The sequence below is a fragment of the Lepidochelys kempii genome, chromosome 11 (assembly GCF_965140285.1).
Source record: "Lepidochelys kempii isolate rLepKem1 chromosome 11, rLepKem1.hap1, whole genome shotgun sequence".
Lineage (NCBI taxonomy): Eukaryota > Metazoa > Chordata > Testudines > Cheloniidae > Lepidochelys > Lepidochelys kempii.
The window spans coordinates 1,990,115-2,060,125 of NC_136390.1; the positions used below are offsets into that span (position 1 = coordinate 1,990,115).

Below are 70,011 nucleotides of genomic sequence, written 5' to 3' on the forward strand. Positions count from 1 at the left end.
GAGATGTGGAAATTACAGATCCCAGGGGAAGCAAATCTCTTTGCAGTGAAACAAACTTGGCCTGTGTGAAAACCCCACCCTGTATGTGTCAGGGCATGGACCCGTAGTCCTGGCCAAAGTCCAACCCAGGTCCTCCAATCCTGCCTCTCTGCTTCCTTCTTTCCTGCAGGGCCTGTGGCCACCATTATTCTCAACTGAACCACAGTAGAAGAGCAGCTCCTAGCCAGCCACTGTGTTTTCCCCAGAGGTGGCTGCATTTCAGTGATGGGGGAGTGATCATTCTTACGCAGCCCAGCATGCAAGCTGGTACGGTGCTTTGGGAACCTGGGGGTGTTACAGCCGCTGTTTATGCACAATAACCCACGATCGTAAGCTAGTCTCTGTAAGCGCCTGATCGCCTTCTTGTTCCTTCTGTCCCCTCACTCGGTCTTGTTTGTTGTTTCTGGCTCTAAATGCCCCAGGGCAGGGACCACAACTGTGCCCGGCATGGCAGAGCCCTGATCTCGAGTGAGGCCTCTGTGTGCTACGCACATGTTAATCCTGGCAAGCTCCTTTCAGCCTGGTCTCATGTCTCCCATGACACCCAGAGGAAGGCGCTAGGGTCTGCAGGAGCCAGGCAGCCTGTCCGTTTGCAGCCACCAGCAGTTAGAGACAGGGCTGTCGCTTGTGACAACTTGCGGTTTGGTAGCTACTCAGTGTTATAATTCTCAGGACCCCAGAAATGTCTGTTTCTCAGTTGAGTCCTGCTGGGCCCTGTACTTAACCTGTGGGACCCTCGCAGCAAGGGCCGCCTTCAGTTCTGTGTCTGTCCAGCCCCTAACGCAGCGGGGTCCTGCTCCCAGCGGGGTCCCTATCACTACCGCCATACGAACAACACCCTCTGAGCGGTCACGGGGCCGAGTCATCGGCAGGGCAGGTGTTGCCAGGAGTTCAGGAGCTTTTTCCCTCCGGTCCAGCCCACGTTGTTTGTCTGCGGCCGCTGGCCGGCCCACAGAGCCGAGTTTATTTTGCAGTAGACACAGCTGCGCCCGACGCTAAGGGCCGAGTTCGGAGCTGCTGTCATTAGTGCCCTTCGTTTGCTGATTTACCCCAGGTGAGGATCTGGGCCCATGTAGAAATACCCCCCAACCCAGCATGCTGCTCACCGCCCGGCCATCGCCCTTCCAGACGAAGCCGGGGTGGCGGATGAGGGAGGCTGTGGAATCCGCGTCCCTGGAGGTTTTTAAGAACAGGTTGGACAAAGCCTGGCGGGGCTGATCTAGGTTTGCTTGGCCCTGCCTCAGGGCGGGCGGCTCTGGATGGCCGCTCGAGGTCCCTTCCCGCCCGCTGTTGCTCTGAGCCTGATGCCAGCAGCAGTGGGGTTGCTGGGCCCCGAGTTGCAGAGGCCAGGGCCCTGCCCCGCTCCGAGTCAAAGCTGGGGGTGGCCAGGCAGAACTGAGCTCAACAGGCTTGACGGGATGGGGAGACGCAGGCCTGTCGGGCTTGAGATCAAAGTCAGCAACGGGGCCAGCAGCCGTCAGGGGCGTGGCACAGGCTCGGCCAGGGTAAGAGCTGGCTCTGGGAGCGGAGCCGGCCTTCGCTGCCTGTTCCCTCCACATCACAGTACGAGCCAAGACCTGCACCAGCCCGAGCGTCTGACCTCCCCTCTCGCCCTGAAAGGGGGTCCCTCTGGGGCAGGCTGGGGGCAGCGGGCCCTGCTTTCTCCATGCCACGGGTAGAGGCCTTGGATCCGCTGGGCTGCCCGGCCGGCTCCTTCCCCTGGCATGGGGAGAGCAGCTGGCTCAAGCCCAGAACCTGGCAAGGCTGGATCCCTCCTGCAGCGCTTCGGGGGGCCCTCCCTAGCTGGGGCAGCAGGGCCTTTCCTTCCACTCTGGTGTTTTCCTTTCGCGTAGCCCGGGGGCTGAGCCCAGGATGGCCGGGGAGATGCCGGCAGCAGGAATCCGCGTGCAGGGCAGCGGGGGCTCGTGTGTGACGGGCACTCCCCTCGGGCCCCGCCAACGTCTGAGACCATGGAAACCGGCGCGGCTTGGTCCCCTGAGCTCTGCGGGATCCTGCCCGTGGGGCCTGGGGTCACTGTTGGTGCTGCAGGAGCTTGTGGGCGCAGGATGTGCCAGGCCACTCTTATGCTGGGTGGGTGAATTTGAAGGGGGTTGGGCTATTCCAGGGCTCCCCCGACTCCCCTCCTGCCCAGTCCCAGGGGATGCAGAACTGCCCCTGTCCCCATGGGTTGCCTGTCTTTCCCGAGTGACGTTTGTGCTGGTGGAAGATCCCAGCCCCCCGCAGCTCCAGGGCCTCTGCGCCCAGCTGTATCCCCAGAACACATACAGCGTGGCCGGCGGCAGGACAGGAGGCTGCCTCTGTGGCTGTGTTGGATCCCGTGTCCATTTCACAACCGCCTGGGGCCTAGCTTCCCACCGGCTCCCACTGATCCGTGGAGATCCTGACCCCTCTGCTCCCAGGGGTGGATCCTGTGTGGGGCCAGGAGGCTCAGTGGGACTGCAGAGCCAATGGGCGAAGGAGGTTAAAGTGGTCAAAGGAGCACCCCATGTTTCTAGGGGGTCTCTTCTGCCTTCCCGCAGCAGCGGCTAGCCGCATAAGCTCCCTTTAAACCCCTGGGGACTCTGCAGAGCAGGGAGGGGGCTGCCCCTCCATTAAAACCCTCTCCCAATCTCCCGCCCCCAGCCCACGCTCAGAACCGCTGCACGGCGCCGTCTCCAATCCACTTTTATTCACGATAATAAAATAACTTACCAGACACCACCAGCCACGGGCGCGCGTGGCACGGCCCCGGGGCGCTGGGGACCCCTCCTCCTCTTCGAAACACTGGGTTAGTGTCCTTACAAATCTTGCTTACATGTTTTTTTCATATGGAAATCCCTTTTCAGTGCAGTCCGGTGAGTCCTGAGCTGCCCCTCTCCATTGAACGAGCCGGGCGGGCGAGGGGAGACTGCTGGGATATTTAGTCCCCTGCTCCCTGGAGGTCTCTGCCCGTGTCCACACTGGGTGGGGACGGAGCTTTTGCCAGAGCTGCTCACGAATGGCCCGAATCCCATCCAGCCTCTGCAGCCCGTGGGCTGTGGCTAATGCTGTCCCTGAGCAGAAGGAAGGGTACATAGCTCGGAAACGCCCCCCACCCTTCCCACCCCACCCCACCCCCGCCCCGCCACAGAGTTGCCCTGCGGGTCCCGGCGCGGGGTCTCTCCCTGTCCGCGAGCAGCGCCGGGGTCTGCCCGGGCCGTCGTCTGACCGCTCCCCGCGGCAGGGGCCGGCGCGGCCCCGGAGAGGGCGGAAGGAGCGTTAACCGGGCTGGGCGGCGCCGGCCGGGGCCAAGGGAAGCCGCGCCGGGCCGCCTCACTTGCAGACGCTGACCCACTCGGTGCGGCGGCAGTCCTCGCAGGCCACGAAGCAGCACCAGTGGAATCTGCAGTGGCAACGCTCGCTGCGGGTCTGGCGCAGGATGTTGTGGCCCCGCCCGCAGCACAAGCTCTCGCAGTTGTCCATGCCCGGGCTGCTCTTGTTGCACAGCCGGCCCTGGGTGCCCAGGGAGTCCAGGGCCGGCTCCCGCTCGCAGAAGTCGGGCGATTTCTCGAAGTAGATGAGGTCGCCAACGGTGGCTCGGCGCCGGTGCCGCACGGGGCCTGGCTCCAGCTGGCCCGTGTTCCTGTTGTGGGGCCGGATCAGCGTGGCCCCGGAGAAGCGGTCCTTGAGCAGGGAGCCCACCAGGCGGAACTCGGGGGTCACCTGCCAGCACGTCTTCAGCTGGCAGCTGCCGGAGGTGCCGTGGCACTTGCATTTCCTCCGCATGTTATCCAGCACCACCTGGGGGGACAAGGGGGTTCGTTAAGCCCAGCACAGCACCCCCTGCTGCAAACGCAGTGCAGACAGCAAACCAGCCCCCGTGTGCAACTGGAACTGAGCCGCGAGCTCGCTGCACCGGAGCCGCACCTGCCTTTGCTACGGCTCGTTAACGAGCTGCGTTAATCGTCGAGGAGAAAGGGGACGCCGAACATGGGGGATCGGTCACAGCAGCCACGTAAGCCCTGGTCTTTAGGGAAGAGGGTTGATGGTACCTGAACGGGCCGGCTAGCGAAAGTGCACAGGCCTGGGCCTGGAGCCCCCGGTTGGAGTCGCGGCTCAGTGACCGTGGCCCTTTGGGGACGTGCGCTGGGCAGCCGGAGGCCTGGCTGCTCGCACGAGGACACGCCAGGCTGGCTTTGACGGAGCACAGGAGGCTCCGTGGCTTAGCCCCACCCACCCAGAACCCGGCTACGAAGGGCAGCTCCCGCGGCGTGGCTGCAATTGTCACTCAAGCTGGCTTTGATCTCGCTGGATCGCCACTAGCTGCTGTCACACCTCCCGCCTGCAGACCCTCCGTTTTCCCAGCAGTCAAATGGGGAAACTCCCTCCCTGCCTCCCAGGAGAGCTGTGAAGATAAAACTCCTCACTGAGTGAGAGGTGCTCAGCTGCTCCGGTGAGGGGTTGAGTTTAGCTCGAACGGACACGCTCGTAAACCCCAGTGTGGACACAACGCGAACGGTTTTTGCAGGGCAGCTTACGGCTAAAGGGGGCTGGACCAAACCTGCCTGTCCTGCTTGCGCTAAACATCCACTCGTGTTAAAACATCTCTGAAAACGCCAGCATGGCGGAGCCGCTCGCTGCTTTTGCTGGGCAGCCGCCCCAGCACGCAGGCTTGGAAATAGAGCCAGCTAGCACGAAAACAGCTGCTCGTGAGCGCTAAACTCTGCTGCCCTCATCAGCAGGGTCTTCTCCATTCCCCGCCCACTTCCATGATCGATCCACCTTCTCCTTCCATTTACGCAGCCAGCATGCACCACTAAAGTCATCTAGCTGAGCCGGCCGGTTTCTGGGCACTGCCATCTCTTTCTCGGTCAATTAGGTTTCTCACAAAGGCTGCTTGCTGTTTGCCGTTCCAAGGGAATTCACACTGGATTCCCCCAGTTAGGAGCCAGAAACTCTAGAGTAACTTGGAGCCGCCTACTCGAAAAGCAGAGGTGGCCCCTAATACGCTGAGCTAAAGGAAAATCTCCATGAGCTGTTAGCAGTACAGGTCATAGGACACACTATTGAGCAGTTCTGATTCCAGTCAGTAGAGGGCAGCAGTCTCTTTGACACAAACAGGGATGGAGCTAGAGAGATCCATTACCTTACAATACCACACACACACACACACACACACACACAGAGGATTGTACTTTGACAGATGGTTGAAACAGAACCACAAGGTTTTTAGGCAAAACAGAGCAAAAAATCAAATCCCCCCATGTCTACCTCTTCCACCTGGGCTCTGGCAGACCTGGAGAGATTTGATTGATTCTCTTGTCCTTTCTTATGACAAAACAAAAGTCTTCTCCTGGAGCCAGAGTCTGACCCCGGAGCCCCTCTCAGTTCTGTTTAAAATTCAGAAATCCAGAGATTTTATACAGCCGTGTTGGAGTGTGTCCCCACCTCCTGCCCTTCCTCTGTATACCCCCACTCTGCCTGGGTCCCCTCCACCCTTCATATAACCAGACTTTGGGTCAAAAATACCAGCATCTGCCTTGCCTGTGACTCTCAGCACAGGGACTGTAGCATTATTGTCTGTGATGTAGTGTGGGGGGAGGGACAATGTGATATATGTTGGGGGAGGATGTACATATGGGGTGTGTGTGTGGGGGGGGTGTCATATCTGCCCTGTAAAAGACTGTATAACGATAGTGTTGCCAACTCATGATATTTGGTTTATTTCTTAAAGCCCCAGCTCCTGGAGTCCTGTGATTATGAGGAGACTCGGGTTTCATTTAAAAAGGAAAATGAAGTACGGGCCAATGGGAGTTAGGTGCCTAAACACCTTTGAGGATCTGGACCCTTGTTGCAGAGGAAAGCATGAAAACCTGGCATGAGCATGATGTAAAGGCTCAGGAACCAGCCAGCCTAACCCAGGATAACTGCACCACCCATGTGCTGCAGCCGTGAAAAAGGCAAACACGATGGGAAGCTGTGTGAGGCGAGGCGTTCCCCATCGAGATAGGGATGTGTTAATGCCATCGGACCGGGCTGTGCACACGGTGGGCCGCCCACCTTCAAGGAAGATGAATTTGAAGAGGAACCGATGTTGAGACGACCAGGGGGATGGAGGGCCGCTCTTACGAGATCTGATTGCTGTCTCTAAATGCAGCAGGGGGGCAAACCCCAGGAAGGGAGGAGAGTTATGGTAGCCAAAGGGGATAAACTGGCCATGCATAGACACAGGCTGGGAAGGAGAAGGAGGTTTCTAAGCAGCGGAGGTGGGAAGAATGGGGGCCAAGACACCTGTCTGCTCTGAAGATGGAACTTGATCAGTTTACGAAGGGGATGATCTGTGGGGGCAGCTGACCCAGGACGTCCCTCCCCATCCAATGGTCTGATTCCTAAGCAGAACCACTTATTTATTATTCCTAAAGAGTGTGGGATTGTGGGGCCCTGACTTGCACTGTCTGAATGGTGGGGGCCGGCAGCGTCGTGGTTCCTGGCTCCCCCCAGCAGTCGTGACGCAGGGCGTGGGCATGGCCCGGGTGGTGGGTTTGGCTGGTGCCATGCTGGGTGCAGGTGGCATGCTGGCGTGGGCGGGTGGTTAGCCCCGGTCAGCAGACAGGCCTCTGGTCTCCGCGTGGGGACGCAGCAGGCCTGTACTTGGGGCGGGGCAGGGGAGGGCAATGCCGCGTGCGGTTGCTGCAGGGTGTGGGCGGACAGAGCAGGTGTTTGTGGTGTTGGCCAGGAGCCGGGAGTTGGTTGTTCGTGGGGACTCGGGGAGGGGGGTTTGATTTGTTTGATGTGGGTGGCCACGGCCTGTGTGGGTGGAAGAACATTGGCCAAAGGCTGGCTGGAAGCCAGAGCGTTCCCCTGGAGTCTGCCGCTGCTGAGAGCCAGGGTGCAAGGAAAGTGTAGAGCTGGGTGTGAGCAGGAACGGAGACTGGCACTGAGCCAGGAGGGGCCTGATCACTGGCCCCCCCGGGCCGCACACACCGTCCCAGGGGCAGGGCAGGGTGATCCCACCAGATGCCCCTGGGTGTGCCAGCCTGGAACACAGTGTCAATATCCTGCAATCCAGCCTATTGGACCACCTCCCTCCCGCCCACCCACCCAGCAGGGTTGCCAGCCCACACAGCTGCTACTCCGGACCCCCCGAACTGCCTCGCTAGCACGTCCCGGTGGGGGAGAGCTCAGCACCTCCAGCCCGGGAAACCCCGGCTCTGGGAGGGGAAGGAAGGGGGTTTGCTGGGGCTGAACAGGTAATTCCGGCTCGCTGGGCCCAGAGCCAGCGGGGCCAAGCGCAGCATCGGTACCCATCCCAAGATCTCAGGGCTTTGCCCTCTGCCCGTGAACAGCTGTGCCCCCTAGTCCCACGAGTGTATCCCGGCAGCATCCCAGTGCACCTGAGAGCAGCCGGCCCAGCCTTGGTCTGCCTGTCCAGACAGCTGGATGAGGATGTTCCTTGGAGACCCCCGGCACGGCTCTGGTGCCCTGCCCAGGGTGAGGGTAGCCCCGGGGTTGGCCTGTTGGGGGCGCTAGTCTCACCTTCGCCCAGCACAGCCCTTGCTTCTAAAACCTCTGGAGCACAGATTGGGCAGCCCCCCACCATGTGGTAACCCTGTAATAAGGAAAATTAGCACCAAATTCCAGAGCACGAAGAGCTGGGAGGCATTCACCACTTTGAAGTCTTTGCAATGCGTTTCGTGGTGGGAAGGCAATTTCTTGTGCACTGTCCAGGGCGCCTGCCTCAAGGCAGTGCAGCCTGGCATGGACGCTGGTGCCAGCCCCTTCCTGCTGCAGAAGGTCCCACTGGAGCCGCACCAGGATGGCCAAGCCCCAAAAGGCCCCGAGTGACCGTGGTTCAGCAAAACACTCGGACGCTTCTCAGACCCAGCGCTCCGAGCGTCCTGCTGCACTCCGTGGCACCCGTCCCGTACCCCCTCTGGCGCCACCGGATGCCCAAATAGCTGTGGTCGTGAAGCCCCTCTCCCCTCTTCAAGGAATCCCTGTTGAGGTTACAGGGACAAACCATCCCGATGAGTTGAAAGAATAGTAAATATGGCAGGCGACCAGCTTGGCTTAATGGTGAAATCCTAGCGGATCTTAAACATAAAAAAGAAGCTTACAAGAAGTGGAAGGTTGGACATATGACCAGGGAAGAGTATAAAAATATTGCTCGGGCATGTAGGAATGTTATCAGGAGGGCCAAATCGCACCTGGAGCTGCAGCTAGCCAGAGATGTCAAGAGTAACAAGAAGGGTTTCTTCAGGTATGTTGGCAACAAGAAGAAAGCCAAGGAAAGTGTGGGCCCCTTACTGAATGAGGGAGGCAACCTAGTGACAGAGGATGTGGAAAAAGCTAATGTACTCAATGCTTTTTTTGCCTCTGTTTTCACTAACAAGGTCAGCTCCCAGACTGCTGCGCTGGGCATCACAAAATGGGGAAGAGATGGCCAGCCCTCTGTGGAGATAGAGGCGGTTAGGGACTATTTAGAAAAGCTGGACGTGCACAAGTCCATGGGGCCGGACGAGTTGCATCCGAGAGTGCTGAAGGAATTGGCGGCTGTGATTGCAGAGCTATTGGCCATTATCTTTGAAAACTCGTGGCGAACGGGGGAAGTCCCGGATGACTAGAAAAAGGCTAATGTAGTGCCAATCTTTAAAAAAGGGAAGAAGGAGGATCCTGGGAACTACAGGCCAGTCAGCCTCACCTCAGTCCCCGGAAAAATCATGGAGCAGGTCCTCAAAGAATCAATCCTGAAGCACTTGCATGAGAGGAAAGTGATCAGGAACAGCCAGCATGGATTCACCAAGGGAAGGTCATGCCTGACTAATCTAATCGCCTTTTATGATGAGATAACTGGTTCTGTGGATGAAGGGAAAGCAGTGGATGTATTGTTTCTTGACTTTAGCAAAGCTTTTGACACTGTCTCCCACAGTATTCTTGTCAGCAAGTTAAGGAAGTATGGGCTGGATGAATGCACTACAAGGTGGGTAGAAAGCTGGCTAGATTGTCGGGCTCAACGAGTAGTGATCAATGGCTCCATGTCTAGTTGGCAGCCGGTATCAAGTGGAGTGCCCCAAGGGTCGGTCCTGGGGCCGGTTTTGTTCAATATCTTCATAAATGATCTGGAGGATGGTGTGGATTGCACGCTCAGCAAATTTGCGGATGATACTAAACTGGGAGGAGTGGTAGATACGCTGGAGGGGAGGGATAGGATACCGAAAGACCTAGACAAATTGGAGGATTGGGCCAAAAGAAATCTGATGAGGTTCAATAAGGATAAGTGCAGGGTCCTGCACTTAGGATGGAAGAACCCAATGCACCGCTACAGACTAGGGACCGAATGGCTAGGCAGCAGTTCTGCGGAAAAGGACCTAGGGGTGACAGTGGACGAGAAGCTGGATATGAGTCAGCAGTGTGCCCTTGTTGCCAAGAAGGCCAATGGCATTTTGGGAAGTATAAGTAAGGGCATAGCGAGCAGATCGAGGGACGTGATCGTTCCCCTCTATTCGACATTGGTGAGGCCTCATCTGGAGTACTGTGTCCAGTTTTGGGCCCCACACTACAAGAAGGATGTGGATAAATTGGAGAGAGTCCAGCGAAGGGCAACAAAAATGATTAGGGGTCTGGAACACATGAGTTATGAGGAGAGGCTGAGGGAGCTGGGATTGTTTAGCCTGCAGAAGAGAAGAATGAGGGGGGATTTGATAGCTGCTTTCAACTACCTGAAAGGGGGTTCCAAAGAGGATGGATCTAGACTGTTCTCAATGGTAGCAGATGACAGAACGAGGAGTAATGGTCTCAAGTTGCAGTGGGGAAGGTTTAGATTGGATATTAGGAAAAACTTTTTCACTAAGAGGGTGGTGAAACACTGGAATGCGTTACCTAGGGAGGTGGTAGAATCTCCTTCCTTAGAGGTTTTTAAGGTCAGGCTTGACAAAGCCCTGGCTGGGATGATTTAACTGGGAATTGGTCCTGCTTTGAGCAGGGGGTTGGACTAGATGACCTTCTGGGGTCCCTTCCAACCCTGATATTCTATGATTCTATGATTCTACAGCTGCCCGTCTGTTTCACATGTGTCCGCAGCCGCCCCCCGTGGACATTGCACTGTGGAATGACAACTCCGGTCACACGACTTCTCCAGAGTGCTGCGACCCGCCTGCTTGGCACCGAGGGCTCAGCTCCCTACACTGGTCTCCCCTCTCTGCCTCCAGAGCCCTCCACGGGCCAAGCTACCTGAGACGCCCCCTCACCCTGCAGTCCCTGGGCCATCGGCGCACACGGGCTCACCTGGGGGACCTGCTGCTGGGCCTTTGGGATTGAACCCCCTTTGCCTTCGTTGTCCCTGGAGCGAGAGGAGGGGGAAGAGGCAGATGCCCTCATCTCTATGGCAGAGGGCAAGAACTGCAGCCTCGGGAGCCGGTGGGGATAGCGTGCTGCTCAGTCGCGGCACAGACAGGAGCCAGGCCAGCGCGTGGAACAAGCTGGAGGGCTCAGAGCCTCCATCTTCTCCCATATTTCCATGCGGGCTAGAAATCCTGCGGGAAGGGCTAGCACCACTTCTCCCCGTTCTATCCCTCCTCAGGTGCACGCACGCTGGGCCATGTTACCCCTTGCCCCATCGGCACTGTCTCCTGGGCACAGAAGGGCTCAGCTGAAGCCAGTGCTGTGTTCCTAGTGGCTAGAAGGAATGTTACATTGTTGCAACGGAGGGTCTAGCATGCACCTGTGTGACGTTATTGACTTGAACTGGGACCGTATAGATCATTGTTGCAACCCAGGTCCTGTAGTGGCACCAAATCTTGTATAAAGGGGGTCAAATGAGGTGTCTAAGAGGAGGTTATGGTTTGCTGGTTAGGATTATGCTATCTGTATATGTGTATCATTTTTGTAGTTGAAGTTATGAATATTGGCTCTGTACTGTCTGCAGTTCAAACTTGTGCTCTGCTTCTGGGGGACACCCCAGACATGTTGGGGTCAGCTCTGCCTAGCCTGCTGGATGGCCCATTAAGGACCATCAGCGACACAACTGACCCATTGAGAGAAGGCAGACACGCCTGGGGACTCAGCCAGGTCTGCAGGGACCTGCCTAGGGACAGGACTCTGAGGTGTTTCCAGGCCATGGGATGGACAGCTTGTCCTTGGGACACAGAAAGAGACCACACGGCAAGAGACTATACAAAGCTGCTGCAGCTCCTCCATCTTGTCTTCAGTCCTGCTTCTTACCTCTGGAGGGACTTGGCTACACACTGAAGCTTTGAACCAAGGACTGAAGGACCCATCCCAGCTGGGGATGTTCTCTAGAGACTTGATTTGAACCTGCCGTTTATTCCATCCCTGCTGCAAGCCTGAACCAAGAACTTGGCCATCACTGTATGTCATTGATTCCATTTCACCAATTCTAGCTCCCGTCTGTATCTTTTTCCTTTTCTGAATAAACCTTTAGATTTTAGATGCTAAAGGATTGGTAACAGCATGATTTGTGGGTAAGAGCTGACTTGTACATTGACCTGGGTCTGGGGCTTGGTCCTTTGGGATCAGGAGAACCTTTTTCTTTTACTGGGGTATTGGTTTTCATAACCATCTGTCCCCATACCGAGTGGCACTGGTGGGGATACTGGGAAACTGGGGTGTCTAAGGGAATTGCTTGTGTGACTTGTGGTTAGCCAGGGGGGTAAAACCAAAGTCTTCTCTGTCTGGCTAGTTTGGTTTGCCTTGGTGGGCATAGAATAAACGGCAGGTTCAAATCAAGTCTCTGGAGAACATTTGATGCCACTACAGGACCTTGGTTGCAACAATGATCTATACGGTCCCAGTTCAAGTCAATAACGTCACAACCTGTCTCTAGGGTCCAACTCTGCTCTCAGTGACACTGACGTAACCACGGGGCTAATGTTAGGTGGGAGACAGAGCTGTGACCAAAAGCTTTGGAGCTTGGAGTGGAGGTAGCTGCTGTGATCTCTGGCTTTGTCCCTGGCCCGTGTCTGTTCAAGGTGCAGCACAGTGGCCTGGAAATCCCAGTGAGGGCCCTGGGCATGTTATCAGGGTCCAAGGCAGCAGCCCAGCTATGTATCTGAGCTGCACCTTGCTGGGGAGACTCCACTCCATGGCCCCTTCTCAGAGAGCGCCCGCCTAGCACACTGTAGGTCCCACACCTGCCCTGACAGCGGTGCCCCGCTGAAAGAGTCCCTGCGGCTGTGAGGTCACGGAGGTCTGCTGATGCCTGCACCAGCCCTGACTGGGGCTCAGCCACACGCAGCCCTAGAATGTGAGAGCAAAGTAACTGAAAGGGCAGTGTCTGTCCCCCCCCAATCCCTCCCAAGCTCTCATCTCCAAAGGTGCTGCACAGACACCGTGTGCCAGGCAAGAGCTCACAGTCCAAGTAGCCCAGGCCAACAGAGGAAGGACTGTTATCCCCACTGCACAGATGGGGAAACTGAGGCCCAAAGCCATTAGACTGCAACGCAGCCAATCCAGCGATGTCGAGCTCCACAGGGCTGCCCTGGGTCTAAGCTCAGAGACAGGCTGGTCCCTGCTAGTGCATGTTAGCAATGTGTGAGCTAAACTTAACCCCTCTTCAGAGTTAAGCTCCATGGTCCCACAGGGCAGCTGGGGCCCAGCTGGGAATCAAATCCGGCCCTCCCAAGTCCCATTAACCACTAGCTCAGCCATTCTTCCGTGCCTGGACACACCTCTGTCCCTTGTTCACTGACACACATGTCCTTGCACATGCATGCTTGGGCTCCCCCACCCCCACCCCCACCCCCACCCAGTGCTTCCCACACACACCCAAAGCATTTTATTGCCATTCTTAACTCCGGGAAGCCTTTGTTGTGAGATTAATAGGCTCCCACTCCCCTTTCATCTCAGCCCTCTGATCCTGAGTGCTCCATAAAATACAACCCTACAAGGGAGCTGGGCTCTGAGGTCCCGTCCCCAGCCCTCCCTCGGGCCCCATTCTCAGCTGTTCTGTTCCTGTGTTATGGCCTTGGAAACCCCCTCTCCAAGGGGATGGACCACTGCCGACTAGCCTGGGCCAGGAGCCAGCGATCGCAGCATTCTGTGGCTGAGAAGAAGCTCCATTTTGGGTCACGGTCCCAGGATTCCCATTTATCAGCTGTGACCGTCCCAGGCCAGCTGGGAGCGAAGCCTCCCCGGGCGTGTAGGTGGAGGGATACGGAAAGCAGTATGCATCAAACTGCTCTCTACACCATTGCTAAGAGCGCTGCGAAACTGGGGGCACACCCCGGCCACGTGGGGACGAGCAGAGGTTTATAGGCACCCATTTGGGGTGGCTTCCGCACTGCATCCATCCCAAAGCCATGCCAGTGAAACCTGTGCCCCAGCCCAGCCTGTAAGCCCGACAGAGCAAACACGGATTAGTGGGGAGTAATGGCGCCTCATGCCCTCTCTCCCCCCTTCCATCTCAAGCGGCCACCAAGCGCTTTGCAGGGTGGGCTGAACCCTGCAGGATTACTGAAACCCCTCAGCACCCAGCGCAATGGGGACCTATGCAAAGACAGGAATCGCTACACCACCACTCAAATGCAGCCACCTCTGGGCTGGAACATGGCAGCTGATTAACTGTTCACAGCAAAACTCCACAGCAGTTTGCTATGGGAGTCTCTTCACTTCTGTCTTCATCTTTGTGTGTGTGTGTTACAAAATATAACTATAAAATAAAATAAAAACTCAGCTTTGAAACCAGCTAGTCATGCCCACAGTGTCACATGAGTTCCTAGCCCTGATAGTGTCCTTCCCCTTCCCCAGATGTTTTATACCCATTTGTCGCCTCTCATGTGGAATTAGAATATTAACTCTGTGCGGCAGGGCCCTCTGTTTTTGTACAGCTACTAACACAATGGGATGACAGCCCTGCTTTGGGGCTTGTGGCCCGCTGCATTGCAAGTACTAATCACATCTCACCGCCCCTGCAGGGAGAGAGGTGGATGATAAAGACCCTGAGTTAGTCTGGCCAGGAGTCCCCCAGTAAATAGCCCCATTCTTGGAGAAAATACCATGAGAGAAGCTGGGACTGGATGGCAGGGGATGGATCATTGCCCTGTTCTGTTCATTGCCTCTGAAGCATCCAGCACCAGCCGCTGTCAGAGACAGGACACTGGGCTAGACGGACCCTTGGTCTGACCCAGTGTGACCGTTCTGATGAGAGTTTAAGGAGCTGGGTGATCTGGGCTGTCTCTGCTCTCCATGCTGGCTGCGGGTTTCTAGGTGCCCTGGTTGCTCAGTGGATCGGGTTTTACATTCAGCAGGCGATCGCAGGCCGGGCAATCACCTGGCCAGGCAGCAGCGTGCGCACTGCACAGGGCCGGGCGTTCATCCTTGAAGCTGCACCGCACAATAGCCAGCCAGCGACGCCCTCCAGCATCATCCGGGGCCATCGCTCACTCACGGCCCCAGCGTGAGGCCCGGCGGGCTGGCTCCGGGAGGGGCAGCTGGGCGGGGGTGATGATAATGCCTCCCTCTAGCTTAGTTGTACCCAAACAGCTGCTAATGAAGAGATCACCAACGGCCTCCAAGAGGGAGTGATGGAAGAACCAGTGTCCGGACAGCGCCCTGGAGCGTCTCTTGCAGGGACGGCAGCTGAGGAGACAGGAGCAAGGCTGGGCTGCAGCCCTGCGGCTTTGCCCTGAGCCCAGCCTATCAGGCTCTCCCAGTACAAACCTCTAGCACCTTTGCAGAGGTTCTTGCAAGCAGGGTGAGCTCACACCAGCATGGCCAGGGATCTGAATATGCCTGCGCTCGGGGTTTGCACTTGAGCAGCTTCACCACTAGGTGCAATTGCAGCAATCCCCAGTGTAGACAGAGCCTCAGTCCAGTCTTTGTGGCCGGGACAACCAGGCACTGGCAGATTTCAGGTGCTTTTTCACCCAGGCAGGCAGATTTGCAGTTTCTATGTTGGTAGCAGGGACCATGGCCTGTTTTTGCCTCCAGTCTCAACTCAGGGTTCACTCAGGAACATTCTCATAGGCGGGGGTCAGGAATGAGAGAGGAGACTTGAAATAATAAGGGCAGGAATCTGTGTCCTATACACTTTCGATGACTGGCTGGAACACAATTGTTGTAATCGCATGTGTGATTCCTTATGGCGCCCTGCTGGACAGAAATGTTCCATTGTGTGTCCTTGGCTGTGTACCGCAGCAAGCTAGTGGAGATTTCCCTTCAGTGTGTGATCAGGGCTCTTGGACCAGGAGGCCCCGGATTCTATCCTAGCTGTAGCCATGGCGTTTCAAGTGGCCTCCACATGCAACAGACCATGCCGCCTGTGTTCTGCGACGGCAGCTGGTACGTCCTAGATGGCCACTGGTTTGTCACAATATCATGTTCTGTTCTTGTCCCTGAGACCAGCTGTCACGGAGTGTGGGGGAGTCCAGGCCCTGCACCCCTCTTCCTGGGATTCACTGAGACTCTCAGCCAGCCAGTAAAACGGAAGGTTTATTGGACAACAGGAACACAGTCCAAAACAGAGCTTGTGGGTACAACCAGGACCCCTCAGTCAAGTCCTTCTGGGGGAGCAGGGAGCTTAGACCCCAGCCCTGGGGTTCCCTGCGTTCCACCACCCAGCCCCAAACTGAAACTAAACGCCCCCCAGCAGGCTCCCTTCTGCAGCTTCTGTTCACATTCCCGGGCAGAGGTGTTACCTCCCCGTCCCCCGCCTGGCTCAGGTGACAGGCTCTCAGGTCTCCCATTGAAACTCCCCTGCCACATTCCCAGGTCAACGCTCCCCCCACCCTGCTGCGTCACATCTCTCCCCCCTTCGAGACTGAACTGAGCGGGGTCACTCTGACCAGTGACCTGGGGAAGTTCGGGGCCCCCTCTCCGGGACAGCGCATCCGCTATCAGGTTGGCACGTCCCTTCATGTGGACCACGTCCATGTCGTAATCCTGCAGGAGCAGGCTCCACCTCAGGAGTTTGGCGTTGGCTCCTTTCATCTGGTGCAGCCAGGTCAGGGGAGAGTGGTCGGTGTACACGGTGAAGTGCCGCCCGAAGAGATAGGGCTCTAGTTTCTGGAGGGCCCACACCATGGCCAGGCACTCCTTCTCGATGGCCGCGTAGTGTAGCTCCCAGGGTAGCAACTTCTTGCTCAGGTACACAATGGGGTGTCTCTCCCCCTTTTCATCCTCCTGTATTAACACCGCCCCCAGTCTCGTGTCTGAGGCGTCGGTGAACACCACAAAGGGCTTGTCAAAGTCTGGGTTTGCCCGAACTGGGCCACTGACCAGAGCCTCCTTCAGCGCCCGGAAAGCCTCCTGGCACTGCTCGGTCCAGACCACCTTGTCTGGCTTCCCCTTCTTGCACAGCTCCGTGATGGGGGTGGCGATGGCGCTAAAGTGGGGCACAAATCTTCGGTAGTATCCTGCCAGCCCAATAAAGGCTTGGACCTGCTTTTTGGTGTGGGGAGCGGGCCAGTCTCTGATCACCTCCACCTTGGCTGGTTCCGGCTTTAGGCGGCTGCTCCCCACCCGATGGCCCAGGTAAGATACTTCCGCCATCCCCACCTTGCACTTCTCCGCTTTTACAGTCAGCCCAGCCCCCTGGAGTCGGTCCAGCACTTGTCTAACCTGGGACACGTGGTCCTCCCAGGTCTGGCTAAAGACACAGATGTCATCAATATATGCCACGGCAAAACTCTCCATCCCCCTCAGGAGCTGGTCCACTAGGCGCTGGAAGGTGGCCGGCGCTCCCTTGAGGCCGAAAGGCAGGGTCAGGAACTCATAGAGCCCCAGAGGGGTGATAAAGGCCGATTTCAGCCGGGCATCTGCATCCAGCGGCACTTGCCAGTAGCCCTTTGTAAGATCCATGGTGGTAAGGTACCGAGCTCCTTCCAGCTTGTCTAGGAGCTCGTCCGGCCTGGGCATGGGGTAGGCATCAGATACAGTGATGGCATTGAGCTTCCGATAGTCCACACAGAACCGGACCGACCCGTCCTTTTTGGGGACCAGCACCACCGGCGAGGCCCAAGGGCTGGCAGATGGCTGGATCACCCCCAAAGCCAGCATGTCCCGGACCTCTCTTTCCAGGTCCTGAGCAGTTTTCCCTGTGACTCGGAAGGGGGAGCATCTTATCGGCAGGTGCGACCCTGTCTGCACCCGGTGGACAGTCAGATTAGGGCATCCAGGCTGGTTGGAAAACAGTTGTCGGTATGGATGCAGCACCCCCCTGACCTCAGCTTGCTGGGCAGGGGTTAGCTGATCCGAGAGGGGAATTGTTTCCAGGGGGGAACCAGCTCTGGTCCCAGGGAATAGATCTACTAAAGGGTCATCTCCCTGCTCCTCCCACTGTCCACACACGGCCAACACCACATTCCCCCTGGCATAATATGGCTTCATCATATTCACATGGTACCCCCGGCGGTGGTGTGCCCGGTTCGACAGCTCCACCACATAGTTTACCTCCTTGAGCTGCTTGACAACCTTTAAAGGGCCCTCCCAGGCGGCCTGTGGTTTGTTCTTTCTCACGGGGATGAGAACCATCTCCTGATCCCCGGTGGCGTAGGCACAGGCCCGCGCCGTGCGGTCATACCAGACCTTCTGCTTCCTCTGGGCTCTGGCCAGATTCTCCCTGGCCAGGCCCATGAGTTCAGCCAGTCTCTCTCGGAAGATCAGGACATACTCCACCACTGACTCTCCATCGGGAGTGGCCTTCCCCTCCCATTCGTCTCTCATCAGGTCCAGGGGGCCCCTCACCCTCCTGCCATATAACAGTTCGAAAGGCGAAAATCTGGTAGACTCCTGGGGCACCTCCCTGTACGCGAACAGCAGGTGAGGTAAGTACTTGTCCCAATCCTGCGGGTGCTGGTTCATAAAGGTTTTCAGCATCATCTTTAGCGTCCCATTAAACCTCTCCACCAGCCCGTTGGACTGGGGGTGATACGCTGAGGCCCAGTCGTGCCGGACCCCACATTTCTCCCACAAGCACCGGAGCAGGGCCGACATGAAGTTGGAGCCTTGGTCTGTCAAGACTTCCTTGGGGAACCCCACTCGGCTGAAAATGGTCAGGAGCGCATCGGCCACGGTGTCGGCTTCAATGGAAGCTCAGGGCACTGCCTCGGGGTAGCGAGTGGCAAAATCTACCACCATCAGAATGTATTTCTTCCCCGACCGGGTCGTCCTGCTGAGAGGCCCCACGATGTCCATGGCCACCTTCTAGAAAGGCTCCTCTATGATGGGCAAAGGTCTCAAAGCCGCTTTCCCCTTGTCCCGGCCCTTCCCCACCCTCTGACAGGGGTCACAGGATCGGCAATACTGCCGGACCGTGGTAAAGACCCCGGGCCAGTAAAAGTTCTGTAGCAACCTCTGCCGGGTGCGCCGGATTCCCTGGTGCCCTGCGAGGGGGATGTCATGGGCCAGGGACAGGAGCCTGCGGCGATACTTCTGGGGGACCCCCAGCTGCCTCCTGACCCCACAGGACTGTACTTCCCTTGTGGGAGCCCATTCTCGGTACAGGAACCCCTTCTCCCACAGGAACCTCTCCTGGCAGCCTCTCCTCATGGTCCGTCCCACACTGAGGTCGGCCAGGTCCCTGAGCTTCCGCAAGGAGGGATCTTTCCTCAACTCGGCCTGGAACTCAGCGGCTGGGGAAGGGATGGGGACCGGTTCCCCCTCAGTGGCCAGGTCTGAGGCCTCCACCTCTCTGAGCCGTGCCCCTCGGCGCTCCCTCCCCACCAGGGCAGGGTCCTGCGCCTCCGGTGTGATACCCTCCCCGAGGTCAGGGCGCAGTGCCCCTCGCCGGCTCTGGCTACGCGTCACAACCAGGGCGGTCTGGGGCTTGCTTGGCCAGTCCTCTAGGTCTCCCCCCATCAAAACTTCAGTGGGCAAATGGTGATGTACCCCCACATCCTTGGGGCCCTCCTTGGCCCCCCATTTCAGGTGTACCCTTGCCACGGGCACCTTAAATGGAGTCCTGCCCACCCCCGTCAGGGTCAGGTAGGTGTTGGGCACCACCCGATCTGGGGCCACCACCTCGGGCCGGGCCAGCGTCACCTCCGCGCCCGTATCCCAGTATCCATTGACCTTCCTCCCATCCACCTCCAGGGGAACAAGGCACTCGCTCCGGAGGGACAGCCCCACGCCCACCCTGTAAACCGAGCACCCTGAGTCCAGAGCCTCCAGCCTTCTGGTGGAGCTGGCCGGGGGTACTCTTCCCTCCTGAGCAGGTGGTAAACTGGTAGCCCCCCTTGCCTGGGCCGTCTTCCCCTCGTCCAGCGGGGTCCCTACCCAGTTAACCCTGGGTAGGTTGGGTCTGCTCAGTTTGTCCCTGAGCCTGGGGCACTGGGTCTGTACGTGGCCTCTCTGGCCACAGTGATAGCAGCTCAGGTCACGTTGGTCCCCTCGAGCGGGTCGGAGGGGCCCGACGCCAGGCGTTCCCCTTGGGAGGGGGTTCTCCCTATTTCCCCGCTGGGAGGCCCCATGGTGACTCTCTCTGCATCGGGGGGGGCCTGTTCTTTTGGGACTCCTCCCTGCTACCCCCGACCGACTGTTCACAAACTCGTCGGCCAGCTGCCCTGCGTGCTGGGGGTTCTCGAGCTTTTTGTCCACCAACCACAGCCTCAGGTCGGAAGGGCACTGATCATACAGTTGCTCCAGTTCGATTAGGTCCAGCAGGTCCTCTTTAGCTTGGGCCCCAGCTGTCCACTTGCGGGCACATCCCTGCATCCGGTTGACCAGTTGTAGGTAGGTGACCTCAGGCGTTTTACGCTGACTCCGGAACCTTCTCCGGTACATCTCGGGGGTCAGCCCAAACTCACGGAGCAGGGCCTGTTTGAACAGTTCATAGTCCCCTGCCTCCACCCCTGTCATCCGGCTGTACACCTCCACGGCTTTGGGGTCCAGTAAGGGGGTGAGAAACTGGAGCCTGTCTGCAGGGTCAACCCTGTGCATCTCGCAGGCATTCTCAAAGGCCGTCAGGAAGCTATCTGTGTCCTCCCCCTCCTTACGCTGGGCCAGGAAGCACTTATCAAAGCTCCTTGCAGTCTTGGGTCCCCTCTCACTCACCGCAGCCGGGGCCCCACTGCTCCTCAGCCTGGCCAGCTCCAGATCATGCTGTCTTTGTTTCTCCTTCTCCTGATGTTCCCGCTCCTTCTCCTCCTGCTCATGCTTACCTTGTTTTTCATGATCCTCCAGCTCCCTCATTTTCATCTCCCTCTCCCATTCCAGCCGCCTCCGCTCCAGGGATGGGGAGCTCCGCCGGGAGGATCCCCTGCTGGCTGCCGGGGTCAGGGTGCCCTCGATATTCGCTGGGCTTCCCCCAACCCCTCCCCCAGGCATAGGTAGGAAGGGTCTTGGGATGTCCTGGGCAGCAGTCTGACCCCTCCCAGCCCGGTAAGGCCCCAGGGCCCACGCTGCGTCTGCCGGGCGGCTTCCCTCAGGGACAGGGATCGGGTCATCCCTCTCCTCCAACTGGGCAATCAGCTATTCCTTGGTGGACCTCCCAATGTGCAGCCCCCTCTGCCTGCACAGCTCCACCAGGTCGCTCTTAAGGCGTTTAGCGTACATCTCCCTGCTGGCCACTCGCAGGCCGGGCAGCTTCCCACGGTTTCCAGGAAAAGCCCTTAGTGTGCCAGTCCTTCTTGAGGTCACTGACTCTTTGCCAGGGTCAAGCTGCAGACTCCTCCGCCTCTGGGACCGCTCGCTGCAATCCCCCGGGGGACCCTGTTACTGCAAAAGTCCTTCTCTCTGGTCACACACTCCCAGGGGTTAACCGCCCCCTGAAACTGTCTCTCGCTGAATCTTCAGCACGCCTGGTCCCCGTCAATCCCCCTTTGTTTTACTGTTCCCCAGTCACTTACTGCAGGAAGCGCCGTTCACAGGGTGCAGTACATCCCACCGCTGCCACCAATTGTCACGGAGTGTGGGGGAGTCCAGGCCCTGCACCCCTCTTCCTGGGATCCACTGAGACTCTCAGCCAGCCAGTAAAACAGAAGGTTTATTGGACAACAGGAACACAGTCCAAAACAGAGCTTGTGGGTACAACCAGGACCCCTCAGTCAAGTTCTTCTGGGGGAGCAGGGAGCTTAGACCCCAGCCCTGGGGTTCCCTGTGTTCCTCTCCCCAGCCCCAAACTGAAACTAAACCCCCCCAGCAGGTTCCCTGCTGCAGTCTCTGTTCACATTCCCGGGCAGAGGTGTTACCTCCCCCTCCCCCTCCTGGCTCAGGTGACAGGCTCTCAGGTCTCCCATTCGCAAAAAGAAAAGGAGGACTTGTGGCACCTTAGAGACGAACCAATTTATTTGAGCATGAGCTTTCGTGAGCTACAGCTCACTTCATTCAAACTCCCCTGCCACATTCCCAGGTCAACACTCCCCCTCCCTGCTGCGTCACATTGTCACACCAGCCCCGGGGCCGCACTGGGCTCGAGTTAGATAAAATGGTTCCCCGCCTGCTAGCCACAGAGAAGCCACAAGCAGGGTCCATGTCTGGCTCAGAGGACTCTGCATGCCATTCGCCCCTTGTTACTAGAGTAATCTCATGGTGCAATGCCCCAGAACACCTGTGTTAGACAGGAGGCCAGACTAGCTAACCAGGGTGGTCCCTTCTGCCCTTAAGGGGACTCAGAGTTCTGAGCATCTGTCACAGCCTGCACCAACTGTTACTTGTGGTGTGACCAATTGTGTGGTCTCTCCTTGCTTGGGGGTAGAGACCTATATTAACCCCCGCTAGGCAGCTGTGTGGGTGTGCACACAGTGTGTGTATTGCCCAGAGCATACACAGGCTATTACACTGGTAGCTGGTAAAAATGATCCACAAGCCGACCCACATACAGGTGTTCTGATGGCATCCCAGTAACCACACGAGCAACACAAGAGCCACCAGAACCCTGGGCCCGCTCCACATCCCAGGTTCCTCTTCTGCTACATTATTACACACACTATGTTTAGAGAACACTGAGGTTGCAACACTGAGCAGTCAAAAGTTAGGAAATACCAGAAGGAAGGGCGCCCACATAACCTTAATTCAGCCCCCTTGTGTGTATGCATTATGGCTCTTTTGTCCCTTCGGTATTCAAATCAGGCGTTTTCCTCCTCTGCACTTCCTGGGTCCAGCAGGGGGGTAACTGAGGACCCAGGATATACACAGGCTCCCTGATGTCAGTACAGGGCCTGGCTGACACTGTAACCTCTGGCAAGACTGGCAGCCAGGAGGAGCAAATGCAGGGAAAGTCTGGGCTGGAGCACGCTCAGCCACTGTGTGGGGATGGCGCATGTGCTGTCCGGTCACATGTAGAAGCTGAAAGGGGACTGAGCGTGCTCAGTGAGGTTGGAATCAATGGGAAATTTAGCTGCGGAACTCTAACAAGGTTCTACTAAGCACGTGTAAATTGAGATTTTTCAGAGGCCTATAACTTGGCCAAATTTGGGCAGCTTTTCTTGGGAATAATAAAAGACTCATCCCAGTGACCAGGGTGACCTCCCCACCAAATTTTAAGCCCCTGCGCCAAAGCACGGACACACTAGAACTTCTCAAACAAAAGGCCCTATGAATTGTTTTAACAGGGGCGGAACAATATATTGCCCCTCCTCTCGTTCTCGGAAAGGGCTGCACCATTTCTGCTGAACCTGTCCAGGAAAATGCAGCCTGAGGCAGATGCCCAGCTTTGCAAATGTCAGCTTGGATGGTTGAAGTTTGGCAAAGTTATAAGCGACTGAAAATAGGGCCTTATAATGGGAGGTGTTAGAGAACCTGAACTGTGGGTAGGACTACGAGCAGACTAGGACAGCTCGTGTGAAACAGCAAGCAAGGGCCTGATTCTCCCATGGGCTTCATTATGAAAGGGCTCTGTGTGTGTGTGCGTGTGAGCATGTGTTTTACACACATACTGCCTGTTCAGAATGAAGCACATGGGAGAATCAAGCCCTTACTTGCTACTCTACACTGCCCTGTATTGGATGGAATCAGAACTCCTCAGCTGTGTGTCATAGGGTCTATACTGTTAAGAGTGAAGTGGGATTCTCCTTTAGCTTAGGGGATTGTGGACTTGAAGCAAAAGACTTTGAGGATATGTCTGCACAGCAGCTAGAGACCCGCAGCTTGTGCCAGCTGACTTGAGCTCTCGGACCCTGCAGGGTGGGAGGGTCCCAGAGTTCGGGCTCCAGCCCAAGCCCGGGTGTCTACACAGCAAAGGAACAGCCCCACAGCCTGAGCCCCGTGAGCCCGCATGGGCTGGCACTGGCCAGCCAGAGGGTTTTCTTTGCTGTGTAGACACACCCTGAGTTTGATCCCGGCTGCCTCAGCAAAGTTCCTAGGTGGCTACTAATTTGTTACAGGGACAAAACAAACAAATCCGTTTGGCAAAAGCACCAAAGTCTGAGCAACGAGAGCTGGCACCAGCGTGGCCTCAGATGGGAAATCCTTGCGGAGCAAGGGGGCCAACCCGCTGGTCTGTGTTTCGACTAGCTGAGGAGAAGACTGATGGAGCTCGCGGATCAGCAACGCACCAATTGCACGAGAGCTTCCCAAAGACCACCTAGAGTCTGAGCGTATGGGGAAAGTTTTACTTGTCTGCACTGCCCAGTGACTAGCAGAATGGGGCCCTGCTCCGGGCCTGGGGTTCCCAGATGCAACTGTAATAGAAAGAATAATAAAATAAAGAACACGCTTTTTTAAAAATTCTATTCAGCGAGTCCCTCCGCCGTGGGTCGCCTGCAGGGATACGGGTTGTATGGTTCCGCTCGAAGAAAAGAAACCCCCAGATTAGAGGTTTTGGGGGGATTTGCAGTCAGATCTGAACAGCTGAGAGCTGGAGGAGGGGCAGCTGTGACAGCACCAATAACTAAGCCAATTGTGTCATTAGAGGAGAGTTTGGAACAAACTGATAAACTAAACAGCAATAAGTCACCAGGACCAGATGGGATCCCCCAAGAGTTCTGAAGGAACTCAAATGTGAAAGTGCAGGACTACTAACTGTCGTCTGTAACCTATCGTTTAAATCAGCTACCAGATGACTGGAGGGTAGCTAATGTGATGCCAATTTTTAAAAAAGACTCCAGAGGCAATCCCGGCAATTACAGGCCGGTAAGCCTGACTTCAGTACCGGGCAAACTGGTTGAAACGATAGTAAAGAACAAAATTATCAGACACAGAGATGAACATAATTTGTTGGGGAAGAGTCAACATGTTTTTTGTAAAGGGAAATCAGGCCTCACCAATCTATTAGAATTCTTTGAAGGGGTCAACAAGCATGTGGACAAGGAGGATCCAGTGGATCTAGCGTATTTAGATTTTCAGAAAACCTTTGACAAGGTTCCTCACCAAAGTCTCTTAAGCAAAGTAAGCTGCCACGGGATAAGAGGGAAGGTCCTTTCATGGATCAGTAACCGGTTAAAAGATAGGAAACAAAGGGTAGGAATAAATGGTCAGTTTTCAGAATGGATAGTGGTAAATAGTGGTGTCTCCCAAGGGTCTGTACTGGGATCAGTCCTATTCAAAATATTCATAAATGATCTGGAAAAAGGGGTAAACAGTGAGGTGGCAAAATCTGCAGATGATACAAAAGTACTCAAGATAGTTAAGTCCCAGGCAGACTGAGAAGAGCTACAAAGGGATCTCTCAAAACTGGGTGATTTGGCAACAAAATGGCAGCTGAAATTCAATGTTGATAATTGCAAAGTAATGCACAATGGAAAACATAATCCCAACCCTACATATACAATGATGGGGTCTAAATCAGCTGTTACCAATCAAGACAGAGATCTTGGAGTCATGGTCGATAGTTCTCTGAAATCATCCACTTCATGCGCAGCGGCCGTCAAAAAAGCGAACAGAATGTTGAGAATCATTAAGAAAGAGACAGATAATAAAACAGAAAATATCATGTTGCCTCTATATAAATCCATGGTACGCCCACACCTTGAATACTGCATGCAGATGTAGTTGCCCCATCTCAAAAAAGATATATTGGAATTGGAAAAGGTTCAGAAAAGGGCAACAAAAATGATTAGGGCTATGGAACAGCTGCCGTATGGGGAGAGATTAATAAGACTGAGACTTTTCAGCTTGGAAAAGAGATGACATGGAGGGGATACGATAGAGGTCTATAAAATCATGACTGGTGTGGAGAAAGTAAATAAGGAAATGTTATTTACTTCTTCTCATAACACAAGAACTAGGGGTCACCCAATGAAATTAATAGGCATCAGGTTTAAAACAAACAGAAGTATTTTTTCACTCAACACACAGTCAACCTGTGGAACTCCTTGCCAGAGGATGTTGTGAAGGCCAAGACTATAACAGGGTTAAAAAAAGAACTAGTTAAGTTCATGGAGGATAGGTCCATCAATGGCTATTAGCCAGGATGGGCAGGGATGGTGTCCCTAGACTCTGTTTGCCAGAAGCTGGGAATGGGCGAGGGGAAGGATCACTGGATGATTCCCTGTTCGGTTCATTCCCTCTGGGGCACCTGGCCCTGGCCACTGTCGGCAGACAGGACACTGGGCTAGACGGACCTTTGGTCTGACCCAGTCTGGCCGTTCTTAGGTTCTTATGTTAATTGCCTGATGACATACTTTAGTTTATTTGCATATTGCATTCCTATTGGTTGAAAGGCTTTAAAGGTCTGTGTGGGGTTTTGTCCCCTCTTCCCGCAGGCAGTTCGCCCAGGGTGCTATTTGCCCTCAGGCCGGCCCCACGGGAAGGAGTCCCTGCCTGCATGGTGGGGATCTCTGCTTCTCCAGCCTGCACAGCCACAACTGCTGGGAGGGAGTTTGGGGATAGGAGGGGCTGCAGGGGTGAGGGCTGTGGGGCTGAGGATGAGAGGCTTGGGGTGTGGGAGGGGGCTCAGGGCTGAGGCAGAGGATTAGGGTGCAGGGGGATGAGGGCTCTGGCTGGGGCTGGGGTTGGGGGGTTTGGGGTGTTGGAGAGGCTCAGGGCTAGGGCAGAAGGACAGGGTAAGGGCAGTCTGCCCTGCCGTTAGTGAATAGGGGGCACTAGGACCCTGCAGCAGCAGTTGATGCGGGGAGCCTGCAGAGCAGAGTCAGCATGAGCCACAGTCTCTGGGGCCAGGGGAGGAGAGTGGGGGCAGCAAGTGGGGGCCGGGGGACACTTGGGGGAGCTGCAGGGGGGCGGCAGGCAGGGCCGAGGGAGAGACCTGGCCCCAAACATTGGTGGAGCCGGGCCCCCGGGCCCTGAATATTGGTGGAGCCCAGGCACCATGAGTGTATATAACTCGCCGCCCCTGCACCCTTGTGCACCAGGCCATCTTTGCTTTGCTGACCCCTCCGGTGTGCATGGACACACCCACACATGCACACCTGCCCGCCTGCACACACAGCTCCCTGGCCCCCAAGGCCTGTGGCTCCCTTGAAGCCTTTCCAGCAAAGCCTGGCCAAATTCCAAGTGGGGCGATTCCATTCTGCCCCCGAAGTGCCCCCGCAGCTCTTGTTCTCCAGGTCCCGTCCTACCCTGCTGAGCACTGTGAACCAGCTGCCACGTCACACCCCGAGGGGGCTGCCGCTCAGTGGTGGGTGGTGGGACATCCCCTCCCCCTGCCCAACGTCCATACACGGGACAAACGTCCCGTCAGCATTAGTGCAACCGCTACCTCAGCTCCCTCCTGAAAACCCACCTCTATTGCGGCGCCAGCCAACCCCCCCCACCCAGCCTTGGCCCAGCAAGTGCTGAGCTGGGGCTGCTGCTTCTCTGCTGCTCTCGGCTTATTGTTCCCCCTCTCTGCCTGTTTCCTCTACCGATCGCGCCCTGTCCGACCTGTGGCCTGGCAGCTCTCTGGGGCAGGGGCCATCCTGATCCGTCTGCCCAACGCCCAGCGCCATGCGGCCCGGATGGGGCTAATGGGGATGGACTGGAAGGCGCCCTGCAGAAGTGCAAAGAGCTTCTGATCTTGTGATGCCCTCCGCGGGGCTGTGCAGCCGTGTGACGGTGCGAGGAGCAAGCCCCCCGGTGCAGAGCGGGTCTCTCTGGCAAAGATGCCACGGCTCCCGCAAGAGGAAGATGTTTGCAAGGCGGGGGAGTCCCAGGCTCTCTTTTCCAGCCTGGTCTGGCTGAGGTGCCCCAAACCAAACCCCAATTCCTGTCTCTGTCAGACAACCCAGAACCCAACCAAAACAATCCCGACTCTGCTTCGCTCCGAATCTTTTCAGATGATTTGCTTCCCTCGAGGTGGGAAAAGAGAGCGGGGGATTTAAACCCAAAGGGAGGGAGAAAGGGGGATTTTCCCCACCAAAACGAAATGCGGAGAAATGCTTCCAAAAGACGCAGAGGAAAGTGGGAGTTTTCTGGCAGAAACGCCAGCTTGGTGGAATAGGGCGACCAGACAGCAAGTGTGAAAAATCGGGACGGGGGTGGGGGGTAATAGGAGCCTCTATAAGAAAAAGACCCCCAAATCACGATGGTCCCTCTAAAATTGGGACAACTGGTCACCCTAGGTGGAAAGGCCGTTTCAGGTCAAAATTTTCATTCAACAACAACATTTCGAGCAGCTGTGGGCGTGAGCAGCTTCCCCCGGCCCCCATTCCAGGAACCTGCCCTGGCTGCCCCTCGCAGAGGCATCGAGCGGGGGGATGTCCCCCAGTGCTGCCATGCCTGCCCCTGCTGCCACTGTGCACCACGGCGCCCCCCAGGGGAGATCTGCCTGCAGCGCGCACGGACTCACCTGCCGGCCGACACGGTTGTTGTGCAGCCTCATGCGGGAGTGGATGTCCCTGTAGGTTTCCCGGGAGTCGAGGAAATCCTTGGAAAACTTCTCCCCATAGTCCATATCGGGGCTGCAGCCCCCCCACTCCCAGGAGTCCTGGAGCCCTGGGGCCTCGGCCGGCATGTGCTCCAGGCGGACCCCGTGCACCATCCCTTTGCCCCGGTTCATGGCCTCCAGCTGGAGCCGGTGCAGCTTCGTGCGGAAGGCTTCCTCGTCCCCCCGGCGCTTCTGGTCGCAGCCGCAGGCCTGCAGCTTGCCGAGGGCACAGGCGTTGGAGACGGCGTGCACCACCCCGGCGGCCGCAATGGCGTAGGCAAAGGCGCTCTCCCGGAAGCCTGCAAGGAAGCGAAGGGCAGGGGGTCAGTCAGAGGCTGGGAAAGCAGGGGGTCCGGCCGGGGGACAGGCAGGACGGGGCACCGGGGGGGTTAGCCCAGCCCAGAGGAGTCAGGGTCTCCCAGCAGACCGACGGGCCAGCCGGGGCGGCGACAAGGCCTGGTTCGGCCTCCAGAACGCCCTGGGCTCTGCTGAGGTCTCCAGCACGGAGGCCGGTCGGCGCCAGTGGGGCTGGGAGCTGCTGGGATGTGGTGATGCCTGCCCTGAGGCCCCGGGGAAGTGCTGAGGGGGGCGACCTTCCGAGAGCCTCCCCCCCGGCCCCCGGGAGCCAGGCAGCCCTTCCACGAGGAGGCTCACCTGGGGCCCCACCGAGTGCCTGGCGCTGCTTCTTCCCCTCTAAGCGCTGAGCAAGGTGCTCAGTGCTGCCCCGGGGGGGGGGGGGGGACAGGGGTTCACCCACGGGGGGGGGAGGGGATGCCAAGGACAGCACAGGCCCACAGGCACCCGCGGAGGGTCCAATCCACAGGGGTTGAAGGTGTCTCTGCCTCTTTCTATGCTGTGCCTCCCACCATCCGCCCCCCCGGCCCCTTCTCCGGGGACCCCTCCAGCCCCCTGCCCTGCACCCACGCAGCCTGGAGCGCCTCTCTCACTCCCTCCCTTCCTGCCCTCCCACCCCAGCTCCCAACGTCTCACCCCTTTCACCCCACCCCGATCGCCCCGATCGCCAAGCCTAGGCTGGGCTCTCTCCTGCTGCAACCTTCCGCTGTCTGGCCTGCCCAGCCCATGGTCCGTCTGCTGCCCTCCCCCACCCCCCCACAGCAGACAGCCCTGCCACAGCCCTTCCCTCCACAGAGTGCAAAGCTCGTTGCAAAGCTGGGTCGGTATCATCACTGTCACTTTGCAGTGAGGGGGAACTGAGGCAGGGCCAGGGCAGGGGACTCCCCCCAGCTCTCACAGTGAGGCAGTGGCAGATAAAGGAGCGAAACTGAGACCTCCTGATTCCTGGTCGGGTGCCCCTTCCGCAGGCCCCCCCAACCCCCTGCAGCCCCTCGCCTGCTGCCCTAGGTCCCACGCTGCTTCTGCATCACAGCTCAAGCCAGATCTCCTGCCCGTCCAAGCTCTCCATACCTCCAGCCCTGCCTCTGTCCATCCCTCCCCTGCCCCCTGCTTCCTGCCCCCTGCGTCTCCCCACGTGGCTGGAACGTGCCCAGCGCTGCGAGAATCCCGCCTTGCTGGGACTCCTCCATGCTCCGGGAGTCACTCCCTGCTCTGTGTTCCCTCTTGTCTTGTCTGCTTCTGTTGCCCTTTCACTGTAAGCCCTTGGGGGCAGATATCTGGTAACGCCTTGGCAGCGCCCTCCCACCACGCCGCAGGCATGATTCAGGGACCCCTTCCTCCACTGGGTCGGGGGGCTGCATTTCAGGGGGGCAGGGAGGCTCCAACAGTAAGAATGAGCTGCTCCGGAAGGGACCCCCTTTGCAGGCTGCGACCCCTTCTGGTAGGAGCCAGTATGTCTGCCAAGGTGGCGCTCCCATTCCACAGAGGGCATTTCATGCTGCCCCCGACTGGCTCGCCGGCAGCAGAGGAGACGGCCCGGGGCAGCTGGCATGTTCGAGAGGCGAGAGAAAAGTCCTGGATTCACACATATCAGGTGGAGACTGACAGGAGTTCAAGGAAAGCACACAGCGGGCATTGTCTCAGCATAGCAGTGCCCGGTGGCAAAGGAGGGGGTAAGGAGGATGCAGCTTTGCAGACGTTTGCTTTCTGCATCACAATCCCCCATGGTGCAGATGGGAAACTGAGGCCAGATTATGTGACTTGCCCAAGAGGTCACATGAGAAATCTGTGGCAGAATGGGGACCTGACCCAGAGTCTCCCAAGTCCCAGGATACAGCTCTAACCACTGGGTTACCCTTCCCCTCCCTCTCTCTGCTTTGTTCATCGCCCTGCCTGGGAGCAGAGTGATTGGTTTGATCTGACCTAGGGCTGGAGTCTCTGCTCCGTGGGGTGCAGGGGGTGTCAAGCTGCTGGAGACACCGTCAGGGAGCTCCCTGCGCAGGGGACTCGCCTACGGAGCTGGCAGTGAAGGCTTTGCCGGCCTCCACACCGGGCTGCTCAGAAAATGCCGATTATTTTGTGTGGGAAATTTGGAGGGGGGAAATCGGGGGGGGGGGTTCCTTCCAAATTCCCATTCAGATTTTTTGGTGATTTCCAACAAAAAGCCGAAAATCTGTCGGCTTTGGAGAGCTGAAGTTTTCCCAACAGGCCGAAAGCTTCCTGCGGAAACCCTGGTCCGGGTCGAAAGGTTGTGGGCGGCCCGGAAAATGTTTAGCTTGTTAAGTATTCATTCCAATGAAATTAAACTAATTAAAATGTGTAAACGCCAGCTGAAGGCGAGGGAGGGGCTGGGGCCGAGCAGAGCTCCCCCGTGATCCTCATGGCTCTAATTCACAGCAGGTCGGGCCGCCCGGGGTTCCAGGAGCTGCAACTCCTGAGTCCCACCCACTGCACCCACCAGGGCTAAGGTGGGGAGAGGAATCCGGCTTATCCACTGGTGTTTCTCTCCAGGGCTGGTGCTCTAGCCCCTTCCTTTGGAAAGCTGGTTCCTGGGGTCATGGATCAGTGTTCACGTCATGCTCCCCATCAGTGCCCGGCCCGAGCCGGGGAAGCTAACGATCCAACCAACGGACCACGTTCGGTGATGAATCCTGCGGTACCACCTGCATTAAGAAGAAGCCTGCAGCACCCTGTGAAGACGGGTCAGGATCGCGAGTCTCCTTGGACAGACGGGAAAACTGGAGCCTGGAGCTGGGAGGTGCCTTCCCCAAGGTCACGCAAGGTCAGTGAGCAGAAGAGTAGGCCACAGAACCCAGGAGTCCTGCCCAAGCCCTTGTCCCCCGGCCCCCACTGCTCAGATGCCTCGAGGGGAAGCGAGAGCTGCAAGGGGTCAAAGAGCCCCTCTCAGGCTGATGTCCGGGTGAGGAAGGGATCTTGGCTTTCACAGGGCGAGGCCGGCAGGGCAGCCCGGAAACGGACAACTGCTCTGCTGGGCAGGCTCCCGCTTGGAGCGCACAGGACAGTATGCGATCGGGGTCCCCAGGACAGCCGCCTGGTGTGGATCCTGTGTTCCCTACCCCTCAGACTGGGCCTCCTGGCTCAATCCCCACGCCAGCCTTCTGCCCACCACAGCTCACCCGGGGTGGGGATGGGGGGGTGTCCAAGGCAGCCTTGGTCTTAACCAGCAACCCCCAACTCACTGCCTTGCTCCATGCCCCCCAGGGCGTCATAGAATCATAGATATCAGGGTTGGAAGAGACCTCAGGAGATCATCTAGTCCAACCCCCTGCTCAAAGCAGGACCAACCCCAACTTAATCACCCCAGCCAGGGCTTTGTCAAGCCGGGCCTTAAAAACCTCTAAGGATGGAGATTCCACCACCTCCCTAGGTAACCCATTCCAGTGCTTCACCACCCTCCTAGTGAAAAAGTTTTTCCTAACATCCAACCTAGACCTCCCGCACTGCAACTTGAGACCATTACTCCTCGTTCTGTCATCTGCCACCACTGAGAACAGCCGAGCTCCATCCTCTTTGGACCCCCCCTTCAGGTAGTTGAAAGCAGCTATCAAATCCCCCCTCATTCTTCTCTTCTGCAGACTAAACAATCCCAGTTCCCTCAGCCTCTCCTCGTAAGTCATGTGTTCCAGCCCCCTGATCATTTTCACTGCCCTCCACTGGACTTTCTCCAGTTTGTCACACCCCTTCTGTAGTGGGGGGGCCCAAAACTGGAAGCAGTACTCCAGATGTGGCCTCATCAATGCCGAATAGAGGGGAATAATCACTTCCCTCGATCTGCTGGCAATGCTCCTACTAATGCAGCCCAATTTGCCGTTAGCCTTCTTGGCAACAAGGGCACACTGTTGACTCATATCCAGCTTCTCAACCACTGTAACCCTAGGTCCTTTTCTGCAGAACTGCTGCCGAGCCATTCGGTCCCTAGTCTGTAGCGGTGCATGGGATTCTTCCGTCCTAAGTGCAGGACCCTGCACTTATCCTTATTGAACCTCATCAGATTTCTTTTGGCCCAATCCTCCAATTTGTCTAGGTCCTTCTGTATCCTATCCCTGCCCTCGAGCATATCTACCACTCCTCCCAGTTTAGTGTCATCCGCAAACTTGCTGAGAGTGCAATCCACACCATCCTCCAGATCATTGATGAAGATATTGAACAAAACTGGCCCCAGGACCGACCCTTGGGGTACTCCACTTGATACCGGCTGCCAACTAGACACGGAGCCATTGATCACTGCCCATTGAGCCCGACAATCTAGCCAACTTTCTATCCACCTTATCGTCCATTCATCCAGCCAATACTTCTTTAACTTGCTGGCAAGAATACTGTGGGAGACCGTGTCAAAAGCTTTGCTAAAGTCAAGGTATATCATGTCCACTGCTTTCCCCATATTCACAGAGCCAGTTATCTCATCACAGAAGGCAATCAGGTTGGTCAGGCATGACTTGCCCTTGGTGGATCCATGTTGACTGTTCCTGATCACCTTCCTCTCCTCCAAGTGTTTCAAAATGGATTCATTGAGGACCTGCTCCATGATTTTTCCAGGGTGAGGTGAGGCTGACCGGTCTGTAGTTCCCTGGATTCTCCTTCTTGCCTTTTTTAAAGATGGGCACTATATTTGCCTTTTCCCAATCGTCCGGGACCTCCCCTGATTGCCGCGAGTTTTCAAAGATAATGGCCAATGGCTCTGCAATCACATCCGCCAACTCCCTCAGCACCCTCGGATGCAGCGCATCCGGCCCCATGGACTTGTGCACGTCCAGCTTTTCTAAATAGTCCTTAACCTGTTCTTTCACCACTGAGGGCTGCTCACCTCCTCCCCATGCTGTGCTGCCCAGTGCAGCAGTCTGGGAGCTGACCTTGTCTGTGAAGACCGAAGCAAAAAAAGCATTGAGTATTTCAGCTTTTTCCACATCCTCTGTCACTAGGTTGCCTCCCCCATCCAGCAAGGGGCCCACACTTTCCCTGACCTTCTTGTTGCTAACATACCTGTAGAAACCCTTCTTGTTCCCCTTCACATCCCTTGCTAGCTGCAACTCCAGTTGTGTTTTGGCCTTCCTGATTACACCCCTGCATGCTCGAGCAATATTTTTATACTCCTCCCTAGTCATCTGTCCAAGTTTCCACTTCTTGTAAGCTTCCTTTTTGTGTTTTGTGTTCACCGAAGATTTCACTGTTAAGCCAAGCTGGTCGCCTGCCATATTTGCTCTTCTTTCTGCACATCGGGATGGTTTGTTCCTGGGCCTTCAATAAGGATTCTTTAAAATACAGCCAGCTCTCCTGGGCTCCTTTCCCCCTCACATTAGCCTCCCAGGGGATCCTGCCCATCAGTTCCCTGCGGGAGTCACAGTCTGCTTTTCTGAAGGCCAGGGTCTGTGTTCTGCTGCTCTCCTTTCTGCCTTTTGTCAGGATCCTGAACTCGACCATCTCATGGTCACCACTGCCCAGGTTGCCACCCACTTCTACGTCCCCAACAATTCTTCCCTGTCTGCCCGGGGCAGCCGCAGAGCCCCACTGACCACAGCCACCCTGCTCTGCCTGAGAGCTGGGGCAAGAGCTCCCAGTGAGTGTGCGAACCCAGCGGTGCCCCTGGGCTGCTTCCACCAGCTGGGAAAGAGCCGCGGCGTGGGTGTGCCGTACACCGTGGGCGCATGGCGAGAGCTGGGGCAGGAGGGGCCAGTGTGTGACCTGTCTTCCGTCCTTTGGCCTCCAGCAGCATCTTTTCCATTGGCATGGGGGCTGTACGGTGCCTGGGGGCTGTACGGGGTTTGAGGACTGAATGGGGTTTGAGGGCTGTATGGGGTTGGGGGCTGTATGGGGGCTGGCAGCTGAACAGGGCCTGGGGCTGGGGGCTGTAGGCAGACTGGGGGCTGTATGGTGGTTGGGGGCTGAACGGGGGCTAGGGCCTATATGGGCGTTGGGGGCTGTACAGGGCTGGGGGCTGTATGGGGGTTGGGGGCTATACGGGGGTTGGGGGCTTTGCTGGGGATTCCGATGGGGCAGGCGTAATCCAGCCAGAGCCAGAGTCAAAGCAGAGCGTAGAGCCCAGGATCAGGCCCCTTCACACTCAATGCCAGGAGAATGTCGAACAAGTGAAGGGCGCTCTGGGGACAGCAGTGGGAAGGGGGGGCTGGTATCAGAGCAGCGGGTAACGCGGGGCGCTAGCTTCTGAACAGAGGCTAAAAGAGAAAGAGGGGCAAGACCATCTAAGGGCTCCGTCTTGCAGCCTCGGTCATCGGGATCGGCCCCATGCGCTCCCATGCTAATCCCCCCACCTTCTCCCCTTCCGAGGTGGCTGGTGAGGGCCAAGCCATGGGGAGAACATGAAAGCAAACAGCATGTTCCTGCAGGCCCCCCAGCTGAGCCAGCTCCCGCAAGGCCCCGAAATGGCCTGTGAAAGTGATGCCCAGCTGGGAAGCTCGCCTTGTGCCAGCCACAGCCTGCAGGGAGCACGCGGCGTGCCGGGGGAGACGCTCCAGCTGGATGTCATTAGAGCTCCGCGGACGGAGAACGCCAGCAACAGCAGCTTCAGACTGCGCCCCCCTCCCCGCCCCCCCACCAACAGCACGGGCTGGGGATCTCTGCAGGCGGCAGATCTGGGGTGCAGCTGGTAGGGGTGCTGAGCAGGGACCGTTAATCAAAGCTGCTTCAGATCGGGGGGCTGCAACAATGTGAATAGTGGGGGGTGAACCCTGTGCATGATGGAAACCACTGCAAGGTAGGGGGCGCGGCGGCCTGCCCAGCCCCTCCACGCCAGACCTGCTGGCTTTTCTCACTGAAACTCTGAGACGGGCCGGTTGGGAACTCAGGGTTCCTTCCCCACGAGAGACGCGGCACCAGTGGGTATTTCCCGTTGTTGCTGCAATACTTCGGGTTCTTGTTGAAAGCCCTGAAATTTGTTGTTGATTTTGCTTTTTTCGCTTTGGGGGGGCGTCGGGTTTTTCAACAACTACGCGGAACATTTTTGATCCAAACAGAGGGTTGGGAGGGGGGTGTCCAAAAACGTCCAGGGTTTCCGTCGAAAGACGGCTTTAGATGAAAACGGTCGCAGCAGCTCTGGTCTGAGCCTGGGACCAGGGTAGCTACGCACATTGCAGCACGAGCATGGTTCCACCTGGCCTGCACCTGGCTCTCGCTGTTTGCAGGCATGACAGGCCCCTATCTCGGGCCTGGCAACGTCTGTGACTGCCAGACCCACTGGGGGGCAGATCCGCGAGACGGCCCACCTGGTTTGCCAGCCACGGTTGTGCCATTAGAGGAGAAACTGCTTTGATGGCCGCCCGCGGTGAGGTGCAAATGTCCCCTGGTGTATTTATTGGGTACTTAGCAAGCTTCACAAAGCTTTTCAGTGATTCATTGCCGTCTGCTTAGCAAGCTACTATGATCTTATGAGACGGACGCGAAATGCAGCTCCGAAACCTGAACGGAACGCCACGCTGCCGATTTGCGCGTTCATTTTTAAAATGCACTGGTGTAAAATAAACGAGACGCTGCTTAAAAGCAATCAGAATCTGCTCGCGGCCTCTTCTGTACCGTCTGACAAACTCATTCCCCGGGCCCCTGCGTCTTCCAGTGCCCAAGGTTAACAGTGCAATGTTTTCCGCTAACGCAGCCACACCAGTGCCTCCTTGTGGAGAACACGGGGGGGTCGTTGTTACAAAGCAAAGCACCATCACGGTTATTAGAAAATGAACTCCAGGGCATCTGCAAACAGTGATTTCTTTCTAACCCTTACGAGCCAGCCGAGTCAAGGACAATTTTCACCAGCACATCATGTACGTCTCCTCCCTCAGGCCCAGTTCTCTGCCAAACCCTCCTTTTCCAGCTCCACCGGCTTCAGAGGAAGAGCCGTTCAAAACGGCGGTGATATCGGTCTTTCACAAGGAGGCCCATGGCTGTCCCTCCCCACCTGTTCTCATTAACGATGGCCCCAGTTTTGCTCAAACTTTCCAAAAAGATTCACGCTTGGACGGAGCCCAAACCTGAAAAAATTGCAGGCCAAAAGGGGAAGGTTTTGAGCAACTGAAAAAAGGGGGTGTGAGCACGGGAACTCTTGGGCACCCTAGGTCTGGCTGTCGCTAAGCACTGCAGGTATAATGTGAGCATGGGTCTGTTTTAAGTGTTGTCGGCATTCTGCGTTCCACCAGAGCCACATTGGAACCCACCAGGGATCAGAAACGGAGCAGTGCGGCTGCAGGCAACGGCCACAGTCACTTCCCCTCTCTTGGCAGAGGCACTTCCCAGGAGCCCATCCATGGACGGCACAGGAGAGCGTGAATAACCCTGCCCCAGGGACACGTGGCATGTTTACGGAGGAGTTCTAGGTCCACGGTAGGCATAAGGCCCCGACGGCACAGCCTGGGTCACCACAACCCTCCTGGGACGACAGAGGATGTTACAGCCCAAGCCTACGCAGACTCTGGGGCTATTAGAGAGGCCACGGGAAAGTCAGCTTCCCCAGGACACTGCAGCTCTGACCCTGCCAGGCCCACCAACTCTCACAGAAACCCCAATGTGGCCAGGCGTAAAGACCTTGCTGAACCAGGTGCTATCTGACAGCAGTTCTGAAAACACCCGTCCCCGCTGCGGCTCAGATTCCAGTGTCCAGAACGCTTGGGAGCGTTCATCTGTGCAGGCTCCATGTACCCAAACTGGAGCCAACCAAGAGAGTGTGGACAGTTTACCAGGAGAACGTAAGAACCAAGGGTCCATCTAGCCCAGTGTCCTGTCTCCGACAGTGGCCAGTGCCAGGTGCTTCAGAGGGAACAAAGAGAACAGGGCAACTATCGAGCAATCCATCCCCTGTTGTCCAGTCCCAGTTTCTGGCAGTCAGAGGTTTAGGGACACCCAGAGCAGGGGGTTGCATCCCTGACCAGCTGGCTAATAACATTGATGAACTTATCTAATTCTTTTGAATCCAGTTATACTTTTGGCCTCCACAACATCTCCTGGCAATGAGTTCCGCAGGTTGACTGTGCCTTGTGTGGAGAAATACTTTCTTTTGTTTGTTTTAAACCAGCTGCCTATTCATTTCATTGGGTGACCCCTAGTTCTTGTGTTATGAGAAGAAGTAAATAACATTTCCTTATTTACTTTCTCCACACCAGTCATGATTTTATAGACCTCTGTCATATCCCCCCTTAGTCGTCTCTTTTCTAAGATGAACAGTCCCAGTCTTATTACTCTCTCCTCACATAGAAGCTGTTCCATCACCCTGCTCAGTTTTGCTGCCCCTCTCTGTACCTTTTCCAGTTCTAATTTCTTTTTTAGATGAAGCAACCAGAAGTCAAGGTGTGGGCATACCATGGATTTCTATAGTGGCATTATGATATTTTCTCTTATTATCGATCCCTTTCGTAATGGTTCCTGACATTCTTTTTGCTTTTTTGACGGCCACTGCACATTGAGTGGATGTTTTCAGAGAACTATCCACAGTGACTCCAAGATCTTTCCTGAGTGGTCACAGCTAATTTGGACCCCATCATTTTATAGGTATAGTTGGGATTATGTTTTCCAACGTGCATTACTTTGCATTTATCAACATTGAATTTCATCTGCCGTTTTGTTGCTCAGTCACCCAATTTTGTGAGATCCCTTCATAACGCTTTGCAGTCAGTTTTGGACGTAACTATCCTGAGTACTTCTGTATCATCTGCAAACAGCCACCTCACTGTTTACCCCCTTTTCCAGATCATCTATGAATATGTTGAATAGCACAGGTCCCCATACAGATACTTGGGAGACGTCACTATTTACCACTTTCAGTTGTGAAAACTGACCATTTATTCCTACCCTTTGTTTCCTGTTTTTTAACCAGTTCCTGATCTATGAGAGGACCTTCCCTCTTATCCCATGACAGTTTACTTTGCTTCAGAGCCTTTGGTGAGGGACCTTGTCAAAGGCTTTCTGAAAGTCCAAGTACCCTACAGCCACTGGATCCCCCTTGTCCACATGCTTGTTGACCCCCCTCAAAGAATGCTAATAGATTGGCGAGGCCTGATTGCCCTTGACAAAAGCTGTGTCGACTCTTCCCCAACATATTGCGTCCATCTCTGTGTCTGACAATTCTGTTCTTTACTCTAGGTTTCAGAGTAACAGCCGTGTTAGTCTGTATTTGCAAAAAGAACAGGAGGACTTGTGGCACCTTAGCGACTAACCAATTTATTTGAGCATAAGCTTTCGTGAGCTACAGCTCCCTTCATCGGATGCATACTGCGGAAAGTACAGAAGATCTTTTTATACACACAAAGCATGAAAAAATGGGTGTTTACCACTACAAAAGGTTTTCTCTCCCCTCACCCCACTCTCCTGCTGGTAATAGCTTATCTAAAGTGATCACTCTCCTTACAATGTGTATGATAATCAAGGTGGGCCATTTCCAGCACAAATCCAGGGATTAACAAGAACCCTGTTAATGGGGTTCCAGGGGTGGGTCTGTGCTGTGGATGGCACTGTGTTCTGCATGGCTGAGGTTATGGGGCAAGTGATGCTGCTTTTCCACAATTTCAGCCCGTGCACGTCGGCGGAAGCACTCCATGTAGAAGTCCAGTCTGCTGTCTCGACCTTCAGGAGGAGTCCACCTAGAATCCTTCTTTTTGTAGTGTTGGTAGGGAGGTCTCTGTGGATTAGTATGTTGTTCAGAGGTGTGTTGGAAATATTCATTGAGTCGGAGATGTCGAAAATAGGATTTTAGGTCACCACAGAACTGTATCATGTTTGTGGGGGTGGAGGGGCAGAAGGAGAGGCCCCGAGATAGGACAGCTGCTTCTGCTGGGCTGAGAGTATAGTTGGATAGGTTAACAATATTGCTGGGTGGGTTGAGGGAACCATTGCTGTGGCCCCTTGTGGCAAGTAGTAGTTTAGAAAGTTTAGTGTTCTTTTTCTTTTGTAGAGAAGCAAAGTGTGTGTTGTAAATGGCTTGTCTAGTTTTAGTAAAGTCCAGCCACGAGGAAGTTTGTGTGGAAGGTTGGTTTTTAGGAGAGTAAATTGTGGAAAAGCAGCATCACTTGCCCCATAACCTCAGCCATGCAGAACGCAATGCCATCCACAGCCTCAGAAACAACTCTGACGTCATAATCAAAAAGGCTGACAAAGGAGGTGCTGTTGTCATCATGAATAGGTTGGAATATGAACAAGAGGCTGCTTGGCAGCTCTCCAACACCACTTTCTACAAGCTATTACCCTCTGATCCCACTGAGAGTTAACAAAAGAAACTACAGCATTTGTTCAAGAAACTTCCTGAAAAAGCACAAGATCAAATCCGCACAGACACACCTCTGGAACCCCGACCTGGGATATTCTATCTACTACCCAAGATCCATAAACCTGGAAATCCTGGGCGCCCCATCATCTCAGGCATTGGCACCCTGACAGCAGGATTGTCTGGCTATGTAGACTCCCTCCTCAGGCCCTACGCGACCAGCACTCCCAGCTACCTTCGAGACACCACTGACTTCCTGAGGAAACTACAATCCATGGGTGATCTTCCTGAAAACACCATCCTGGCCACTATGGATGTAGAAGCCCTCTACACCAACATTCCACGCAAAGATGGACTACAAGCCGTCAAGAACACTATCCCCGATAATGTCACGGCTAACCTGGTGGCTGAACTTTGTGACTTTGTCCTTACCCATAACTATTGTACATTTGGGGACAATGTATACCTTCAGATCAGCGGCACTGCTATGGGTACCCGCATGGCCCCACAGTATGCCAACATTTTTATGGCTGACTTAGAACAACGCTTCCTCAGCTCTCGTCCCCTAAAGCCCCTACTCTACTTGCGCTACATTGATGACATCTTCATCATCTGGACCCATGGAAAAGAAGCCCTTGAGGAATTCCACCATGATTTCAACAATTTCCTTCCCACCACCAACCTCAGCCTGGTCCAGTCCACACAAGAGATCCACTTCCTGGACACTACAGTGCTAATAAAGGATGGTCACATAAATACCACCCTATACCGGAAACCTACTGACCGCTATTCCTACCTGCATGCCTCCAGCTTTCACCCTGACCTCACCACACGATCCATCCAAGCTCTGCGATACAACCGCATTTGCTCCAACCTCTCAAACAGAGACAAACACCTAGAAGATCTCTATCAAGCTTTCTTACAACTACAATACCCACCTGCAGAAGTGAAGAAACAGATTGATAGAGCCAGAAGAGTTCCCAGAAGTCACCTACTACAGGACAGGCCTAACAAAGAAAATAACAGAATGCCACTAGCTGTCACCTTCAGCCCCCAACTAAAACCCCTCCAACACATTATTAAGGATCTGCAACCTATCCTAAAGGATGACCCAACACTCTCACAAATCTTGGGAGACAGGCCAGTCCTTGTCTACAGACAGCCCCGCAACCTGAAGCAAATACTCACCACCAACCACATACCACACAACAGAACCACTAACCCAGGAACCTACCCTTGCAACAAAGCCCGTTGCCAACTGTGCCCACATATCTATTCAGGGGACACCATCACAGGGCCTAATAACATCAGCCACACTATCAGAGGCTCGTTCACCTGCACATCCACCAATGTGATATATGCCATCATGTGCCAGCAATGCCCCTCTGCCATGTACATTGGTCAAACTGGACAGTCTCTACGTAAAAGAATAAATGGACACAAATCAGATGTCAAGAATTATAACATTCATAAACCAGTCAGAGAACACTTCAATCTCTCTGGTCACGCGATTACAGACATGAAAGTTGCTATATTACAACAAAAAGCTTCAAAACCAGACTCCAGCGAGAGACTGTTGAATTGGAATTCATTTGCAAATTGGATACAATTAACTTAGGCTTGAATAGAGACTGGGAGTGGCTAAGTCATTATGCAAGGTAACCTATTTCCCCTTGTTTTTTCCTACCCCTCCCTCCCCCCAGACGTTCTTGTTAAACCCTGGATTTGTGCTGGAAATGGCCCACCTTGATTATCACACACATTGTAAGGAGAGTGATCACTTTAGATAAGCTATTACCAGCAGGAGAGTGGGGTGGGGGGAAAGAAAACATTTTGTAGTGATAAACACCCATTTTTTCATGCTTTGTGTGTATAAAAAGATCTTCTACACTTTCCACAGTATGCATCCGATGAAGTGAGCTGTAGCTCACGAAAGCTTCTGCTCAAATAAATGGGTTAGTCTCTAAGGTGCCACAAGTCCTCTTGTTCTTTACTCTAGTTTCAACCAGTTTGCCCGGTACCGAAGTCAGGCTCGCCGGCCTGTAACTGCCGGGGTCGCCTCTGGAGCCCGTTTTAAAAGGTGGCATGGCGTTAGCTCCCCTCCAGCCGTCTGGCCCCGAGGCGGATTTAAGCAATAGGTCACACGCCACGGCTGGCAGTTCTGCAGTTGCACATCTGAGTTTCTTCAGAGCTCTGGGCCGATCCCATTTGGTCCTGGTGACTTATTGCTGTTCGGTGTATTGATTTGTTCCAAACCCTCCTCGACTGACGCCTCAGTCTGGGACCGTTCCTCAGGTTTGTCCCTAACTAGAATGGCTCAGGTGTGGGAGCCTCCCTCACAAAGTTGGCAGCGATGACTGATGCAGATAACGCATTTAGCTTCTTCACAAGGGCCTTGTCTTCCTTGAGTGCTCTGTTAGCCCTTCCATCATCCAGTGGCTCCGCTGATTGTTTGGCTGGCGTCCTGCGTCCCATGTACTTATAAAAAGGTCACACTAATTAATTTGCATTACACTGAGCCAATTACAGCTGCCTTCCTCTTTAATGTGGATGCAGAAACTGTAGAGACAACAATCCCAGCATGCAATGTGGCCTGTTTGGGTCAAACGAGCCTGCTGCGTGGGACCTAGACCTAGGGACCTAGACCTCCTGCTGGTGTCAACACTATCCTGGTGTGGGCCAAGTGGAGCTGGATGGAGAGCTGCAGTCGTGCAGTCACCTCTCCCCATTAAAGGGCTCTGGCTCTTTCTGGGCCACAATCAGAACCAACCAGAACCTGCCACCGAACCCCGGGCAGTTTTTTTGAGTTTGGAGAAATTTCCGCTGAGGTTTTCCCATCACTTTTCCTGGTACTGGCTCTCCGTGCTCCTGGGACCTGGCTGGGAATGGCTGATGGGTGCCGTTCCCAGCCTGACACAGCAAACACTGGACGTCTCCCAAATCTCCTGGATTTCTGGTCTGGTTTGACTGGTTCAGGAGGCTCCTGGAAGTTCCCAGGAATTGGGGCCCTCAGCCAAGCCTCCAGACCCTGCCCATCGCATGGTGTCAGCAGGGCCGCGCCAATGGCCTTCCAAGAGCTGTCCCGCTCCAGGAGTTCTGCCTACACAAAGAGGCAGAGTGGGTGCCCAGCTCCTCCGAGGACTGGGGATGCAGCCAGTTACAACATGTTTCCTGTTCTCTCTCCTCTTCCCTCCCCCTCCCTCTTTTCCTAATTAAACTGCAGGTGAACCTATCCGGCCGTGGCAACACGCCAGACACTAAATTCCTCCATGCAGATCGGAACTTGCCTCCATGCACCTTCCGAACGCGCCGCTCTGAGAACACGGCCGCTCTCCACTGCCAGTCCAGTCGCAGGGACAGCCCAGGGCTGCTTGCTTGTTTGCAGGGTGGTCAGGCCCAGATCCACAAAGACCCCTAGGCACCTTTCAGTGGAAAGGAGGAGCCTAAATACCTCCGTGGAGCCAGGCCCAAGTGGCTAGGGTGCTGCAGTGGGGCTCAGGAGACCACCGACCGTCACCTCTCTGTGCTGCCTTTCCCTGGTGTCTTGCTGTAGCGGGGTGGTCACCCGCTCCTGCCCTGAAGGGCTTGAAATCAGCCCTGGGAGCGGGCTGAGGCTGCTGGAAGGCTGGTGCTAGAGAAAGCAGCAAGCCTCGGCTGATTGGGGAAACAGCCACAGCTGCGGCCATGCCCCAATCAGGGCCCCGTTGGCCTTTATAGGCGGGCAGTGGGCCAGTCTCTCTTGAGATGTTGAGAGGGAGGAGCCTGACTGCTGGAAGCTGAGCTGGATACCCAAAGTGGAGCAGGGCTGGGGAAAGGCCAGAGGAGCTGGGGCGCTCCAGCCTGAGAAACCCCTGGGCTGCAGGCCTTGATGAAGGCCTAAGAAAAGGGTACTGGGGTTGCAGAGGGCAGCCCAAGGGTAGGCAGAAGCAGCAGGTCCAGACCCCCCTTGCCGATGATGAGTGGCAATTATAGGTAGCGGAGGCTAGATGGTAACTGACAGTAGCCAAAGACTGAGGTGAGATGGGGATTAGGAGGTTGGGGGTTCCCCGGGGAGGGGAGACCCAGAGACCGAGGGGACACTGCTGGGGCAGACCCCCAGACAAAGCGGCACCTGGGTCCGGAAGAGACACGGGGGCAGCAGCAGCAACGAGACCGATCTGCAGAGAGCGCTCTGGAGCTGGAAAATGAACTAATTCCCAGCCAGCCTGCAGGAGTGAGTCCCGCCCCGCCACACTTGCCTATTTGGATTTTAAGCTCTTTAGGGCAGGCACTATGGGACAAGGGATTTAGGTGCCCAGAGAGACAGATAAATGGGATTTTGAAAAGTGCCTACAGGCATTTTTGAAATTTATGGGAATTAGGCACCAAACTTGCCTTGGCCCCTCTGAAGCCAGGTGCCAGTCAACGTCTTTAGGCACCTAAATCCCCTGGGATCAAGTCCACTGTGGCTCTGTAGCACACAGCACCCCAGGGCCCCCATCTCAGCTCATGTGCCACTCCGATGGCTGGTTTGCCTACAGTGTCTCCAGCATGGGGCAGAGAATGGCCATGCGCACCCGACTCCAGCCCATGGCTCCAGCCCATGGCAAGAGACACGTTCCGGGACCCGCCTCCCCCTCTACCCATAAAGAAATGGAGGGTGGCTACTATACCTAGACACCCGCGACAACCAGTGGAGACGCAGGGAGTGTCACCTGGCAGGAGACCGATGGACCAGGTCTGTCCCGCATAGGCCCCTGAGCAGGGCCACGCTCTGCAGGCAGAGCACCCTGTGCTGACGGAGAAGCTATCTGCATTCATCATTATGCTGTAGACCCAATACTGCCCCTGCCTGCCTGGCTCTGGCACCCCCAAGCCCGTGGCCTGCCTCACAAAACCCACCCTTTGTACGGGTCTTCCCCTGTCTGTATGAGGCCTGGTGAGACGTGCCTTCCCTGAAATGACCCCCACACCCGTACGCGAGGAGGCCACTCCCAGACCTGCTGGCTGTGCCCTCGAAATGCCACTGGTAGGGCTGGCTGGGAACAGTTGGGCCGGGGCTTGACTGGGAGGAAGCCGTCCCAAGAAGCCATCAGGCCCTGCTAGCTCCTCCCCTGTATCTCAACAGCCTCCTGGCAATGGCACGAGTCTTGGTGGGGCCGGCCAGCTGCTCCGTGCTGCCTGGCACCGCGGAGAGGGCGTCTCTCCAAGCCCGGAACGCCCTAGTGTGGCTGGGGTTTGAGGAGCGCGCAGGCCAGGGCCCAAAGCTGCCAAAGACACAGGGCCAAAGCTGCCAAGACCTGGCCACGGGGAGAGTCAGCAAGGGGCGGAGGCTGGGACGGGAGCTGGGGAGGAGAGTGCCTGGTGCGGGGGCTGGCTGAGGTTAGGAAAAAGGGAGGTAGGGGAGCCTGACTGGAGGCCCTGGACGTTTCGGAGAAGCATTTGCTAGCAGCTCGCTCGCCTTGGGCTTTGACCCCGCAGGCTCTGCAGAGCTCAGAGCCTTCGGATGGGAGACCTCCCCAGGAAAACCCACTCTGCATCCCTGCCAGGCCCCCAGAGGTGCAAAGGGCACCATGCCCGTGGAGGTGCCAACTCCCCGGGGAGATGTAAAATCCCAGGCGCTGCCCACTGGGGGTCACTCGGGAGCCCAGGATGCCCTTGGTAAGAATCCAGGTGCAGCTGCACATCGCGGCCAGGGCCCGGCTCAGGGGGCAAGTATAGGGGCTTAGTCTGGATCCACAAAAACATGGAGCAGTCCGGTGGCACGTTAAAGATTAACCTGTTTATTTGGGCATAAGCTCTCGTGGGTGAAAAGCCCACTTCTTCAGATGCATGGAGAAGTGGGGTCTTTACCCAGGAGATCTTATGCCCAAATAAATCGGTTAGTCTTTAAGGTGCCTCCAGACTCCTCCTTGTTTTTTAGGCTCAGGTGGTTTATTCCCCTCTCTAAAACCCCAGTGTTTACAGAACCCAGCACTCAGCTGCACTTCCTGTCCTGAACTGTTGTGTGACGCTGCTGGAGGCAGCGGCGTCCCACCCCAGAGGGGGCTGCATTTCCAGGGCCCAGGCAGACTCACTGCAGAGGCGCTGGATGAGGGGTGCAATAGAAAGACCCCAAGCGGCGCCTGAAGCTCCGAGGACCGGACCGTTTCTGTTCACCTGGAGCTTGTGCCCAAGCTCCGCGTTTGATCCGAAGCAGGAAGAGGTTTGGGGCCCGGGGATTCGCTCGCAGCTGTTCTTTGCCGAGGCTCTTCTGCCGATCGACTTCCATTACTTCCCCCGGCTGGCTTTCGCCCCGGGTGGCTCGCTCGGGGCAGGGCGCGGGGGCGGCCGGATTCGGAGCGAGCGAGGCGCCGGAGCGGACTCCAAAATAATTCAGAGTGCGGCTCACGCCCGGCTGAGCTCATGGCGCAGCGGCGGGAACACGATGAAAGATTCAAGGGCTCTGTCACTCCGCGTTAGGAACAGCGAGCCTGCGGGCGCCCGGAGCCGGAGCCGGAGCCTGGCCCCCGGGGGAGCCGCGCGCGTTAGCTGCACCGAGCCCGGTCGGCTGGGGCTTCGGGAGAGGCCATTAGCGGCCCCTGCTCTCACGGCCGGTTGGTTGGTTGGTTTGGGGAGGAGCTGCAAAGCGGAGCCGCGTTCTCCAGAGACCTGGAGCAGCTTGGAAACCCGCCAGCGAGCCCACCTGGCAGGGCCGGCGACCGTGTGCGCTGGCTCCTAGCTCCTAGCCAGTGGGCGCAAGAGATCCTCAGTCATGGGATACATCGACGTCTCTTTCCAAAGCCCCAGGCAGCCCTCCGAGCCGCGGGCGGGATTTGATGTTCGCTGGGAAGCTGAGAACCGCCCGTTTGGCCCCCCGCCCCAAAGCCGACAATAACATTTTCCCAGCGTCCATGCTACACATGGGCCGAGATCAAAGTCATCACAAATCCGCAGCTAGGAATTGTCCCCCTGGGTCAGAGGAGCAGCGGCCCATCTAGCCCAGGTCCTGCCTCCAGCACCGGCGGGGAGAGAAACTCTCTTGTCCTCCCCGTTCCCCTGGCTTGGCGGGGTCCCTCTGAAGCGCCCCCCAGCTCTGGCGGGCCTGAAACACCCTGGCACCCGGCGCACCCTCTTCCACATCGGGGAGGAAGACGGTCAACGCCCCGCCTCAGTGCAGAGCCCCGCGGCCCTGGCTGGGAGCCTTCGGCCCCGTCCTAGCCCCGCTGTCTCCCGTCCCGCTTCGGAGCCCAGACACAACTCGACGGCTCAGCCCGGGCCGGCTTCGGTCCTGTCTTTCTGAAACTCTGCCCAACAGAGCAGCTAGACAGGCCGACTCGTCCGCTGGCGCCCGAGGAGGCTCCACACGGGACACGGGCAGCCAGTGTCTGGAAAGGCTCTGATTCGTCTCAGCTGTGACAGCCCCTTCCTGCCGGGAAGCTGCACCTTGCGCCCTGGGCCCTTCCACCGAAGCTGGTCTTTGGTCGGAGGAAACAGCCCTTGCGGCTCTGTAGGGAGTGAGGCGCCAGCAGGTTTACACCGAAGGGGGTTGGGCCCGAAGGTTAGTTACAGACCTGGGATGACATTTGGCGTCTTCAGCGCTGCGTTGCGAATAAACCCGGATCTAATCCGGATTCCTCCCACCCGGGGTCAGTCTCCCCGTGGAGACAGCGACCCTACTGGTATGAGTGAGGACGGCTCCCGCCAGGGAGGCTTTCAAAGCTCCAGCTCTAAATTCATTAGCCAAGTATTTCCCCGTCTCCCGGCCTGCTCCGGCCGGCCTCGGGAGCCCCGGTGGGCCCTGGGGCTTGGCTATTTCCCACTAATGCCACCGTGTGCACAGGTACTTTTCTGGGTGGTTTGGAAATCGGAGTGTCTCTCGTGGGTGGGAATCCGGCTCCGCTAGTGTGTCTAGCGGCGGCTGGGAGCAGGGAGAGCTGAGCTCTGCCGTTACTTGTACCCTGAAACTCGCTCCTGGGGGCCCCTGCACCGCTGGGGAGGGACCTCTGACCCCCTGGGGCTACAGGGCTGGAAGCAGACACTGGGCTGGGCCGGCTCGGGCGATGCAGGGGACTCTGGCCCCAGCACTGGGCAGGCCCCGGAGCGAGCTGTCTGGCAAGGCGGGGGCATCTCCCGTGAGCGAGCTGCCACGGGCCCGATCCTGCAGGGTGCCCAGAACCCTGCCCTGAAATCAGCGAGAGGTGAGGGGGCCCAGCGCCACGGGTTCAGGGAGACGCCTAAGGCTGTGCAAGGACAGCTGTCCCGGAGGGGTCTGGGCCCCGATTTCCACCGCCGGGGCCCAGCTCCCCCCACGGGTCTGGCGCCCCCCACGGAACAAGTGGCACTGCTCCCGCGGGAGGGGCGGCTGTGGTGGGGGTCGGGTCACAGAGGGGGCGTCTCTCCTGGAGCTGGGGGAGGATCCCAGAGCAGGGAGTCGGATGCCAGGGGGATCCCTGTGTTCCTCGGCAGCGGGACCCGCTGGAGCTTTCTCCGGGCAGGCGGCTCCGGCCCTAGGTACAGCCTTGCAGGAACCGAGCCTGGAGGTGAGGCGTTGGGGTGGTTACCCCACTGCCCGGGCCAAACTCCCATGTGGAGGACCACATCCGGTCCCCCAGAATCCCCTCCTTTCCCCTGCACTTCCTAGTGATTAACAAGATTCCCGTTCACATCCTGTCCTGCGGCGCTGCCGCTGGCGGGCTGCCACGTCCCACCCCAGAGCTGGCTGCATTTCCCAGGCGCTTCCTGAGACAAACCCCGCGGCCCCGCTTTGCAGGAGAGACATCCCCGGGGGCCCGGGAGAGCTCCGCCGGCGCGAGGGGCGCAGAAACGGGGCTGGGGCTCAGAAAGGAGCCGGGGACGGTCTGGGGCAGGCGCTGGGCGTGCGCAGGGGACGGGAGGGGTGAGCGGAGAAGAAACAGGCCTCGGCTGTAGGGACACAAAAGGGCCCAGCCGCACCCTGGGGTTCCCACTGGCTCCCAGCCTGGGCAGGTCACTTCGAGGCGGCGGGTGCCTGGTCCAGGACCCGTCCCTGGGCCTGGCGGCAGGTGAGGGGGACCCGCCTTGTGCCCAAAGGCGGGGCGGGGGCTCCCCGGCCCTTACCTCGGCTGAAGATGATGCTCTCGTAGGGGATCTTGTTCTTGGTCTCCAGGCTGGAGCAGTTCCAGCGCTGGTCCCGGAACTGGTGCTGACATTCGTGGATGGCGATCTGCATGCCCTGGATGGCGGAGGCCGTCACGTCGGGGTGGCGGACACACACCTCCAGCTGCCGGCGCGTCAGGCCGGGCAGCGTCAGGCAAACGGTGTTGGCGTTCAGCACCGGCTCCGACGGCAGCTTCAGGCCCAGGATTTCATTGGGGCAGGAGCTGGAAGGGAAGGGAGAGCCCGGCTCAGCGCCCTGCCCTGCCGCCTCGCCCACCCCTGGCGCCAGGGGTCTGCTGCGGGGAGGGGAAAGCCCCGCAGAGACCCAGTCACGGGGTCGCTTCCCAACCCCCCCCCTCCGCCGCCCCTGGGTGCAAAGTCCCCACACGGAGGGGGGCAGCCGGGGCGTCGGGTGCAGCCAGGCCCCAGAGAGACCGCCACCCAGGCCAGCGATTCTGAGGTGGATTTGGAGCGGGCTGGGGAGTCGGGGCTGGGGAGTCGGGGCAGGGGATGGGGGGCTGGCTCGGAAGCCAGGGAGGGGATGGGGGGATGGGTACGGAGCTGGCCAAGGCGGGGGGATGAGGATGGAGACAGGGGACTCTAGGGTGTTGGCAAAGGGCGGAGTGGGCTCCCCAATCAGCCGATTGGGGGGCATGGGTGTCAGGATCTTGCCCCAGGGCACCAATCCCCAGCCTCGGGATCCCCAGGATCAGAGGATTCTAACTTGAGCCACCCCGTTTTATTCCCGGATGAATCAATTAAGGACCAGCAAAAGAGGCGCTCAGGCGCAGAAACTGCCCCCACTGGAGCCCCCGCAACGAAGCCCCAGCAGGCGGAGAGTGTGCCGCTCCCCAGAGGAGCCCCCGGCTCCTGGGGCGTGTCTGTGACCCAGACCCGGGGCGAGATGCCGGCGAGGTCAGGGTGCAAGCCCCAAACACCGGGCTGAGCTGCTCAAAGCTATTGCCTCCCCTGTGCTTTCCAGGGGGGCTGCTGCTCCAGACCCTGGGGGCGCCAAGGAAGACCAGGGGCCAAACCCTGCCCGAAAGCAGCCAGAAATCCCCAGCAGCAGCCTGCTTTCCACGGGCATCCCAGCTCTGCCTGGGCCGGACAGGACTCGACAGGACTCTTCTCTACCGATCTTATCCCAGCCCATCACTGCAGTGTCTGGGCACCTTCTAGTCATGCACCAAGTGAGGTGACCGACACCTGTCATGTGTGGAACAGGGCGGCGAAGAGAACCAGTATCAGAACCCAGACAGACAGACAGAGGGGTGTTTGGGGACGAATGGATGGATGGCTAGGTGGGGGGGGGTGTAGAGACAGATCGGAGGGTATGGGGTAGATTAGATAGGTCGAAGGGATGTATGAGGATGGATGGGTAGTTGGGATGGTGGGGGATGGATAAATGACTGATGGGTGTGTATGGGATAGGTAGAGGGGGTGTATGAGGATGGATGGTGGGAGGGTGTGTGGGGACGGATGATGGGGGTGTATGAGGATAGATAAATAGAGGGAGCCTATGAGGAAGGCTGGATGGCTGGAGGGGAGTGGGGCTGGATGGTGGGTGTGTATGGGACAGATCGAGGGGGTGTATAAGGATGGGTGGAAGGATGGGTGGTGTGGGGATGGATGATGGATTTGTATGGGGATAGATACAGGGATGGATGGTGGGAGGACATGTGGGGACGCATGGACAGCCAGCCAGCCCCAGAGACCCAGGCCCGGTTTGGGTGACCACCTAAGCTTTTGGCTCGTTAACCAAGCAGAGGGCCAGTCAGTGAGGGGGCTCACCCCCTCCAGGGCAGTTACCCCGGGTTTGCAGGGCTGTCACTGAGATCAGACTCCCTGAGCCCCGGCAGGCCCCATGTCTCCTGTGGGATGGGCGTGGGCGGAGCACGCACGGCTCACGCGTCAGCCATGTTGAAATTCTATTGCTGGTCTATCCAGGTTCGTGGCCCACGCCCCTCACCCTGGTATCTGGGCACCTGCGGTCACGTTGGGCGCTGTGTTCCCAGGCTGTGGCCAGTTCCCATTTCAGCCGCTCCTCGGCGTGGGGCTCCCAGGTTGGCACTTTCAGGCCCACCCCAGTGGGCCTGGGCCTGTTGCTGGCACCAGGGACCAGGCCGCCCTCCCCACCTCATTTAATTTCAGGGTCCGAGAGGGGCATGATCAGAAAGTCCAGTAGGGACAGCACAGCCTCGCCCCTTCATTAAACAACACGGCTGCCATCTGTCCCGGGGGTTCTCTCTCTCTCTCGCCCTCCCCCGGACGGGGAGCTGTGCATGCCGGGGTGTGCGTTGTGGTCGGGTTGGGTTTTCTAACACCTCCAGGGCTCTGTGTCAGCCAGAGATGTGCCCCTGGCATGGGGAGCAGGGGCTGGGAGGTTTGGGATGGTCCTTCCTCCCTCAGTCAGGGTCCAGCCCTAAGGATGCTCTGTTCCCCCCGAAAGCGGAACGTCCCGTGGGGCCCGAGGAGCAGAGCTCTGCGCGGGTCTCCAGCCCGGACCCCTGGAGCACCTTGAAGACAAGGACCGAGCCCTGGGCTGTGGGGCGCCGGTGCGCGGAGTGGGGACAGGTGCCCATGTTGCAGCCCAGCCAGGTGTGCGAGCTGCAGGAAAGGTGAGCCCGGAGCCCAGCCCGTTGGCTGCTGTCTCACTCCCCACTGGCGATCCGGGGCAGAACCTCACGTTCCACCCCGCGGCGGCTTCTGTGCCCTAGACCCTCTTGCCAGGGATCTGAAAGTCAAGCTGGGCTCTGCCCGGCGACTCTCCGCTGGCTCTCTGGCACCCGCTGGGAAGTGTCGGGCCTGGCCCGGGCTGGCTTGTTCCTCTTCGGTCACGTTGGGCGCTGTGTTCCCAGGCTGTGGCCAGTTCCCATTTCAGCCGCTCCTCGGCGTGGGGCTCCCAGGTCGGCACTTCCAGGCCCACCAGAGTGGGCCTGGGCCTGTCGCTGGCACCAGGGACCAGGCCGCCCTCCCCACCTCGTTTAATTTCAGGGTCTGAGAGGGGCATGGTCAGAAAGTCCAGTAGGGACAGCACAGCCTCGCCCCTTCATAGCTAGGGACCAGACCCCCAGCTCCTCATTTGGGCCCAGCTCCCAGGGTCTGTCCGAGTCAGGCCTGGCACCGGGCTCTCCGCTCCTCCCTTCGGAGGGTCCCTCTGAACCTGCCGCAGAGCTACCCGCTCTGCCGCTCCACTCGGGCCTTCTCTAGGATTCGCCAAAGGCAGAGAAGAGCCCCAGAGCTCTGGCATCTTCCAAGGCCAAGCGCCCCGCCGAGCCCCCCGCAGCCGGGGGCGGCTGCCACCCAGGTGACTGGAGCGCTGTAGGGAGGCGGGACTTGCTTGGAGGGGCGCTGGCTGCTACCTGCTCTGGCTGTAATTCATCGGGGGTCGGGGGCGGGGGGTGTCTCCCATCAGGACTGTCAGCCAGGCCAGGCTTGTTCCCCTGGACGCCGTTTTACACTCAGGGGCTAAAGCCAGGCCCTTTCTCCCCTTCAGTGCCGCGGGGCCAGGCTCGGAATTCAGCCTGCTCCAGCGCCAATCCGGAGTGACCCCGCTAGGGGAGCGGGAGCGACCTTAACAACCAGAGCAGGGAGCTCCCCAAGTCCTGACCCTGAGTCGGAGTCACTCCGGATTTGCACCCGCCTGTCAGATCAGGATCAGTCCTGCAGCAGAGTCCAGCTGGACATGTCCCGAGCAAAGAGGCTTCCAGCCCTCCCCAGCCCCCCCCGTCCCTGACTCCCAGGTCTGCTGCCCCTATTCTTCCTTCGCTTCACCCTCTCCCCCCAGGCCCGCCCGCCCCAATCCAATGGGGGGGGGGGCGTGCCAGGGCGGCTGGAAATCACGTGCCGCCGCTGTCATCCTCTTCTCTGATCCCCTGGCGCTGCTGCCTCGCTCCCCCCGCCCCCCCGGACTAAGTGGGTTTAAACAGGATTTCACGGTGAAAGGCCCGCGGGTCACCGGCTGCTGCGGCTTTAATTAATACACGTCCCGGCGTCAACACATTCTGCGTGAAGGAGAGGAAAGGGAAAAAAGAAAAAAAGCCAGCCCAGAAACAGGAGCTGGAGCGAGCCAGGGGAGGAAAAGACAGGGGGGTTTAACCCTTCCCTGCCCGCCGCCCGGAAGTTTGGCAGCTGGCGGGGGATCAGGGGAGATCAAAGGAAGACGCCTGGAGTGGCCCTGGGATGCGGAAAAGGGGGGGCGGGGGAGGATCACGGCATGCGAAGGGGGGAAGGTGGGAGTCCCCCCCGGAACTCGACGTGGGGCACCAGCCGGCTCCCCACCCCCAGTCTCTCTTTCCCTCGGATTTGGGATGAAAGGAAAAGCAGAGCCCTAACGACCAAAAGAGCTCGGTTCTCCTGGCCCCGCCCTTAGGGAGCGGCCCCCGCACCCCACTGGGGTGGCCACAGGGGCGCCCCGTTCCCCTCCAGGGAGGGGGTGCAGCGCTACCTGCCGAACCCTCCATGCACGGACAGACCCCGAGTTGCCTGGACTAACACCACCCCCCGGCTGCGCTTCCATTTGTAGGGCCCAGCGCCAGGCTCTCCAGGCGTTTCCCGAACCCCACCGTGCACAGGGGCTGGTCGGTGAGCGCCCCGCACCTCCCCCAGAAACCCGCCTCTGTCCAGGCCAGGAAAGGCAAACAATCCCCCAGGAGACCGTCAGAGGCACGGAGCTTGGCCTAACCTCCGAGTCTTCGTGTTCAATAAACCCCAGCAAAATACCGCCCGGGCAGCCACATGGACTGGCTTGTACGTGTGAATCCAAGATTTTCCAGGGGTCCAACTAGCCCCTCGACTCCTGGGAGGTTGTTTTTTACATAGGGACAGCTGAGCTCCCCCAAATACCCACTCCCCCCAATCATGGGACCCTAGAACCGACCCCGGGACACAACTTGCCCCAGCTCGGCCGGCAAGGCAGTGAGAGAGCTGGGGAAAGAACCCAGGAGTCCTGGGCCGCAGTTTGGACAAAACTCCCTCCTTAGCCCTGAATTGTTAGTCATTTGCCGGCGGGCGAGCGGAGCCAATTAGCCAGCCCGGCCCGGCCGGGGGGCGCTACCTTTAGACGGAGCAGGTGGCTTCTGAACTTATTTTCTCCATATACTGCAGCGGGGAGGACCCGATTCGGAGCGGGACAGGAGTCGCTGGGCTCTGTCTCCGAGCCCTGCGCCAGCAGACCGTCCCCACCTCAGACGGACAATTCCCCCTTCCCGGGGTTTGCTCTGCGGTCCAGGTGGGCCCGGCAGGGGCTGGGCTCTGACCGGGCTTCCGCCGGGGTTCCCCACGGGGCAACTCGAGGGACGCGGCTCCCCGGTTTACGCCGCGGTGGAGGTGAGCCGGGAGTCAGGCCCTCGCCCGGCTGGTCCTCCAATCAGCGCCTGACCCAGAAAGCAAGGCCGAGCAGAGGCGGCTTCCATGGCACTGGCGAGGAAAAGCAAATCCCCCTGCGGGGAGAATTTCCACACGACGGAGGAGATCTCTAGGAAGGGAAACGATCAGCCGCAGCCCGGATTATCTGGAGCAGGCGGGGGTGGAGGGGGGTTAGCACACGGGGGAAATAATCCTCCCGAATCCGTCACAGAACGGAGACAATCTGGGTAAACGTTGCATTCCGGAGAGGCACAGGGCGCTGTGATTATCACAAGGCTCCGAAGTGACATCTCCTCTCCTAGGGCCCGTGTGCGGGTGCGCGGTTCATCTCCCGGGAGCACAGGGCAGCTGCCGAGGGACCATTGGCCAAGACACAAGCCTGGGTCCTAAAGGCCCCACCACGGCTAAAAACAGGCGAGTTTAGGAAGTGGGAGCCCGAGCGCGGCGGGAGGTCTCTTACCTTCGCAGCCAGAGGCCGAGGAGAAGCAGGGGGCAGAACCCGGGCAGCAGGGCCAGACCCATCTCGTGTCCCGCTGGCTCGGTGCGGGGCTTGGCAGGGACTCGGGTTTGCGGTGGGGCCTTTGGGTTTCCCGTGGTGGTTTCCCCGGCTGCTGCTGGTTCTTGTCTCTTCTCGCTGCTTCTTGCACTTCCCTCTGCTATTCAGGACCTCAGGGATCCCCCGCCTGGATTGGTGGGTTGACAGTCCCAGAAGGACGGGGCCATCCTCGCCGCAGGCAGCCCATAGCCCCCCACCCCCAACACAACCCCAACTACATGGGCCAGGCAGGGCCGCTCCCCCCTCTACGAGGACACCCAAGTTCCAAGGAGCTGCTGGCTGCTTGCAGGGGGGAGAGCTGCTCTCATTCCAGGCTCCATGTGGACAGGTCCTGCCCCTCCGCCCCCCACCCAAGTCTCCAGCGGGGGGAGGGGGGCCTAGCTGCAGGGCGCTGGCAGAGGCAGAATGAGGGGGCAGGCTGCCCCCCCTGCGCAGCCCCCCCCCTTGGCTTCCCTCTTTGTCACTCTGCCTCGCTTTGCTCAGAGCTCCCCGTCCTGTGCGCCCCGGGCGGGGCGCTCCGGTCCCTGGGGCTGGGCGCGCGGGGAGGGGGGGGTCTCTCCTTGTGGGGGGAGGGCAAGCTCCCCTGGATCTCTGAGGCGCAAGTGGAGCCCCAGCTGCTCCCTCCTCGCCGCCGCTTTCTCCAGCTGCCTCCGGCTCAGCGCCTCCCTGCGCCCCGCAGCCGCCTGGGACCGTCCCCTGGCGAAGAGCGCGGCGGGCAGCGGCCGGGCCGGGCTCGCACGGGGGCTGCGGCGGCGGCTCTGCCTGGGATCGCGCCGCGCGCTGCGTTCCTCGGCGCCCGGAGCCCTCGTCCCGACACGTCTGGGCAGGAGCCCGCAGGGGAAGGACGGGGGCAGAGGATGGCAGCGGCAGCGGGGCAGGCGGGGCGGGGAGGGAGCGTGCCACACACGGCCTGCCGGGGCGGGGGCGGGCGGGCGGGGCGGGCGCGGAGGTGTGGGTGCATGGGTGCAGCTGGATGCGGGGTGTGGGCCTGACAGCACGGTTGTGAAGGTGTGTCTATGGATGCGGTCCGGGAGCATGGCTGGGGTGTGCCCATGTGGGTGTGCAGATGTGTGAGGGAATGGAGGTGAGGATGTGTGCATGGAGGGGGAGGTGTGTGTGCAGATCCCCATGGCGTATGGCTGTGCTGATGGAGATAGCATGTGGGAGGTGGGTGTGTAAATCCCCATGGCGTATGGCTGTTCTGATGGAGATAGCACGTTGGAGGTGGGTGTGTAAATCCCCTAGGCATATGGCTGTTCTGATGGAGATAGCACGTTGGAGGTGGGTGTGTAAATCCCCTAGGCATATGGCTGTGCTGATGGAGATAGCACGTTGGAGGTGGGTGTGTAAATCCCCTAGGCGTATGGCTGTGCTGATGGAGATAGCATGTGGGAGGTGGGTGTGTAAATCCCCATGGCGTATGGCTGTGCTGATGGAGATAGCATGTTGGAAGTGGGTGTGTAAATCCCCTAGGCATATGGCTGTTCTGATGGAGACAGCACGTTGGAGGTGGGTGTGTAAATCCCCTAGGCATATGGCTGTGCTGATGGAGATAGCGTGTTGGAGGTGGGTGTGTAAATCCCCTAGGCATATGGCTGTGCTGATGGAGATAGCATGTTGGAAGTGGGTGTGTAAATCCCCATGGCGTATGGCTGTGCTGATGGAGACAGCATGTTGGAGGTGGGTGTGTAAGTCCCCTAGGCATATGGCTGTTCTGATGGAGATAGCACGTTCGAAGTGGGTGTGTAAATCCCCTAGGCATATGGCTGTGCTGATGGAGACAGCATGTTGGAGGTGGGTGTGTAAATCCCCATGGCGTATGGCTGTGCTGATGGAGATAGCACGATGGAAGTGGGTGTGTAAGTCCCCTAGGCATATGGCTGTTCTGATGGAGATAGCACGTTCGAAGTGGGTGTGTAAATCCCCTAGGCATATGGCTGTGCTGATGGAGACAGCATGTTGGAGGTGGGTGTGTAAATCCCCATGGCGTATGGCTGTTCTGATGGAGATAGCACGTTGGAGGTGGGTGTGTAAATCCCCTAGGCATATGGCTGTGCTGATGAAGATGGCATGGTGGAAGTGGGTGTGTAAATCCCCTAGGCATATGGCTGTGCTGATGGAGATAGCATGTTGGAACTGGGTGTGTAAATCCCCATGGCGTATGGCTGTGCTGATGGAGATAGCGTGTTGGAGGTGGGTGTGTAAATCCCCTAGGCATATGGCTGTGCTGATGGAGATAGCATGTGGGAGGTGGGTGTGTAAATCCCCATGGCGTATGGCTGTTCTGATGGAGATAGCACGTTGGAGGTGGGTGTGTAAATCCCCTAGGCATATGGCTGTGCTGATGGAGATAGCATGTGGGAGGTGGGTGTGTAAATCCCCTAGGCGTATGGCTGTGCTGATGGAGATAGCACGTTGGAAGTGGGTGTGTAAGTCCCCATGGCATATGGCTGTGCTGATGGAGATAGCATGTTGGAAGTGGGTGTGTAAATCCCCATGGCGTATGGCTGTTCTGATGGAGATAGCACGTTGGAGGTGGGTGTGTAAATCCCCTAGGCATATGGCTGTGCTGATGAAGATAGCATGGTGGAAGTGGGTGTGTAAATCCCCATGGCATATGGCTGTTCTGATGGAGATAGCACGTTGGAAGTGGGTGTGTAAATCCCCTAGGCATATGGCTGTGCTGATGGAGATAGCATGTTGGAGGTGTGTGTCTAAATCCCCTAGGAATATTGCTGTGCTGATGGAGACAGCATGTTGGAAGTGGGTGTGTAAATCCCCATGGCGTATGGCTGTTCTGATGGAGATAGCGTGTTGGAGGTGGGTGTGTAAATCCCCTAGGCATATGGCTGTGCTGATGGAGATAGCGTGTTGGAGGTGTGTGTGTAAATCCCCTAGGCATATGGCTGTGCTGATGGAGATAGCATGTTGGAAGTGGGTGTGTAAATCCCCATGGCGTATGGCTGTTCTGATGGAGATAGCGTGTTGGAGGTGGGTGTGTAAATCCCCTAGGCATATGGCTGTGCTGATGGAGATAGCATGTGGGAAGTGGGTGTGTAAATCCCCATGGCGTATGGCTGTTCTGATGGAGATAGCACGTTGGAGGTGGGTGTGTAAATCCCCTAGGCATATGGCTGTGCTGATGGAGATAGCATGTTGGAAGTGGGTGTGTAAATCCCCTAGGCGTATGGCTGTTCTGATGGAGATAGCGTGTTGGAAGTGGATGTGTAAATCCCCTAGGCATATGGCTGTTCTGCTGGAGATAGCATGTTGGAAGTGGGTGTGTGTGACGAAGTGGGCCTGTTCTTAATGTTTCCTCCGAATAGTGTGGGGGTGCCTCAGTTTCCCCTAGGCAGTTCTTAAGTATCTAGGTGGTGGGGTAAGGGTGTATGATCATTGCAGAGCCCTAGAGGGCAGGTGTGTGCAGGGGTCTGGACACAGAGAATGGCCGACACCCTGTTTCCTGGCAACTGATGGCCTGGGCCCTTCCCCCCTGCGAGGTGAGAGCTAAAGGGTTGGAGAACAAAGGAATCAGGTGACCACCTGGCCCGGGAAAGGAACAAAGCCCAGGGGAGGAGGGGCTGGAGGGAGTTTCAGTTTGGGGCTGGCTGGGACATGGAGTGAAGTGCAGACGTGGTTGTCTGGCTCACGGCCCCCCAAAATGGACCCAGCTGAGGGGTCCCGTTCTCTGCACCTGCAAGCTCTGTTTTAGACCATGTTCCTGTCATCTAATAAACCTTCTGTTTTACTGGCTGGCTGAGAGTCACGTCTGACTGCGAAGTTGGGGTGCAGGACCCTCTGGCTTCCCCAGGAGCCCCGCCTGAGCGGACTCGCTGGGGGGAAGCACACGGAGGGGCAGAGGATGCTGAATGCTCCGAGGCCAGACCCAGGAAGGTGGAAGCTGTGTGAGCTGTGTGTCCTGAAGTCAGGCTGCTCACAGAAAGGCGACTACCCCAGAGTCCTGCCTGGCTTCATGGGGAGCAGTTCCAGAGCATCACCCAGGGACTCCGTGACAACTGGTGGCAGCGGTGGGATGTACTGCACCCCGTGGATGGCGCTTCCTGCAGTAAGTGACTGGGGAGCAGTAACACGCAGGGGGGAAGGGCCCAGGCCATCAGTTGCCAGGAAACAGGGTGTCGGCCATTCTCTGTGTCCAGACCCCTGCACACACCTGCCCTCTAGTGCTCTGCAATGATCATACACCCTTACCCCACCACCTAGATACTTAAGAACTGCATAGGGGAAACTGAGGCACCCCAACACTATTCGGAGGAAACATTAAGAACAGGCCCACTTCGTCACAGTGTGTAAATCCCCTAGGCGTATGGCTGTGCTGATGGAGATAGCATGTTGGAAGTGGGTGTGTAAATCCCCATGGCGTATGGCTGTGCTGATGGAGATAGCGTGTTGGAGGTGGGTGTGTAAATCCCCTAGGCATATGGCTGTGCTGATGGAGATAGCATGTGGGAGGTGTGTGTGTAAATCCCCTAGGCATATGGCTGTGCTGATGGAGATAGCACGTTGGAGGTGGGTGTGTAAATCCCCTAGGCATATGGCTGTGCTGATGGAGATAGCACGTTGGAGGTGGGTGTGTAAATCCCCATGGCGTATGGCTGTTCTGATGGAGATAGCACGTTGGAGGTGGGTGTGTAAATCCCCTAGGCATATGGCTGTGCTGATGGAGATAGCACGTTGGAGGTGGGTGTGTAAATCCCCATGGCGTATGGCTGTTCTGATGGAGATAGCACGTTGGAGGTGGGTGTGTAAATCCCCTAGGCGTATGGCTGTTCTGATGGAGATAGCACGTTGGAGGTGGGTGTGTAAATCCCCTAGGCGTATGGCTGTGCTGATGGAGATAGCGTGTGGGTGCTGGGAGTCCCCGTCTCGGCTTGTACCTTACTCACATCCCTGAAGTCTGGTCCCTGGATCCCCCCGGCCGCCTTGGGCCCTGCCTGGAAAGGGGCAGCCGCTGTCACTGATGCCCGCCGCAACGCGGGGGGGCCGGAGCAGTCTCCGGCTTGCGGTGGGGTTGTGATGGGTGGGGGGAGCAGTGGGACTCCGGATCTGCTGTTTACCTCTAACTAAGTGCCCCTTATTCCCTGCGTCCCGGTAACCCTGGGCCGGCGGTTTGCATGTGGGCCCCCGTGGCAGCGGCTGGCCTGGGGGGCTCTGCCTCAGATCTGCCGGTTGTTGCAGTGGGGAGCTGGCTGTGTCCACACGGCTCTGTTCCTGCCCGAGCGAGCCGGCCTGCGAGGGACGCGGCATTCAGGCCAACTCTCTCTGGGCCGGGCGGGACCTTTCCAGGCCTGGTAACTGGCTGTGGGGAGAGAAACACCCTGTGTGTGGGGCGGGGGGGGGGGGGGGGGCGCAAGTAGTGCTCCGAAATAGTCCCAGGCCGGAGATCAGAGAGACTCCCCTCTGGAGAGTACCTCCCCTTGCAGCGAGCCCAGCCCGGCTGCTGGTGGACGGAAGGTGGCCTGGGAGTTAATGCACCGAGCTGGGACTCAGGAGATCCGGGCTCCGTTCTGTCACCGACTCCCTGCGTGCGCCTGGACCAGTCTCTCCGCCCCGCTGGGCCTCAGATCCGCTGATTTCTGGGAGCGTAAACTGGCCCTGGTTCCCCCCGGGCGGCTGGGGCGGCCGGAGCTGGGGGGCGGCCGCCGGGCGGGCTGCCGGGGAAGCACTGCCATCCCCAGTAACTTTGGCCACCAGCAGAGCGACGCGCGGCACCCGGCCTGCACCTGCTGCTCCGGGCAGCTCCCCGGCTCCTGCCCTGCGGCCCCTCCGGCTCTGCAGCGTCCCAGACTTGCCACCGCCCCGGCTCATCCACAGGGCGGGTGCGGGGTCGCAGTGCGGGATGGGCCGGGGCAGCGGAGTGCAGGGCCCCGGGCGGGACCCAAGGTACAGAGCCCCCACCGCTGTCCAGTGGGAAGGAGCTCGCCACAACCTGTGCGGAGAAGGAGGGAGGGGTGCCCACGCTGCCCATAAAATCGCCCCCCCTCGAGTGATCTGACTGGGGGTGGGGCAAGGGGATCTTTCCACAGCACCGGCACACCGAGCTGCCCCCCTACCCCCAGTAACCCGCCCCCCGCCTTTCTCTGGGTGCCCTGGCTCCTCGCCGTATTTCTGCAGCTGTCTGTGGGTCCCCTTTCCCTGCAGTGCCCCTGGCTAGCTCCAGCCTTTGCTCCTCTCTTGGGACCCAGCCGTGCCCTCGCTCCCAGCTGCGAAACCCCAAAGCAACCGGCAGCCTGGAGAGCACCACTGGGCCTGCTCTGCAAACTCCTGGCTCCAGGATCCAGCCCCTTGTCTCTGGTGCCCTGGCGTCCCAGTGCTGGCTGCCGGGCCCTTGTCGTCCCCGGACAATGGCTCATGCCTGCGGGGAGGGGGGTGTCCCAGATATCGCTGAGGGTCCCTCACTTGGTGGGAAGGGGCCGGGCGGAGCTGCCCTTGGGGGTGGGTCGGAGAGGAGGGGCCCAGGGAACACTAACTCCCTCAGCTCCAGACCTTGCCCTGTTGGGGTTTGCTGTGTAAATGGGGGCTGCCAGTAACCGGCTCCACTTAGGGGTAGGTTCCTGTGTTGGCGGGGAAGGGCTGCAGGAGTGGCCGGGGCAGAATTCACCTGTCATGGGTAGGACCGGGGCAGCCGTGCCAGCCAGCCGCTGCCGATACAGGCCCGTGGCAGCTCTGGTCACCCGGCCGCTCTGCCCAGTGCTCCTGGAGCCAGGTCGCCCCCAGGCTCGCCCGCTGAGGGGGCCCAGAAGGATCCCCCAGCCAGGAGGGGGCATGGAGGAGTCCCTGCAGGGATTTCCCTACCCCCCTCCGAATTTTCCAAACACCCCCCACCCCCAGTTTTGTGAACTAATTACATGCAGTGTTGCCAATTTAATGATCGTTTGGACATTTGAATTGAAATTGAAACATCAATACACACTTGAAAAGCATATGCAGGGTATGATAAAATACCTGTATATGAAAAAGTATCACAGATTTGAAAAGTATGAAGACAGACAAGCTTCCTTCTACAGCTGTTGTTTTTAATGATCATGTCAGTGCCTTCATGTCGGTGATGCTGGTCAGCCTAACCATTTCAAATGATGATTTGTAAGCAAAGTCTAATGGAGCTCTCCCTGACAGCTCGTGATGAGCTGGGGTGGGCAGGGGGGTAGGCTTCAGGACCAGATTGTATTTACATTCACACCTAATCTATCCAGGTATCCAGCAAACAGAGCCGTGTTGCTCAAGTGATGGATTTTGGCTGGGGCTGGGTTACAAATCACTTGAATGCGGGGGGGGGGGGGGGGGAGGAGGTAATGAAATGTTTTTATTGTAGGAGTAAAGGGCAGTAGAACTGTCCTTAGCCTGTGCTGATTGAGGGCATCGAGAGAGCGGGTGGGGACCTGCCCCTGCCCACTGTTTAAAGACAGAGCTGATTAGGCTCCATAGGGAGTTTTTGGTTTGTTAAGTGACCCCTAGAGCTGAAATCTCTGCTACTCAGGTCTAAGTGTTTGGACCGGCTGTGGGACCCGGTTTCTGTGGAAGAGATGGCCCGGCCTGCACGAACACCGAGGCTCCCGCCCCGAGAGCTGAACTCACGGGGTGCCGGGGGAGAGGCCGACTCGCAGAGGTCACAGTGGCAGGTGGCCGCAGAAGGTGATGGCCGCAGGGCCATTGGGGCAGAGCAATAAAGTGAACGGTGGCACGACAAACAACAGCAGCCAGAGCACTGGACTCTGTGTTTTAGTGACTTTTCTCCAGAAGCTAGTTCTGTGACTGGGAAACTTATATAAATATATGTTTCCTAGTGGGCCAAGATTTTTAAAATGCATTATTTGCCCAGGTCGTTATCTCACATCATCGCTGGCTCAAGAGGTCATTATCTTGGGGAGTTTCTGTACGAAACTTTTTTATTATTATAATTATTTTTATGTAAGAATGGCCATATTGGGTCAGATCAATGGTCCAGCTACCCCAGTATCCTGTCTTCCGACAGTGACTGTTCCAGGTGCCCCAGAGGGAGTGAACGAAAAAGGGAATCATCGTTTGATCCATCCCCTGTCGTCCCCTCCCAGCTTCTGGAGAAGAGCCTGCTCCATCCTCTGGGGTGGCCAATGGCTCCAGCACCACCCCCCAGACTTTGCTGCCATGGCTGAAGGGAAAAGCCGTCCAACTCATCCCTACTGTGGGGGGCTGCTCCCGTGGGGAGGGGGTGGGGTGACTCAGGCAAGCTCATCACCTCCTACGACTGGGCCCACGTTTGCTCCCCCTCTCTTCCCGACTGGCCGGAGCCGGGGGCAACCCGCTCCTTTCACCCTGGCTCCCTCCAGGAGGTCGCCAGCCCGCGCTCTTGGCATCCTGAGGTTGAGGCACTTTCAGAGCCCCCCAAAGGCACCTTTAACCCTGAGCAGAGGCCGCAGCACTCCCCCCCCCCCCCAACTCCTGCCATAGGCAATGGCTGTGGATCAGCTGGCTGGCAGATACAGCCCATAATGACACAGGCTCCCCCTGGAAAGTTCTGATTGGCTAGGATGATCACACCACGCAGCGTTTCATTGGTTATTTAAAGGAAGACTGGCCAGCTGAGTTCAGGTGTTGCTGTCAGAGGCAGGTGAGCACAGGACTACTGGGTTCTTCTCCATGCTCTGCCGCTGACTCTTCCTGCTGCCATGGCCATTCCTCCCCCGGCATTCGCAAACAACAAGAAGAGGGGGGAACTGAACTCAGGATCTACAGCTTGAGCTAAGGGAGTAGCTCCTCTAGCTGGCAGCAGTAGTAGACTCTTATTCTCATAAGGTGACCAACCATTGGAGGGGGACAAAGACCTATGCTTCCCAGTGTGGGTGACATGAACATCCAGAAGGGAGAGGAATTATTTAGAGTGGCATGTGCTGGTTTAATCAGGACAGCAGAATTGCATCTGGGAAACTTCCAGACAGGAAGATGTGTTGAACCAGGAAATCATCCCCAGGGGGAGGCTGGGGGCCCATTCTTCTCCAACAGGGGGATGGATCCAGACCGGAACTCATCCCCCAGGGAAGGGCCGGGAGCCACATCACTCAGGACATTTAAAACTAGGTGGCACAGAGCCCTAGATGATGCGCGGTGGAGCGTATCTGTGCCCTGGTCCCTGGGGATGGACTGCAGGACCCAACAGGTCTGTGTCAACCCTAGCTTCTGTGCTGCCCATCCCCTGTTGACTCACCCACGCCAGCCCTGTCAGCAGCCCAGATTCTCCTTGGAGGCTGCTCACCCAGCGTGGTTTGAGAGCTCTGGTGGCCACATCAGCAAGCGTCTCCTCCGATTCTCCCGCCGCGCTCCATCGCACCCACATTCCTCGGGAGGTTTCTCACCGCTTCCCAGCGGCACTCCCTCCTCGGCTTTCCTGGGTCGGGGACAGGCAGCTAATGCCGGCCGGCACTTCAAATGCTTTGCTGGGTTTCGGCAAGCACCTGAAGCTGCTGCTGCTCCTGGGGGCCCTGTGCCAAACTTGACTGATGCTTTGAAGCCGGCAGGGCCAAGGCTCAGGGCTTGGGGCTCAGAGCAGAACAGCATCCTTCAGGAGAAGCATCGCTCCGGAGCAGCTTGGCCATGCAGAGACAGCAGGGAGGAGCAGACGCCTCCCCAGACCTCCAAGAGGGCTCTGGTGGGTTCTCATTTCCCGGCGCCGGCTCATCCCTTCCTCGCCCACTGGGACCTTTTCCTCGCAGGACCAGCACTGGCCCAGCGTTTCAGAAGTGGCTATAAAAGTTGTGGGTAACCAGGGAAGAATGGACAACCAAGGCACACGTCCCAGCCCCGTCCTCCACAGGGTCATTAGAAATATTAGCCAGCAACTGGACCAGCCTTCCTTGGGAGTGATGCCAGATGCCGGAGCTAACAGCTGGGGGGAGATGCTCTCTGCTAGAAACTCCAGTGCTCTGGGACCCATGGCTGGGTCACAGACTGTGGGGCAGCCTGGGCTGGCCGGAGATCATGGGGCTGGCCAGGAGAGAAGTTCCCTGCCTTGGCCTTTTTGAGCCCCCTTCCTCATCCGGCTCCCTCATCACTAGGATACATCGTGAGATGCCTCGGTCTCCCGGGCCCCACAGTGACACAACTGTACGTCTCTTCGACAGGGCTGCCGGCCTAGTGGCTGTGGGGAGCATGGACGCGATGTACCTTGATACCAGTAAGGCTTTTGGCACAGTCCCACGTGACAGTTTCATAAACAAGCTGGGGAAATGTGATCTAGATCCAGGTTTTCAACCTTTTTCTTTTTGAGCCCCCCCCTTACACACCACCAACATGCAATAAAAACTCCACGGCCCATCAGTGCCACAACGACTGCATACAAAAAGCTAGGGCTGGTGTTAGGGGGCAGCAAGCAGGGCAGTTGCCGGGGGCCCCATGCCACAGGGGTCCCCACAAATGACATTGCTCAGACTTTAACTTCAGTCCCGGGTGGCGGGGCTCAGGGCCCCGGGCTTCGGCTTTCTGCCCGGGGCCCCAGCGAGTCTAATTCTGGCCCTGCTTGGCGGACCGCCTGAAACCTGCTCGCAGCTCCCTAGGGGACCCCAGACCCCTGGTTGAGAACCACGGAACTAGATAAAATCACTAGATGGTAGGTGCACAGCTGGCTGAAAGACCCTGCTCAGGCAGTGGTTATCAATGGTTCATTGTCCAAGTGGGGAGGCTTATCTGGGGGGTACTGCAGGGGTCAGTCCTGGGTCTGGTGTCGTTCAATATTTTCAGTCATGACGTGGAGAGGATGCTTATGAAATGTGCAGATGACACCAAGCTGGGAGAGATCCCAGGCACTTTGGAGGCAGGATTAGAATCCAAAACCACCTTGACTAATTGGAGAACTGGTCAGAGATCAACAAGATTAAATGCAAGATAAGTGCAAAGTGCAGCAGGTGGGGAGGAAAACTCAAATGCACACCTACAAACTGGGATCTGGGGGGACTAGTGGATCACAGATCGAATACAAGTCAACAGCATGCTGCAGCTGCGGAAAGGCCAGTCTCACTCTGGTATCAAGAGGAGTGTTGTATGTAAGACACAGGCGGTAACTGACCCACTCTGCTCGGCACTGGTGAGGCCTGTGTCCAGTTCTGGGCACTGCACTTCAGGAAAGCGGTGGACAAATTGGAGCAAGTCCAGAGGAGAGCAACAAACCTGACCAAAGGTTTAGAAAACCTGAGCTGTGAGGAAAGGTGAAACCCTGGGCATGTTCAGCCTGGAGAAAAGAAGACAGGAAGGGGGGACTTGAGAACAGTCTTCAAATCTGGGAAGGGCTGTTTTAAAGACGCCAGTGATTGCTTGTTCCCCATGGCTGCTGATGGCAGGACAAACAGTAACGGGCTTAATCTGCAGCACGGGAGATTTACGTTAGATATTAGGTGAAACTTTCTAACTCTCAGGGCCGTTCAGCTCTGGAACCAGCTTCCCAGGGAGGTTGTGGGATCCCCGTCACTGGAGGTTTTTAAGCCCGGGCTGGACAAACCCTGGCCAGGGCTGGTCTAGGTTCACATGGCCATGTCTCAGTTCAGGGGGCTGCGATGACCTCTCCAGGTCCCTTCCAGGCCGACTGCCCAGCCACTCCAGCCACGCCTGGACCCAGCTAACCCCTGTGATGCCAGGTGCAGCGGGACACTTCCAAGCACTGGCTAATCCCACTAGAGGGCATCTGTCCTCAGGGCATCAAGCCCATAGGCAGCCCCGGGGGGTCCTGGACTTGCTGGCTAGGGCTGCAGTCCCGCCTCAGATATAGGGCTGGCCCTAGCAACGCTTGCATTCATCACCTCCAGGTTCAGTGACTGACATCACTTTTGCCCAGGAGCCAGCCCGGCGGTGGGCAGCTGGAGGGCACCTGCTAAGCAATACAGGACAAGCCAGGCCACATGGCCCTGGGGCACCCCTCTCTCGCCCCTACCAGATTGGGTCTGTGCCACGAAGTCCCCGGGCAATGCTCTGGAACTGCTCCCTACGAAGCCAGGCAGGACTCTGGGGAAGTCTCCTTTCTGGGAGCAGCCTGTCTTCAGGACACACAGCTCCCCCGGCTTCCACCTTCCTGGTTCTGACCTCAGAGCATTCAGCATCCTCTGCCCCTCCGTGCGCTTCCCACCGCGAGTCTGCCCAGGCAGGGTCCTGGGGAAGCCAGAGGGTCCTGCCCCCCAACTTCGCAGTCAGACGGGACTCTCAGCCAGCCAGTAAAACAGAAGGTTTATTAGCCGACAGGAACATGGTCTAACACAGAACTTGTAGGTGCAGAGAACAGGACCCCTCAGCTGGGTCCATTTTGCGGGGCAGTGAGCCAGACAACCCCGTCTGCCCTTCACTCCTCATCCCCAGCCAGCCCCAAACTGAAACTCCCTCCAGCCCCTCCTTCTCCGGGCTTTGTCCCTTTCCCGGGCCAGGAGAGCACCTGATTCCTTTGTTCTCCAATCCTTTAGCTCTCACCTTGCAGGAGGGAAGGGCCCAGGCCATCAGTTGCCAGGAGACAGTGTGTCGCCATTTATGTACCCTGGCCCTTTGCTCTGCAACAGTTACGCCCCCTTATCCCACCCTCTAGAGACTTAAGAAATGCCTAGGGGAAACTGAGGCACCCCTACAGAATTCAGAGGAAACATTAAGAACAGTCCCACTTCATCACAGTTTGAGACCCTTGTCCCCAGCTGAGCCGGACCTGGGCCCCATTATGGAACAGCTCTCTCTGTGGGGATGGTGACGGGGAAGGTTGGATACATCCCCCATGTGGGCGAGCTCTGGGAGAGGGGTGTGACGAAGTGGGACTGTTCTTAATGTTTCCTCTGAATAGTGTGGGGGTGCCTCAGTTTCCCCTAGGCAGTTCTTAAGTATCTAGGGGGTGGGATAAGGGTGTATGATCCTTGCAGAGCCCTTCAGGGCAGATGTGTGCAGGGGTCTGGACACAGAGAATGGCCGACACATTGTTTCATGGCAACTGATGGCCTGGGCCCTTCCCCCCTGCAAGATGAGAGCTAAAGGGCTGGAGAACAAAGGAATCAGGTGACCTCCTGGCTGGGAAAGGGACAAAGCCCAGAGAAGGAGGGGCTGGAGGGGGTTTCAGTTTGGGGCTGGCTGGGACATGGAGTGAAGTACAGACGTGGTTGTCTGGCTCACTGCCCCCCAAAATGGACCCGGCTGAGGGGTCCTGTTCTCTGCACCTACAAGTTCTGTGTTAGACCATGTTCCTGTCGTCTAATAAACCTCTGTGTTACTGGCTGGCTGAGAGTCACGTCTGACTGCGAAGTTGGTCGAGGTTCAAGTTTTGAGTAGCCAGGCTGTATTGCGAAGCTGGTCTGGTAGCTTGACAGAAAATAGGAAAATGCGACCATCTTGCATGGTTGTTTGCCCTCTTATAGGGTCCCGTACTGCCCACTGCCAGAATCTAGGCCCAACCTACCATGCCCACATCTTATTTCCTCACCCATATAAATCTTCAGGTGCACTTACTCTATAGGTTAACATATCATGACATTTACTCATATGTATTAGTATCAATTATCTCCTTCCCAGAACTGTTACCCTGGGCCTAACTCATGACTTCCATGTTCTGTGGTCTGCCCTGCGGTTACTGGTCTGCTCCAGACTCAGGGCAAACAGATTCAGTTCTTTGTTCGGTTCCCCATTCAGTTCCCCAAAGTTAAGGAGACCAGTAGGCCGTTTATCTATGCCAAAGGTTACAAACACTCATACTGACTTGCTCTAGCTAATCACACAGGATACAGGCCTGTAGGTCACTTGCATTATAGCCAACTATTATGAATAACCATGAATAACTCTTGTGAATACCATAAACCAGAATTCCACATAAACAAAATCCCAGAAAATACTATGATTCATTAATAATATGATGTGATAAAATAATATGAATAAAACCAAAAGAAAACATATTATGCAAGCTAGCAAGCTAGCAAAATGACCTTATGGGCTACAAATCCCCCCTTTGATGGGGTGATTGCATAAAAACCCCATCACATAGAAGAGGGGGTGGATAGTGGATGTGTGGAAACAGGGGTGGAGGAAGGATAGGCTAATGATCTACCTCCTGATATATCTCTACAATAGGCATCATGGATACATGGATACTGTGACAGGGTCGGGCCAGATGGCTATAGGAGAGTAATAGAAGGCAGATATATTAGCCCCAGGCTAAGTAGGTCCCTTTTCCCTGGGTAAGGTAACAGGGAAGGTTCCAGAACAATCAGGAACCTTCTGGAGACAATTAAGACAGGCTGATTAGAACACCTGCAGCCAATCAAGAAGCTGCTAGAATCAATTAAGACAGGCTAATCAGGGCACCTGGGTTTTAAAAAGGAGCTCACTTCAGTTTGTGGTGTGTGTGTGAGGAGCTGGGAGCAAGAGGCGCTAGGAGCTGAGAGTGAGAACGCGGACTGTTGGAGGACTGAGGGGTACAAGCATTATCAGACACCAGGAGGAAGGTCCTGTGGTGAGGATAAGGAAGGTGTTGGGAAGAGGCCATGGGGAAGTAGCCCAGGGAGTTGTCGTTGTCGCACAGCTGTTCCAGGAGGCAGTCTAGACAGCTGCGATCCACAGGGCCCTGGGCTGGGACCCAGAGTAGAGGGCGGGCCCGGGTTCCCCCCAGATCCTCCCAACTCCTGGTCAGACACAGGAGGAGTTGACCTGGACTGTGGGTTCATGAAAACGGCCGAGCTGAGGGCTGCCGTGAAGCTCCAAGGCGAGCAAATCCACCAATAAGCGCAAGACCCACCAAGGTAGAGGAGGAACTTTGTCACAATACATATTCACCATCGATATCTGTCAGCTGTAAGGTAATTGCTCTTTTTCCTTTAACTTGTTGATCTTACACTGCATGTATCCTAAAGTGATGCAAATAATCCCTGTTGCAATGCCTTGGACAATAATCCATCCCTTTAGCCCAATTTCTTCCCAGGGAACATCTGTTGCCTGTTCTCCCCCATCTAATAATGAACAATGGCTTGTTTAGCCTTATCCATGTCATTCATAATTTGAATGAGGTGGGTTTCCTTTTGAATTAATCATTGTTTTAATTGTAGTCCCAGAGGGGGAATATATACCGAAAACGTTGGAGTGTTTTGGTTAGTCAAGTCCTGATAAAAGGGGTCAGATAAAATCACGGTAGCGTTTTCAAAGGCAGGAATAGGGGAAATCACTTGGTTTCCAATTGAAGTAAACTGCTTTGGAGTAAAACAGAAATTTGGATCTGTGACCTGACACTCCAAGGAACCATATAGGAACCTTTCCTGGTTAGTCACTATGCCAAATTGACCTTATTTCTCCAGTCCCCATATGGGATTCTGTGTATGAGGGCCGTGAAATTGGTCGGTGAGGAGATATACGTTTTACATCCTCCCCCCCCCATTTGAATCTTCATCCAAGGGCTTAATCCTTTTCCAGCCACTTGATGGCAGTGATATCACCCCTGCCAACTGGTATTTAAAGGAGACCTCTTCCCCTCTAATTCCCTTAACATATTGGATGGGACGGTGGATGAACTCAGGATTAGGACCTAAATTCACAATTTCTAAGCAATCGTCTGTGTTCGATGGGCAGACTATTAACCTAATATGTTTCCACCAGATACAATTATCAGGGAATTGACGGGAGGCTGTACAGACCCTTGCTCTATACCTGCCTGTCACAGGTGGGGGTACATCCTGTAGTCTCCATGTTGTTTCAGTAGACCAGGCGGATAGTTTGGTCCGCCGTTTT

General features: G+C 57.2%; 1 protein-coding gene across 1 annotated transcript; it reads right to left on the bottom strand.

Annotated features, from left to right (window-relative positions):
• Positions 1–3,180: 3,180 nt before the first annotated feature.
• WNT10A (Wnt family member 10A) lies at positions 3,181–54,941 on the bottom strand. The gene is made up of 4 exons (XM_073304881.2): positions 54,202–54,941; positions 48,336–48,598; positions 27,635–28,011; positions 3,181–3,819 (listed from the first exon to the last, which is right to left on the bottom strand). The coding sequence occupies exons 1-4, from the start codon at positions 54,261–54,263 to the stop codon at positions 3,352–3,354; spliced, it is 1,170 nt and encodes a 389-aa protein (XP_073160982.2). The 5' UTR covers positions 54,264–54,941; the 3' UTR covers positions 3,181–3,351.
• Between the last annotated feature and the right edge of the window lie 15,070 nt (positions 54,942–70,011).

What these genes read in the sequence shown, in the direction of transcription:
- WNT10A (XM_073304881.2), bottom strand. Translation starts at nt 54,263, where the DNA reads ATGGGTCTGGCCCTGCTGCCCGGGTTCTGCCCCCTGCTTCTCCTCGGC. An exon ending in GAGCATCATCTTCAGCCGAG is followed by an intron (nt 28,012 to 48,335) that starts GTAAGGGCCGGG and finishes GCTTCCTTGCAG; the next exon opens with GCTTCCGGGAGAGCGCCTTT. An exon ending in ACAACCGTGTCGGCCGGCAG is followed by an intron (nt 3,820 to 27,634) that starts GTGAGTCCGTGC and finishes TTGTCCCCCCAG; the next exon opens with GTGGTGCTGGATAACATGCG.